The sequence below is a fragment of the Mercenaria mercenaria genome, chromosome 4 (assembly GCF_021730395.1).
Source record: "Mercenaria mercenaria strain notata chromosome 4, MADL_Memer_1, whole genome shotgun sequence".
NCBI classification, from domain to species: Eukaryota; Metazoa; Mollusca; class Bivalvia; order Venerida; family Veneridae; genus Mercenaria; species Mercenaria mercenaria.
Genome location: NC_069364.1, coordinates 6,349,757 through 6,405,751, shown reverse-complemented (window position 1 = coordinate 6,405,751; position 55,995 = coordinate 6,349,757). Strand labels below are relative to the sequence as shown.

Genomic DNA, 55,995 nt, shown 5'->3' with positions numbered 1-55,995 from the left:
GCCAGATCGGTGAAATTACCGGAAATGCCAGTTCGGTGTACAAGAATATCATATTCTTGCATGACCGGACTGACGTTTCTGAACCATTTGTTTCTCAACCATCTTATCAACAAAACAAAATGTTCAGGGACTTGAACAATTATATCCGTAAATCATTCAAATTAAAAAGCTTATCTGACTTTTTTACATTTTATGTTTGTTTTAGAAGTATCACAGAGTGCAATGCGCTCATTGAGTCTTGTAATATTCATGTTAGAAAGACGGGACCAGTATCTAGAGATTAGCTTTTTCACTGCCACACAAAAGGCGGTTGCCAAGCCATTTCACCCATGACAGCTGTATTTGGGGTCCTAAAAAGTATCTCATGGCACGATTTTGAAACGACATTTATAGAGGAAAAAATACAGCTGCACCATATTCTATGACTGGCCAAACAATGGAGTCATATGATTTTCTGAATACATCGTAGAGAACCCCACCAATAATTTTACACTTTGCAATAACTAAACCAGGGGCACGATTAACACTCTGTGCTACTGCCTCAGCTGTAACACTAAGATGTTCAGTTAGAACAATACCAAGGTAAATATACTTACCAAAAATGTTTATAACATTGTTGCCACATTGGGGAGAATCGCTTGTCTCAAATGCATTAGGACGAAAGTGCACAATGTTGCTTTTCTTAATATTGACAGACCTATGACTTAATCTACACCAGTCTGTCAGAGCGTTTAATAAAACATGCAAGTCTTTTAGCATTATCTGCCAGCAACGCTATATCATCTGCATACAATAAAATTCAGACATGCTCGTTGTCAATGGTGATTCCTACATTAGAACTCTTCAAATAAAATGCTAGAAGTTGAGCAAAATCAGAGACAGCACACAGCCCGGTCTTAATTTAAACTGTACATTGTACCAGTAAGTTCTAAAAGAATTAATTCTATACGAAACCGAATAATACAGTGGTTTTATAGCAAGAAGCATTTCACCATGGTCACCAGTTTCAAGTAATCTTACCCAGTATTAAATCTTTTAAATGCCTTAGAGAAATCGTAGACTTCTTTAACTTTTTCCTGGTGTCAATGATACTAGTCATGGCTGAAATATGATATACGGTACTACGCTTTTTTTCTAAAACCACTCTGTTCATCACATACATAATTGAGCCACGCCATGGGAAAACCAACATAGTGGCTTTGCGACCAGCATGGATCCAGATCCGCGCAGTCTGGTCAGTATCCATGCTGTTCGCTTTCAAAGCCTATTGCAATTACAGAAACTATTAGCGAACAGCATGGATTCTGACCAGACTGCGCGGATGCGCAGGCTGGTCTGAATCCATGCTGGTCGCAAACCCACTATGTTTGTTTTCTCATGGCGCGGCTCATATTTAGTTTATTATTTACTTCACACCATTTACTCAAATGGGTGTTCAAAATATTACAGGACATTTTATACATACAGTATTATTGTTAGCTAAAGCTATACCTCGAGAGACCTGTAAGAAAGTCGTTCCCTATGGTTAACAGTAGAAGACTTCTAATACATGACTTGATGATACATTTGCTTCATGATGAGGGGATAGAGCCATTGTTAAAACAAACTTTGATAGAGCGTGGTGAAACAGTACAGATGTATTCTTCTTTAACATTTCGCTTGGAATTGTATCTATACCACTTGTTTTACCTTTTTTGCAGACTCTACCGCTTTCTCTTCCTCAATAATAGTAATACCAATATTGAAATGCAAATCTGCAGTGATACCTATGTCCAAAACATCTGAATCCACTGGAATTAACAAACCAGTAGGAAATAATGAACTAAAATAACTTTTTTTTACATTTTTCTAAACCGTTGGAATAGACTTAGAAATCGAGCTACATTTAACTTTAAAGGGTATACATTGCTTTTTACATTTATTTACACCAACTTTACCTATAGAATCAATATAAACACTTTTACGTTATGATGTACGTTACACAATAACGCCATTAAGTAGGCCTACTCTATTGTCTGTTCGATAAAAATGTAGACAGAGTTAAGGAAATTACCGGTTGATATTATAGAATCTGTTTAGAAAACAAGTGATACAACATCAAAACTGGACTCTATGATAAAAATGAATTTTGGAATGGAACTAATGTACAAACTAGTCCGTCATTTTGGGCGGGCCAGTTTTGTTTTCAGGTCTTGACGTGATAACTAAAAAAAATCAGACGAGAGTTATAAGACAGTTTCCACAGTAGTTGCACACGATCATGACGATGACTGGCGTGAAAATTGTTGTGTTTTGTGTTTATTAACATTGTCTTTTATTTAGTAGAGCAGTTCAAAGAAAACCTGTCAGTTTAGAAAATGGAATAGGGTACAAGTTCCAAACGGTAGTATTGACTTTCATTGATGGAAATTTCTGAAATGTTACATTGAAGTAATTTATTATTTAACTGTTCCTATGTTTTCAGTAGTAGAGAAAAGTCTCAGGAATGTTTTGTAAAAATGAATGTAAATGAATTGTATCATGAAAACTGATACTTCAATTAAACTTTGTATCATACAGTTGTTGTGTTGTGTTGTGTTGTGTTGTGTTGTTGTCTTGTCTTATCTTGTCTTGCCTTGTCTTGTCTTGTCTTGTCTTGTACTGTACTGTACTGTACTGTACTGTACTGTACTGTATAAATGGCAACTCGTGCTTTTTTCTATAACTATCATTCTGGTAAAATGGAAAAATTCCTTATCATTTCATTTTAAAAGGTATCAAGCAAACTATATTTTAACAAAACTGTCCATGTAGCTATAATAACTGTTACACAGTATTGAATGATTATTTAATATGATTGTTTACGAAAAGTCATAATAACATACGGAAAACATTCAGACGGTCTTCAAATATTCATATTTTCTATGAAAAGCGGCAAGATACTGGCCCAAGTTGACACTCTTATTCTGATAATTACTTATTGATTCGGTTCCACTAGCAGTTTGGAATTTATTTACGTAGCCTTTGAGCGAAGCGACATCAATATTAATTTCTAACTAAATATAATGAGTCCAGAGGTTTGAGTCCGATATCCAATTTAGCACACTGAAAGTATTTGCTATCTGATCATACAAATATTGATTAATATAATCGGTAACTTATCGATTCTTGACGTAAACCGTTCTGCGAACGCTGTCCTATTGATTTAAACTTGACTAAATTAGAAAATAATTGTCAAATGTATACTTTTATGTATTCCCTATGACGTAAGAATAAAAGTTATATAAATTATTTAAAACAGAGTGTTATTGAAAGGCGCATGCAAGCTGTGTAGATACATGTCAGGGATATACACAGAACAGGGGACAATAATGTCACATACACGTGGTCTCATTGGTACTAAAAGGTATGTAGTTTTTATCATACTTTTAATGAAGCATATTGTAGCGTTTATTTTAAGTGAAATGGTGAAGCGAAAACATTTTGTTTACATGATGCTTTTGTATATGTAGGTATAATACATACTATGGCTAAATTCTATTTTCTGAAGCACCACATTTGCAGTTGCGCATTCATTTTTGCACGTAACTTCTTTGTGTCATCATGAAAATATGGTGGCTGATTTCTGCCATCTCGTTCTGGCGTGTTGGCGCGTTTGCAGAGCGCCAAGACGCCAACACGCCAGGACGACAATTATACGCGCCAAGACGACAAAATCCATATTTGTCGTCTTGGCGTGTTGGCGCGTTGGCGTTTGCAGGGCGCCAAGACGCCAACACGTCAGGACGACAATTATACGCGCCAAGACGACAAAATTCATATTTGTCGTTTTGGCGCGTTCATTTGTCGTCTTGGCGTGTTGGCGTCTTGGCGCCCCCGCCTCCGCCAACGCGCCAACACGCCAAGACGACAAATGAACGCGCCAAAACGACAAATATGGATTTTGTCGTTTTGGCGCGTTCATTTGTCGTCTTGGCGTGTTGGCGTCTTGGCGCCCCCGCCAACGCGCCAACACGCCAAGACGACAAATGAACGCGCCAAAACGACAAATACGGATTTTGTCGTCTTGGCGCATATTATTGTCGTCCTGGCGTGTTGGCGTCTTGGCGCCCTGCAGACGCCGACGCGCCAACACGCCAAGACGACAAATGAACGCGCCAAAACGACAAATATGGATTTTATCGTCTTGGCGCGTATAATTGTCGTCCTGGCGTGTTGGCGTCTTGGCGCCCTGCAAACGCGCTAAGACGCCAGAACGCCAGGACGACAACTTCCCAATTTAGCGTGTTGGCGCCCCCGCCAGAACGACAAATGCCTTGTTTGTCGTCTTGGCGCGTATAATTGTCGTCCTGGCGTCCTGGCGTTCTGGCGCCCTGCAAACGCGCCAACACGCCAGAACGAGATGGCAGAAATCAGCCACCATATGAAAAGAATCTTGAACTGATAGAAATATCTGGCGCAATGGTAATGGTTTAGGAGGTAACCACAAAATAGTTACCCGGGAGACAGATATTGCCGTCTTCGGCTTCAACTATAGTGATAAATTCTTTTTCTTGCATGCCGTATTCTTCAAACGGTAGAAAAATAAAATAAAACAAAAGCCTTTCTTTTAAGCCGTGTGACTTTTTAGCTCACCTGTGAGCTATTGTGACCGCTTGATGTCCGTTGTCCGTCGTGCGTAGTCAGTCGTGCGTCGTGCGTCGTCCGTAGTCCGTCAACAATTTATAAAAAAAAAATCTTCTTCTTGAAAACCACTGGGCAGAATTACACCAAGCTTCAGAGGCAACCGAAAGGAAAAACTTTAAAAATCTTCTTGTCCAAAACCACAGGGCCTAGGGCTTTGATATCTGGTGTGTAGCATCATCTAGTAGTCCTCTACCAAAACTGTTCAAATTATCACCCTAGGGTCAAATATTGCCCCGCCCCGGGGGTCACATGGTTTATATAGACTTATATAGGGAAAATCTTGAAAATCTTCTTGTACAAAACCACATGACCTAGGGCTTTGATATTTGGTATTTAACATCATCTAGTGGTCCTCTACCAAGAGTGTTCAAATAATCTCCCTAGGGTTAAATATGGCCCTGCCCTGGGGGTCCCAAGTTTTACATAGACTTATATAGGAAAAAAAGTTTAAAAATCTTCTTGTCTGAAACCACAACACTTACACCTTTGATATTTGGTTTGTAGCATCGTCTTATGGTCCTCCACCAAAATTATTCAAATTGTACCCCTTGGGTGAAAAGAGGCTCTGCCCTGTGGGGCCCAAGTTTTATATAGACTTTCTGTATAGGAAAAAGCTTTAAAAATCTTCTTGTCTGAAACCATACGACCTAGGCTTTTGATAGTTGGTATGATGCATTGTCTAGTAGTCCTCTACCAAAATTATTCAAAGTATGCCCCTGGGGTTAAAAGAGGCCCCGCCCTGGGGTCACTTAGTTAATATGTGAGTTATATAGGAAAAATACTTTAAAAATCATCTGATCCTATTTCCAGGACTGTTTAATTATGATTACCTGATGACCCCAAGTAATATGATGTCACTTGACTGTGACCTTGACCTACTGACCTACTTTCTTGTTTTTTAAGATACAGCCTTGAAATTTTGATGACATACACAGTTTTGCACACAAATCGTAAAACTGAATTTCATTGACCATGAATGTGACCTACTGACTTTCTTAATATTTTATCATCAGTTTGACATTTGAAACATGTAGCTCATATTACTCAAGTGAGCGATCCAGGGTCATCATGACCCTCTTGTTTTATTTTAGTAGCGTATGAATTTACGCATCCATTCGTAAATTACAACACGAGAGTCCTCTTACACACTGCTTTATAAGATGAGTTCTTCCAGCACAGGCAAAAACCCGGTAATGCCCTGTCTGGCATGCAGAAAATAAGGGTGGTGTTTAAGATGCCTGTCCGACGAAACATGTTAACCTTGGACAATGAATTTTGATTAGATAATAAATTTTTTATCCGAAAATTTAAAAAATAAATAAAATAAAGTGAAAAACCAACAACAAAGATTTGCCGAAATGACTAGTGTCACTAACGTGCTTTCTTTTATATAATGATCATTTAATAATAAAAAATTCAGATCTCAAGATAAGGTAATTGAATCTACTTGCATCAAGTATCAGATTATAGGACTGTATTAGCAAAACTAGAAATATGATGGAATAAATTCTGTCAAAGTTACTATAAGTGATTAAGGTCACTGGCTTGCCCCTCATCGCTGGATGTTCGAAACCCCGCAAAGGTTGTAGAACTCTTTAATTTGATGAAGAAATTCTACTGGCTTACGGAAGGCCACTACTCTCCTTAAATTCGGTCTTTAGGGGCACATAGGGATCTTCCCCGACCGTTCAAAAGCTCGAAAGCCGTCGTTTGATCTAACATGTTTCGTTTTGACTTAAAACTCAACAACAACTATGATTAAAGACACACCAAGACAGAAAAAGATTTTCAGACCGAAGCTTCTAGTTGCTCTGGAAATGGTCGAGGCCTGTCTAAAACACTAAATTTTCTACTTATATCTGTATTTAAATTCAATCACAGTTGCTTTTGCTTACATATAAACTACCATTTCCCAACAAAAAAGGTTTGCGTTTAATTGTTTGAGTATCATCAACGACTAAAAAGTACCTCATAACTTAATTTGACCTACATAAGAAATTAAAAAGTGTTCAAAAAATCTAGAAAATTTTTCGCTACGTTATATCCATTCCTTGCAGAGAAATTAATGTAAAAATTGCATTTGAAACCCTTGGTCATTTTATTATTTTCAAACAAAAGCCCTAACGCAATACCGGCCTGTGGAGAAAGGCAGGGAAAATGAGCCTGCCATGTAGACTTTTTTACTTAGAAAAAGAATATCAGCTATTAGTTTGGAAGGTTATCGTAGTGAAATATCAACATTTATCCATATTAAAATAAGCATTGTCACGTTTGAACGCGTGTACGTATTAAATAATGAATGTGTTCTGGCTCTTCATTTATCTTAGAATCGTTGAGTTTATTATGAAACGGCGATGGCTCACTATCTTCGTACAGTTGTACAGAAATACCAAACGTAAGTTTCCGTTGCAGGTTTTCAGAAATGTTTAAGGTTTCGATGGAGGCCTTGAGAAACAAAAATCAAACAACACCAAATCATAGAAAGAAAGAGTTGTTTGACATGAAAATTGAACAGCATGTAAAACATGTATATTTCTTTACGAAACAAGTGTCAGTATACTGATATAAACATTGAATTCCGGAAAAGGGCTGCCTAAAGGGGCTCCACTTCCGGACAGTTAAACGCCTTTAAAAACTCACCATTTTGAAAGAACTGTCACACATGTTTGTTTTGATGCATTTGCAATAGCGTGCGAGTGGTGAAATTTCGCGTAACAAGGTGGAACATAGTTTTCAGCAATTGTTTATCTTTTTTTCTTTACAAATGGCATTCATTTTCAAAGGGAGACAACTTTTTCTCAAAGATTACTTAAAATAATCGGAAAAAGTTGTTTCCCTTTGAAAATGAATGCCATTTGTACTTAAAATAATCGGGAACAGTTGTCTCCCTTTGAAAATGAATGCCATTTGTAAAGAAATAAAGATAAACAATTGCTGAAAACTGTGTTCCACCTTGTTATGCGAAATTTCACCACTCGCACGCTATTGCAAATGCATCTAAACGAACATGTGTAACTGTTCTTTGAAAATGGTGAGTTTTTAAAGGCGTTTAACTGTCTGGAAGTGGAGCCCCTTTAGGCAGCCCTTTTCCGGAATTCAATGTTTATATCAGTATACTGACACTTGTTTCGTAAAGTAATATACATGTTTTATATGCTGTTCAATTTTCATGTCAAACAACTCTTTCTTTCTATGATTTGGTGTTGTTTGATTTTTGTTTCTCAAGGCCTCCATCGAAACCTTAAGACAACTGCACTTTTCTGACCTAGGATGCTTATCTACATGGATCGTTACATATTACTTAATTGACAGCTATATATTAAAATCTGTTTTTCTTTCAAATCTATACGTTTTAGCGAATATTCGAAATATCACTATATATAATATCTTTTCAGCATTATCCGTGTAAATTCTACCATACGATACTACCGCAAATTTGTGCTTCCGGTTGATCGTCGCGAACGTCGCACATTCTTTCTATAATTCAGCCAAAAGCCTTTGACTGACAAAATGTGCTTGTAGCTGTTACTACAACGACCAGTTTGGGGAAGATCACTATATTATATTATTTATAGATCTATCGCTTTATATTTAATGTGTAGAATTGGATACGTATCCAAGATGCCAAAATGTTGCGTTTTACGGTCTCCGACTGATTAGACATCCATGTCATATATTCTTGAGTTCAGGCAAATCTTCTCGTCTTACGTGATCTTTCATTCTTCTTTTCGTTTATGATAATACAAAAGAGAATGCCATGTGCATAACCTGATATGAATAATAAAGTGTCTGTCTGTTCCTCTGTTTGTCTGACAGAAATCTGCGCGCCGAGATTGATACTGATGATGTCATTTCACTTGTCCTCAACCGTTGCTGTTTACACCTAATTCAAAACATGAATCAGCCTGTTGATTGAGGTTAATAATGCCAATTTGGGCGCCTTAAGTCGTCATTCACAAATATAATTGTATCTGAAAAGTCTTCTAACAGAATCAAGAAAAGGTTGATGATATATGCGAGACGAATTTAGTAAAAAGAAGAAGAAGTTAAAAGTATACGAACAATAGGGTCAGTGTGGTCCTAAGTCGCTCACCTGAAACTGACTATTTGACCTTGAATATATGTATGTATCTTTAACTCTAGTGGTCACTAAAAGAGGCCAAGTGTCCCCATTTGAACAAATTTGAGAGAGGACCTGGATCTTATATTAATGCTACAAACCAAGCTTGATGAAGATTCATCAAGCAAGTGGTACATGAGAAGAAGTCGTTTAAAGTTTTTCCTACTTTTAGCTCTGCCGGCCCCTAGAAGGGACAAAGCGACACCATTTGAACACATTTGAGAAGGGGCGATGCAGTAAGTAAGCAGGGCAACGGACGATGGACGAAGTGGACCATCCACATACACTTATAACTCATCCTGAACAAAGTTCAGATGAGCTAAAATATATATAATTAGTAGGGATGACAACGGTTAACCGGTTAACCGAGTACTCGCTCGGTGTTCTCAGTATTGATTACAAAATTTAGTAATCGAGTCCTCGAAAAAAAAAAAAAACAGACTAGAAACACGTCAATTTTAACGCGGCCGTTTAAATGACACCAAAGCTAACGACCGCCAGGTAAACTTGTCAAAAGGACACATTAACTATATCGAGTGTGCTTGTTTGTACAAATACCTTCAATAAGATTGACCGTGCCCGCGAGATGACCTTTGCGAATACTTTCAGAGTAAAAAGAGTAAAAATCATTAGGCCAAGAATTTATCTGGAAAAAAACCTAGCTTCAAACCCACACGATTCTAGGAAATGTATTATAACAACTATATTTTGAAATGAAACCAAATCTGACCGTAAGATGAATTCAGTTTCTAAAAAGTAAACAGTTTCGGTCCATTTGTTCTTATGACCTGGTATAGAACATGTTATTGTTTCATGTCAGACCGGAAGAATATTATATGTTTTCAGATAATTAAAGGTTAAGAGATAGAAAATCATTAATTTATAAATTTTAAGAAGTTGACGATTAACATTTATCATTTAGCAATAAACATTACCTCTTTGAAATTTTGTATTTGGCGTTTTGCATTAAAGGTCCATTACTAAGGGAAAGTGAGTTGGCAATTTTTTTCATAGCCAGTGCATAGACTTCTGCAAGACACTAAATAATGAAGATTGGCAGGTCAAAATTTACAGAAGGTCTTTGGAACTCAAAGAAATGTATGTGTATTATGTTGAAATTTCAATGAATCGACAGAATGACCCCCCAGGTCTTTTTAACTTTCTTCATACTTCATAGAAAAATAATTGTACATATACTGCGATTTATTTCGAATTTCTACATACCAACTTTCATTTTCCAATAAAATGAAATAGTTTCTGTGCTTTTTAAAAGAAATTAAAATGTTCACTTTCCTTAGTATTGGACCTTTAAGTATATGACAAACAGCATTTGGTATGCAGCATTTAGCATTGAGTAGTTGGCATTAAGCATTAAATAGTTGTCATTAAGCATCAAGAAATTGGCATTTAGCATTAAATATTTGGCAATTAGCATAGCTCACCGGCTTTCCATAGTTTTTGATGACTTTTAAATCATTCTCCTTAAAATAATTGAAACGTTCCGTCTGATATGTCAAATTTCCGCTAGCCTCGGGTTCGCCTTTTAAATGTCTCACTTGTAAACTAAGAATCTTTCAGTTAGTCAAGATTTGCTTGTGAAATTTTTATCAATCATATGAAAAAACCGACGGGCTTTTTATATCACCGCAATAAAGTGATACGCCAAGCAAAAGATATAGAGGAATGCTATATTGCATACAACATATCATTTCTTCCATTGAATAACTCTCATTTTCACGTAAATTATTTACCTGATATTTGTGCCCGTAAAAACCTTGACGCTATCAAACGATATGACCTCTAGTGCAATGTAGCATACAAATTAGCAACATTACCCGTCATTTTTCATTAACGATTTCCTTTACTTTAGGCATATTTTAGACAAAGTGTGGATTAAACACTGACATCTTAACTGTGATATTGTGCATGTTTTGAAACAAAATGTGTACAAGTAAGTTTCAGTAGCCCACAAGCACCGCTTCGAAGATGAATGGGTATATTGTTTTGCTCATGCCAGTCGTTGGTCGTATATGTCTGTCTATCGGCCAGTCAGTCAGTGTTGATTAGTAAATGATTTGGAGCAATAATAAGAGGACGCCGGGGCCTACAAAATCAGACGTCATAGGACGATTGTTTATGGTCAGCAACTGAGTCAAAGGTCAAGTTCACATTAACCTCAGTTTCAGCGGCTAAAACACGCTTGAATACTATTTATGGATATCTCGCTTGTGGTCAGTAAATAATTCAGAGAACGTTTGGACACTTTATATAATGATTGCTTGTATTCAGCAAGTGGCCCCTATTGTTAGTTAGTAGTTCAATGTCAAGCTGACCTCGTGTCTGATTAGTAACTAGATAACACTTGAGCATACGGCCGTCACACTCCATAGAATGATTTCCTGTGGTAAGTATATGACCATTATTGATATAGGATAATGTTGGTCAATGGTAAAGGTCACAGTGGCCTTAATGGTTTGGATCCAGCAAGAACTTCAAACTTCATAAGAGGATTGCTCGTACATACCTCATATTGCTTTGAGCTAGTACGTCAAAAGTCAAGGTCACATTGGCAACGCGGCTTAATAACTGAAACGGGTTCCTATTAGAACTGGATAATGCTTGATATTCAGCAAATGGTATTCCGGTGGTCATTAGACGACTACTACCGTAATTTGGTTATCAGATAAAATGCCAAAGTCACGATATACACGAGACTGAAAATTACTTTCCCAATTACCTTCTGCATGTCATCATCGGATGCATACATTGTTTTAACAAACACATTGTTTTTGAATTGTTTTTTTTTCTCTGTTTAAAGATTAAAAGTCATTCAAGAAGATGTCTCAAAGTCGTGTGTCTCGAACTAGTAGAGCCACAGCTAAAGAAAGCCAAGGCCGAACCCCAAAGCCGGAAGAGACAACCCCTGTACCATCTGCCAACCACAGTCAAGGAAGAAATTCTGAACTGGCAAGACAATCGCCGATGTCTAACCGAAGTCCAGCGGGAATTTCTCGGACACCGAGTGCTGATCGTAGGTTACTGAGAGCACTAACAGTTTCACCGAATACCGGCGAATACAAAGATGACGACGACGATGACGCGACCCCGGAACCACAATACACTGCCCGACAATCCACCCAGAATCGACAATCTACTCGCCTCAGTGTAAACCGCACGCCAACACAGTCACCATATGTGGAGGGCAGTCCAAATCGCGTGTCCGCTACACCTTCCGTACAAAATGGTAGAACTGTCATCGGGATCCCGTCTCCAGTGAGAGAAGGCAGAGGGGTAAGCTAGTTTGTTCCTTCTTATCTTGTGCGTTTTCTTTCCAGTTCAACTTCATAAGCCACCACGCTTAATTGTTAGTATCTAAGTCTATTATGCTCGCAATACACGCCTTTCAACAGCACAGTGTTTTGATCATTTTTCTAGCTTATGAAAATTGTGCATGTTCGGATCAAAGTGGAACTTTAGAAGAAGAAAAAACAGCGAATATAAATGCATATGATATAAGTAAGAAGTTTCAATCTTTGCGTCAACCAGTTTTATTTTACGCTGAAAAACTATTAGAAAAATCACAGTTTTACATACATTCCCATACAAATGTACTGTCAATTTATGGAGTTGTTTGTTTATTTTAGAGAAATAAGCCACCTCGAATATTGGAAAAATAAGAAGGGCTATTCCACTCGCCCCGGCGCCGGTGTCGTTATCCATGTCGGTGTCCGCGTTGGTTAAAGATTTTGCAATGTCCAGTATCTTCTTTATTACTTAAGATATTTAATTAAAATTTGTGCTTGCTCATGGTGACAATGCGCGTAAGAGTGAAAAGCTGTGTAACTGTATCTGCAATACTTCTAGAATTATGTTCCTTTTTAACTGAAGTCCGGTATATTCTTCAGAACTTAAGATATTCAAATGAAAATTGATGACTTGCTCTTTGTGATGTGACAAAAAACGGAAATATGCCTGTAGTATTTCCAAAGTTAACGCCCCTTCTTAGAAAATGTAGTTAAAAGTTTTTTACAGTTCAATACCGTGTTTTGACCATTGCAGAAATTACGTTAAAACTTCACGCTCATCTTTCAGGTAATGACAACAGGTGACGACATCAAGTACCATAACTATTGCATGAATTTTAACAAACATTTTTTGTACACTCTGCAAAGTCAACGCAGATACTGAAATGAAACTTTATACAATAACGATAATAATGATGTGGATAAAACCTGGTGAAAGGCGCATGTCCCATAGTTCTGAATTATATTTTGGCAAAGTTATGCCCTTTCTAAACTTGGGAAATTGTAGTTGACTCTAAGTCTAACAAAGCTATAATCCTAATAAAAATACAAACCCGAATAATAGCTAGCTATCAAGAAAGACTGTGTCCGGTTGTAACACGTCTGACTGCGAAACTAGGGGTTTGTTTTCCTCCAACTCTGGGATTAGAATCCTGTGTATGGAAAAATGAAACCTCTGAAATTGGAGCGTCTTCTGTATCATGCACTATCCTCCTACTAAAATTACTAACAGATTCCATGATGAGTTGCTCATAGGATACCGACGACGACTAAAAATTAGCACGCATGCACGTGCCGCGTATGAACGCACAAAGACAATACAAGTACATTCGTGGACTTTAAAAGTATCACCATCACTTACATTGAGCATATAGTAAAAATCACTAAAATTTACAATTTCTTTCACTTTAGAGGCAAACAAGAGCCATGTTAGACATGGCTAATCCCCCCGCCGGGCATACTATAATTGAAGGCTAAAGTTCCTGGCAAGTTAGTGTCTGAAAGTATTAATTTTGGGGAAAGCTTTGAAGAACCGTTTAGTTGTGGTCCGCATCAGAGGTTTTAAGATGTGGAAGAAAGAATAAGTCAGTAGTGAGGTGGTTTACTGCTAAATTTTATTAATTTTCATGAACAGTATAGCTATGATGTTTTTCTATATGGCTACTGTAAAAAGAAGGAATGGAAAGCTAACAGGGAACAAGAGTGCCAGAATGTCACAATATATGTCCGTCAAAGCATTTTTTTTTTACTCTAGCAGCTGTATTTTCAAATGGAATGTTAACTTTGTGGTTGTTTAGTAATCATTGTAAGTCTTTTGTTTTTTAAAGTCCACAAAAAAACTCCTTACCAGGTAGAGATACCTTATATATAATAAAATACACCTAAAATTGGAGAGTAACATCTATGTTGTACCACAGAAAAGTGGTCTTGTTTTTTCCCTAGGGTCAATTATAAAAATGTTACAATATAAGTTATTTATAGTAACAACTAAGGGAAGTTAATCTTAAAAAAAAGTTACAATAAAAGCTATTTAAAGTAACAATAAAGGGAAGTAATTCTAAAGAAGGGAACTGCGCATGACACTTCGTCTCATGATGGTGTATGATTATGCCAAGTTACATCAAAATCTCTCCATGCATGAAGAAGAAATGCTTCAGACAAAGTCATTCTTGTATCTGACCTTTGACCTCTAAGTGTGACCTTGACCTTAGGCCTAGGGACCTGGATCTTGCACATGACACTCCGTCTCGTGGTGGTGAACATTTGTGCCAAGATATATCAAAATCCCTCCATGCATGAAGAAGATATGCTCCGGACAAATTTTTTTAAGAAAATATGATAAAGGGGAATAACTCAAAAATAGGCAAGGTAGAGTTATTGTTCTTGCACACTGCACTTCCTCCCAATGTGTTCTATCAGTGTATGAAGTTTGAAGAAAATCCCTCCAGTACTTTTGGGGTTATGCTCCGGACAAAATGTTTTAAGAAAATATGATAAAGGGGAATAACTAAAAAAATAGGAAAGGTAGAGTTATTGTTCTTGCACACTGCACTTCCTCCCAATGTGTTCTATCAGTGTATGAAGTTTGAAGAAATTCCCTCCAGTACTTTCGGAGTTATGCTCCGGACAAAATTTTTTTAAGAAAATATGATAAAGGGGAATAACTTAAAAAATAGGCAAGGTAGAGTTATTGTTCTTGCACACTGCACTTCCTCCCAATGTGTTCTATCAGTGTATGAAGTTTGAATAAAATCCCTCCAGTACTTTTGGAGTTATGCTCCAGACAAAGATCGTTGCGGACGCACGGACGGAGAGCATTTCTTATATCCCCTTCGCCTTTGGCGGGGGGATAAATAAGTCATGTTTTGCCAAATATGTCAACTTATGAGCACATATATTGGTGTTCTTACCTTTATGAACATTATGATAACATATTTACAACTTTGATAAGGTAAAAACTTCTTGCTTTCATTTAACGTCAAAGTTAATCAACAAACTAAAAACTGGCGGATTTCTAAAGCTCTTTTGTAACTTACGCAATGTCAATTTACAGAACTACATATACCAACAATTGACAATTCAATCCAGCGATATGAAATGAAGGAACAAAATATAACAGAACAAAACAGAACAGTGCTTTTATTGCACCAAGCTGTTTCAGGGAAATATAACTATGGGGTTTGAGAACAATACGAATTAGTTCCGACAAAAAGTTAAATATTTTTGGAGCATTTAAAAATATTGACGTTAGGAGAAAAAATCAATACGAGACAAGTTCTGGAAAAGTGTAATCTTATTTGCAGTTTTTTTGAACAGTGGAAGTTGTGAGTGGGGAGGGGATTGTGAACATTTATTTAAATAAAAGATACAACATGAATTCCACAGATGTACAAATCAGGGGGAAATAACAGACAAGCAATAGCATGCATATTTAAGCGAGGAAACCCCAAACTTTATAACAAACAAACAAAAATGTCCGAAATACAATGAGTATATAATCTAGATCTTAGTGCGACCTTCATTTTTCTCACAGTTTTGTTCGTGAATAGCATGCATTTTTAGATCACGGAATTTGATTTCATGATTGATGATCAAGTCCAGTTAAAATTGGTAATCAGTCAAACGTGCGGGCGTGTTTTACTAACATGTCTGTTTAATTTCCCCAAACAAACAAGATTTATCTTAAATTGATGTTTGGTTGGAATTCTATATAGTCATATTACTATTGAAGGGATCAAATGAAATGTGCACAGACCGTATCAATATTCGTCAGTATTTGAAGCTGTATAGTAAGAAATATTTGTTAACTATTGAGGGATCAAATTTCCTCTCGTAAAAAACACATACATCTATATAAACAAATGTGTAAAAAAAAACACATTAAAGGGAGAGGAGGGCGGGCATTTGATCCCTTCAATAGTAAAATGACTATATAGAATTCCAACCAAACATCAACTTAAGGTAAGTCTTGTTTGTTTGGGGAAATTCTATTACGTCATACTATTTCCGGAATCAAATGAGACTTTAACGCAAAACGTTGCTTGCGTCAGAAAAGATACTTCTGCTTAAAGGCAAAACATATACATTCCGAAGTATCAAGCCCTCTAGAAAAAAGTAAAAAAGAAACTATTGCCAGCAAAAACTTTACTGTAACGCTGCACACTGGAAACAATCTCCATCTTGTGCTTGTAAGGGGTTATCATAAAACCTTGCGGATGTGTGTGAACTTGACCAACCAGCTACTTTCACAATTTCACTTAAAGGAAGTCCATTCTGCTTTGCTTTTGACGAGGAAGCACTACGTGTACTATGTGAGGTAAACTTGGTTATGTCTAACCCAAAATTTTTCATTACACATTTAATCCAACGACTGATTGTTGTTGACACGACACGATTGTGAGGCTTCATATAGCTAATTATCAAATTCCTCTCGTTTCCGCGCAAAGAACTTGAACGATTAATATACTCAGACAAAGTCCTATAAATACTTATTTAAGTCTTTAAGATTCAGAACCATTCTATATTCACCACTAGATTTTGGAACAAGAAGAAAAATTGGAGAAATATATTCATCTGGATGATGTTCTACTTCTTCTATGACACCCATGTCCAATAACTTTTGAATTTCTTGACATATAATCTTTTCTTCCTGACTAGAAAATTTACTCCTAAAACAATGTCTATTTATAGGATTTTTCTCATCAATGAAATCAACATTACAATGCTGAACAATGTGTAACACATTTTCATCCGATGTTATCTTTCTCCAGTTTTCAAGATAATTTAATATTCTACCAGCATAAAAAGTACTCACCTCTACTTCTTCTGAGGCTTGTTGGAGTTTTTTGCCTGGTTAGAGATGTCAAAACGACTCTTCGGAGCACCTCTACCACGGCCTCGAAAAACTCGTTCCCGTGTATAAGGATTGAATCCACGTCTACCAAGGACCATGCCTCTTACTGGACCACCACGGCCACCAGACTTCCCAATCCGGTTCATGTTATTTATTTCCCGAACATTGTTGTTGACAACTGTATATTTTCCATATAACAGATCAGTATAAGGTAATGATGAGGAGGCCAGATAATGGTATGGTATTGAGCACTAGAGTCAAAATAAAACATACTAAACAAGAAATATCATTAAAAATGATGGTCGGCGAATTGTAATAAGGAAAGAAGTTTATGAATTTTTCATCTAACAATCATCTTTCATCTAACATTTTTCAAATTGCAAAACTAAATACCGCACTTTAACAATTTAAATGGTTCTCTTTTAATTTTTCGCAAAGGTTTCGTAGTGTTGCAATTTTGTTTCGTTCATCCTTAGACGAATAATTACAGCAGTAGTTTGATGAAGATTCATGAAGCGGTTCATGAGAAGAGGTCATTAAACGTGTTTATATTTTTAGCTAAATTGGTCCCTATCCCCATTTGTAACAAAATAGCAGGAGACCTTACGATATTGTTACACATCGAGTTTGATAAAAATCCATTACATTTTAGTGGTTAATGCGAAGAAAGGCATATCTACTTTTAGCTATAGTGGTCCCTAATAGGGCCCAAGTTCCTATATAAATAAATTTGGAAGAGGACCTTATAATGATGTTCCAGACCAAGTATGACAAAGATCCACCAAGCTGTTCATAAGACGCTGTATAAAGGCATTTCTAGTTTTAGCTTTAGCAGCCCCTAAAATGGGTTAAATGTCCCAGCTGAACAAAGTTGGCTGCGGGCCTAATAAAGATGCTACAAATCAAGTTTGATTAGAATACATGAGAAAAAAATCAATTAAAGGATTTTTTTATTTATTATTTTTATTTATTTCTAAAATAGGTCAACTGATCCCGCTTTAACAAATGCATATTCGCTATTCATGAATCTTTGGACAATGACGTCACACCTATAAAAAAAGTGAAGGTCAAGCAAAATATACAATTGTAATTATTTCAATATTTCTGTTTCATAAGCAAAGTTTGACCATAGTCATATCACATAGATAAACTTATACAGCGTACCTTCATTTCAGAGTAATGAGATTCAGTCATTATATAGCATATATATAATAAAACAGATTTCAACTGAGTTCAATATTTGCATACCATACTAAAGAAAAATATTCATATATAATAAATCAGTTAAATAATTTATAACAAATATATTAAAGCAAACAAATACTCATTTTAATATGCAATCTGAATAAGTCACAAAAGCAAGAAACCTTTTCATATACAGACGACAATTGTAACAAGGAAAATCTTTTAAAAAGCACTTCTCTACATAAAAGACTCTTATCACACCGTTATTCATGTGATACGCAGACCGTATACAGCTCTTTCTTTAATTTGATATAATTATGTTGGTATTTGAACAGGTTTTTATCATATTTATTAAACTTACTTATCATTTTGAGATATATCAATATTCTTGCTAAATATACTACGCCAAAGTTAGCTTTAAAACTGTGAACAGCGTCGTTTAGGATAAACGCTTTGTCTACATTTCACTCAGCGTAGCACAATCAACAGAATGAAAGAAATTGACACTCTCGTCCAATCAGGCATAGTGTTGCATAAATCTTCCATTTCGATAAATTATCTATAATGCGTTATCAAGTACTTTGATTTGCAAACTGAAGTCACGTGGCATAGGTAACGAAAACGAATTCAGACGGCGTCGCCGAAAAACTTGAGTTAATTTTAGACGGTTCGGTCATTGAAACTGTGAAGTGTCAGAAAGTTCTAGGTGTATATATCGATGAAACTCTGTCTTGGCAATCCCACGTTAGTACCGTGGCCAATAAACTAAACTCAAAAATTGCTCTACTTAGAAGAATTGCATTTTTCTTAACAGATGAGATGAAACTATTGTATTACAATGCATATATTATGTCAACCATGGAGTATTGTTGCAATGTCTGGGGACTTTGTCACAAATCGGACACTGATAAAATTACATCTTTGCAGAGACGCGCTATAAAAATAATTACAAAATCAAAGTGTAGCAACTTTGATGAAGTATTAAGAAATTCAAAACTTCTATCTTTTGAGAACAGGTGCAAATACCATATTTCATTATTAGTGTACAAAAGTAAAGAGGAGATTGTCCTATATACATTTCAGATTTACTACATTTTGTTCATAATGATCATTACAGTCTGCGCTCAATCGAAAACATGGATCTATCTATTGTTAAACCTAAAACGAACTACCTGAAACAAACATTTAGCTATAAAGCTGCACACATATGGAATTCACTTCCTTCTTACATTAAACTTCATAATAATAATATAACTACTTTCAAGCATAATTTAAAGAATTTTCTCTTGTTACAATAGTTTTTAGCAATTAATTACTTGTAATTACAAGAATTTTGTTGAATTGATGTTACTGTATTCTATTCCAATAATAATAATATTCATACTATCTTATTATTCAAATCTGGAACTATTTATTATCTTATGGGACAGACTTTCTTTTTTGTATGTATCTTAATTGTCATGTATAATCATTGTGACGCATGGTAATTCTTTTAAAACATAGTTATTGTTACGTTACGTTTATTTAAGACTTCTTTAATTTGAGACGTGTTTGTCGAGAAAATTTAAGTAATTCTGATATGTGTATTTTTGTATAAATGTTAAATTTTAAATTGACTGTATGATAGTGTGTATGTGTGAATGTATATCAGTTGAAGGCCATACTGGAAATAAGTTGTAAAATATCTGTATTTGTACACTTAGTATGTCACCTTCAGAAAATAAAGTTGTTATCATTATTATTATTATTATTATTATTATTATTATTATTATTATGTCTAAGTCAGGCTTGAGCATCTCTTTGCGTTTTGTATTTATCATCTTGTTGGCATGGCCAAGGAGAGCTATAGCAGTAGTACCTAACTCCAAATGCTCAGAATCTGTTGAGGCAACCTTTTCTAATAGCTTAACAATGTTAAAGGAAGCCTTTACCAATACCCCTTAAAGAGAAACTAACCTCGAATCTTCAGACTGTGTATGACTCTGAAGCAAGCGCCAGATACCTTGATTCACACGAGTCTTAACTAGGGAATCACAATTCTGAGGGCGATGTATTTCCTTACATATTTCCTCCAAATTTTTATCAGACAACCCATTTCTAAAAGAATTGTTCACCAAACTAGCTAAATCAGGGTGCACGTCACTGTCAACCTGCTCAGTCTGCTGAGATTCATCTGACAAGTTTTTTAAAATGGACTTAGTTTCACTTTCACTGCCTACGGATGACGACTGATCATCATTTTGAACAGAAAAGTTAGAGTCATTTTCAAAATCATAATTATCATCGGGCTCATCATAGTCATACTGATTGTCCTGACTGTCATCATTCCACATCGCCATCAAATCATCAATACGCTTGTCTTGCTTTTCCAAGCGTTTATTTTGACTGTTCACATTAGAATTTAACACCTGTAAAATTTCTAACACTTCCTTCATGGGTGGGGTACCAGAATAAGACTCTTTTGAGTAGATTTTACGGCAGGATTGGCGTTAGTAGTTTGAGTAGACGAACCTGGGGTACTCTGTTTTGATATGGGGGCTTTTGACAACGTAGTACTCGTCTTTTTTCCCGTAGAAACGACCGAAGTCGCGACATTTTTGGCAAACTGAACTTCTTTGTCAGCCATAACGCACGTGAATCGTAAAGTGCCTACCGCAAACTGAAAGTCGCAGAACTAGAACGCTTTTACGACAATAAATTTCTGCGAACAGAAAAATACTAAACAAGTTATATTTGCCGAGACAAATTATATAAAATTCATGCTACCTAGATAGCACAATAAATACTTAGTGTTCCTAAAACAACCGAAGTAAAAACTCTATAAATTGTTGAGGAATAAAACAAATCGTCACGGTCGAGTTGCAGACTAGTGAAAAACAGGTCTTCGCTGTACGAGCTACAACAGCGCACTGACGAATATTGATACGGTCTGTGCACATCTCATTTGATTCCGGAAATAGTATGACGTAATAAAATTAAGTTTGTTGAACTGCTCGTTTTTACAAATTTGGTATTGCAAATGTCTATGTCAGGTACCATATTGCTTAGTTTATTACTTTTGTCGTGTTTTCAAAGAGAAAATATAGATTATATATAGGCATGTAAAGTGACATAAAACTACTGTTGTATAGACAAAAGCATGCTAACAAACTTTGATAGGAATATCTTTAAACATGTTGTTGGTGGTTGTTTTTTTTTTTTTTTTTTTCGAAATATTTGTCCGTCTTTTTTAGCGGAATTTAAAGTTTTAAAACAAAAGGAAGGAAATTTATCTAAATGTATTCATTTTCTGTACGAAGAAACACGAATTCCGTAACATTATAAGCTTACTTAATGTTTTTACATGTTATTTAGTGAAATGTACGTTTTATGTTTTCACAAAAGTAATATTTCTATATGAATCTTTTAAGTAACAGGATTTATAACAGAAATGGGCAGAACAAACTTAACTAAAATGCAGAAGGTTATATAGCTTTCTACAGGATAATATGCGAGCTTTATTTAAATCACGGTATTTCCCAAACCAATACCACGTTTTAGCTAATGTAAGGGAGACAATCCAAGCAAAGGGAATTGCTTTAACACAGTCGGTAATCAGAAGAGAATACTCGATACTTCTCGTTATAAGTTATGGACGTCATGCGGAAAATAGGTCTAAGAATAAGTGAAAAGCTAGAAAATATACCAATATTGTTCTGAAGTGACTGAACGTTTTATGGAAAAAAAAACTCAAAAGCTCAGTTAACCTAGATAGAGAAAGAGAGAGAAAAGAAGAGAATGAGAAGGAGAATTGTGTGACATTTGATATGGTGGTATATTTCTGCTACGAGATAGCTAGGTCGTGATACTTCATTTTTTTAATCAGAAATTATCTTGAGATTTTGAACTTTTCTGGAAAGTTTATCTCAAAAGCATAAAGTTTCCTTGAAATAAAAAGCATATCTAGAAAAATTAATTTCTTGCGATAACGTTTTCATAAAAATGCACAATTTTGCTGGAAAGTTTGAAATATTATATAATTTATCTAGACAGTCATCCAACATCTAGTGGCAGTTCGAAGCATTAACGCGAAAGTTTGCTTTAAAACAATAAGTAAAATTATCTAGAAAAGATTATTCATTGCTGAAATGTTTACAGAAAAATGAACACATTTCCTAGACAGTTTACAATATTGTCGTGATAGCTTCCTAGCTGTCTTAGCTTCTTAGCTATTTCGTGGCAGAAATGTGCCACCATAATTTGATTGAAGATCAATATAAATCAGCGTTGGAACATGTTCTCTCTTTCTGTGATTATTTACACAATGAGTCCACAAACAATACATGATTGATTACATTCCTGGAACTAGCCGCTGCGTTTGATTGTTAAAATGTAACATTATTCTTCTGGGACCTAGAGTTCGTCGATAACATTTATATTTTTATTGCTTGGCAGTTAATCACGAATGCATATCTGTAAAATTCTATTGTAAAATTAAAACCAAGAATGTGTAATACAGCCGGATAATTCATTAAGATGGTAAGTATTTAAAATTTTCGTTTCTATATTCCTAACAAAGATGTAAAAATACGTTGTGTGATATTGAGTATGTTTGATTCTGATGTTTTAACGGAGGGTCAAGCATAACACGAATTAATGAGAAAGCGTGTGTAATTTCTTTTTAAGTGTTATCTTTTTTTTTACCTTATTCAGAGGTGCTACTACATATACATTTTGTTCATAATTAAGAGAAATATCAGATATCAAAATGCTACTGCATTTCATTTATATACTGATGAATTTCATTTTGACAAAGCTGGCGGGATATCAAAGTTAAGCCATTCAAGTGCTTCACAACGTGCAAATGTCGTAGGAGTGCATGTTACTAAGACGTTGCTCACAAAGACCAGGTGTTGTGACGTGGCGTAGAAATTTTAAAGATAACTCAAATTTCGTGGTTTGAATGAGCAATGTGAGAAATGATAAAATCAAAATAAATTTTACAGTTATAATTTATCATTGATGTATAAGTGGCACACGCAATGCTGTTTGTAATCCCAAATGCCGTGTTCACATGACGGAATATTACCCCGTGTGCAAAATCCGCCAACACATGCAGTAAGGGGTTCATGGTGTAAATAAATCGAGGGCTGAACGCAATACTGTAGTAACTCCTATTAAATAAAGAAGGACTTACGACAGTATTGCGTTCAACCCTCGAAATCTACTCTCGTCATTATGCTTAATATGAAATCCATTGATGATGGACTGAATAATTAACCCTTATATTAATATCAAGGTTGTCAGAATATTTCTATCATGAGAAGCTAGACTTCCAAATTTTAACCATACTTTTTTTTAATTAAGGAAACTAAAACAATAATATGATATCATGTTTGGTTTGAAACTTTTTTATTTTCAGCTTTGTAAATTTCTTTTAAAAATATCCAGTGCGTTTAAAATCAACTGTTATTTGCACCTCGTCTTACTAGGCGTAAACAGTACCTCATACGCAAGCTTTGGTTCAGATGGCGGAAGTTTTGCTTTTGCGCAGGCAAAAAAAAAAACTGCGCGGGGTGTTGCACATGTGAACAGTGCTTAAATTAAATACACGTAGAATTACACTCCCCCCCCCCCCCCCCCCCACAAAAAAAACACCCAAAAAACAACAACAAACAACAGTATTTAATACATGTAGATGTTAACAATGTAAAACAGATATTAAGACATAACTGTATAATAACAGTGCAGGCGGAATGATTTTCATGAAATTCATAAAGGGAAATGTTGGTCGTCCTGGGTCTTAAACATAAAACACTTGAATAAGATAATCGATAAAGAACCAGGAAGAGCTAGAAGTTTCCATACTTTCTGCGAAAAACTAAATTATGTATCAAAATATCTGGAAGAGTTATCAAGGTAAAACGAAGAGTCAGAGACAGAAATCAAACCCGCTTCAATACGGTGGTTGCATAGCAATAACATTGCCATAGCTCGGCTCTCGTAAATTTTACGAGAAAAAGGTAATTCAAACAAAACAGCAAAAACAGTATGATTTATTTTCTTTGGATATATTTCGTTGATTCTGTATGAATCGCCGCATGGAATCAATTCATAGCTATATTCTGTGACTTAGTAATGAACATTAATAATTCAACTGATGGCTTAAGTACATAACTGAAGTGTAACAAAAGCTCAATTTACAGAGAATGTTTATACTGAACGTTTCGTTTAAGAGCTGATGAATAAATTCTATCTAATAGAAATGAATTCAAGTATATAATCAATAAGTAACATAATGTTTCAATTTGAAAACGATCAAACGACACTTTAATTGATTATGTGATCAATTATATTTACTTGGCATTGAATATTTTTACTGCAATTCATCCCTGAATTATTTTAAAGACAAAGAACGACTTACTTTCCTGAAACAGGGCGTGCAATCTGTCAACTTTTAAAGTCAGTTTTCACCACACAAATTTTATTCAGGCCTCGTCATTGTTTTCAATGAGCGTCAGAAACATTGGAAATGAAATATCCTATTTGTATATAAACATAATAAAACATGAAACGTTAAAAAGTATTAATAAAACTAAATGTAAAAACTTTGACAGGGTTTTAATATGTTATTGATTTTCTGTATGGAATATAGGAGATGAAACATAATAATAATAATAGATATAGATTTTGATACATGTATATTTTTTTAAGTATTCAGTCTGAAAAAAATATGGCGCTAAAGTTAAGCAATTGTTTTAAGAAATGTAAAATAATATGTAAATGTGTATACTATAAAAATATATCCATCACTGCTTAATTCGAATTAGAATTAGAAATTTAAAACAATGAATGGACTTAAATCTAAAGTCTGACATAAAAAAATACACTATTCAATAATTACTATTCAGTCACCTTTGCTCTACTAAATGAATTAAATGAATTTAATCACTCTACGCCTTTTAAAAACGCATTTTCTTATAGCATCTTTAACAATTATATTCCACTGATGAAGCTGCAAATCAGCTACTTTTTAATTTAGATAGCCATATCCGCATACCCGATTGCCATTTCCAGGTCACACTATAATGCAGCGAATCAGTTCATAGATAGGTAGATGAAACTAACGATGTTGTGTGCGATTTTTCAAAAATATTTTCTTGAAAGCAATGTAATTTGACAGATTTAGCCATGGGAAAAAAATAAGGTAAAAATGTATCTTTGGAAACCATACTCATTGGCAGGTAGTTTATAAATAGCTTTCTCATTTACAGGAAGACTGGCAGGCAAATAAAAGCGTTCCCCAGGCGAACAACTACATGTTGAAATATGAGGTCGCTTGTGACGTGACGTTTTCAGTCGGTGATTCCAAAGAAGAGATTCGAGCCCACAAGTATATGCTGATGGCCCGCAGCCCTGTCTTGTTTAAGTCGTTAATTAAACATTTGGGCAATATGGATGTGAGGATCGGGGTGCCCGATATGAAACCGGACTGTTTTAGGGATATGCTACAGTAAGTATAATGTTTCCAGCGATAAAAAAACAAATTCAGAATTCATTAAAATGTATTTTACTTACTTAAATAGTCTATATCGAATCACATGCATACAGATCGACGCTGTTCTATTTCAATCAACATTTGTAAGTTGTGAACTTGACCATAATTGTCCAGAACATGTACTAGTATGCACAATACCCCAAAAGATTATTAAAACCCTCCCATCCGCCATTTTCCTACGCCAGTGTGTTTGTTTCCTTCGATGGTCAAACATTATCATAACCTGATACAAAAGTAGTCTTACAGACTCGGCCGTATTAAACACCGTTCTTAGATTTTAAAACGTTGGAAATTCTTGCTCTGGAGTTTTGATTACAGTTTTGCTAAATTTTATCAGAATGGATGCACTATCATGACTATGATCAAACTAATCTAGAGTAATGAGTATTTGGCGCTTATAAGTGGAAGTCTGAGGTTTTTGATACATCCGGAGTTGTTCGATAAGGGCCATAGTTACTGGTAAGTATATCATTGGCAGGTTAAAGAACTTTGTGTCAGAAACTGATAAATATAGATATTCCAGTATACTATAGAAATAACAGTCACTTGAAGAATCATGAACACTCGAACGCTCGCGCACACGCACACAGACGCAGACCTGTTTTAATTTCTTTTGACCAGCCAGTATCTCTACAAAAACTATATGCAGCTTGTTCCTGATGTCAATAATATCACTTAAGTTACTTTTTATTGTTACTTTTCTCTTCAGATACATATACACGGATGAATTTGATATTCACTCGGACAATGTGACTACAATGCTGTACGCTGCCAAGAAATTTCAGTTAAAAGGTTTAACGAACCTTTGTTTCCAGTATCTTGACGCAGAAATGCACGACGAGACAGTATCGAAAATTATGGAACAGGCGCATATCTACAACGAAACTGGATTGTATGAAAAATGTCTTAGATACACTCTAACAAACGGTAATGTAGTGCTCCGTAAGCCTGGGTTTTCGGAACTTTGCTCTGAATGTGTGTCAAGAATTATAAAATCAGATGATTTGAGAGCAAACGAGGAAGCCGTGTTTGAAGCTTGTATGACCTGGGCAAATGCCGAGTGCAGACGACAAAAGAAGCAGCCAACAGACGAGGCGCGTCGTGAAGTTCTCGGAAAATTGCTTTACTTAATCAGATTTCCGGTAATGGACGTAACCTACTTTACACAAAAGGTATCCCTCGGAAATCTTTTATCACATGATGAAACTTTATCCATTTTTCAATATTTTCATGGCGAGGAGCAGCAACTGCCGAACCGGTTTAGTAGAAACGAACGCAACCGATTCCCGCGTAATATCAAAGACAACACAGAACCACTGATGCTATCTACACGTAGTCCTAATATGTCATGTGTACGTCGGTTCCGGTCCACCGAAGGGCAATGGAAACACAACTGCTCGCCGGATGCCATTTCATTTACGGTTACCCATCCAATAGTTCTGTATGGTGTCGAGGTGTATGGAGTCGCGAGTGGAAAAGAAACGTATTCCTTAGAAATTCTCGTATACGACGACATTACGCGTGAAGAAATTCGTAGAAATAAAGCCAGTGTGTTTACGAGCAGTATCAAGCAAACGTACGAAGTTTATCTCACTCGTCCTCTGCGAATTCCTGCCAGAAGGTTATTTACGGTGATGGTAATTACGAAGGGGTGTCCCACTATTAAAGGAGTGGACGGAGAAAAAATTCATATAGTTGACGGTGTTCAGTTCGAATTTAGCGATAGCCATAGGAGCCATAATGGTACGAATGTCAGCGTGGGTCAGATCCCCGGTATTTTGTTTAACAAAACCCAGTAATCGTCACATGGGTCAAATTCCAGCGTTTTGTTTTGCAAAACCCAGTGATGCCAACGTGGGTCAGAACCCCGGAATTTTGTTTAACAAAACTCGGTAATGTGAACATGGGTCTGATTCCAGATATTTTGTTTAACAAAACCTAGTGATGTCAACGTGGGTTTGATTCTAGACATTTTGTTTAACAAAACATACTTGTCGTCAACATGGGTCAAAACAAGATTGCACAAAACGGAATAGTCTGTAGCGGAATAACTGTTTATACGTTACGCAACACAATTGCACAAAATTAACGGAATAGTCACGTAATGGAATAACTGTTTATAAATATGTTATGCAACAAAATTGTTGAAAAGTTAACGGATTAGTCTGTAACGGAATAGCAATTTAGATGTTAAGTATGATACACGAACAATGTAACTGGAAGTTCCAATTAATGTGTTAAACATTCTGAACGCAGACGGAACGCACATACTATTGATTAAGAACTTATATAGCAGATCCATGTTTTAATATATCGAAACAATACAATGAGGTTGTACGCTCGCGGAATATGCGCGCGAGTGAATTATAAGTTCGGCTGTATATTATATCGATTCTAATAATTATGTCTTTTATCATTATGTAAACAAGTAGATGAAATAGGAAGCACTATTTCATGGCGCATGTATGGCACCAAATATAGTAGGTCGACTTGACGTTAACGCGTAAATGTGTTTTAACAGTGTTAAGATAAGATAAATAGTACGTCCCGTGGAATAATTTAGGAGTGCGTAGACGTCTACTGAGTTATTTGTCACGCCTAACGGGTAAATTAAGTGTAATACCATTCTGTGATATGGTTTCGATTCTGAAACGTCTTTTATATATGATGGTAGATCAAATGTAGTAGCACAATTTCTCAGCTCTTGTATGGCAACAAAAATACGTCGATGTGACATCAGATTTCCGTGTTTTAATGGAAATGTAAACGAATGTTTCATATTAGAATAATTTTATCACCGTGTATAACAGCGTAGGTCAATAAATGGGAGAGTTGTGCATTTGAGTGATAATGGCAGCTTTTGCAGCTAGGTGATAATAGCCCAAGGGCTTCAGTCCGAGGGTTATTTCATTCTTCCAAGGGCATTAGCACTCAAAAGCTCCGCTCTCCGATGTATTTACCTGTTTATTACATGCTTACCTAAAATATACCTATGAGGAGAAAATATAGCTTTTCTTATATATTACAGAATTTAAAAAAATGTTTGGTTTGGTGTAGTTTATACGAATACACGCATTGCTTATGTACAGCTGAGACTTCTAAATTTTACTTTATGTAATTTAGTAGAAATTGTTTTACAGTTTGAAGAATATGCATGAAATCTGCAAGCATGGTATATTTATACAGTAAACTGAAATTAAAACTATATTTATTGACCTGCTCATTAAATCTAAGTTTTGTAGAAACGCAAGACAGCAGATCAGTAAGTGATCTGTAACAGACTTGAAACATACCATTTTAAAGGGGTTAGTTTTAACATATTTAAAGGACTTAGAAAATATTATGAAAAAAAAACTGTAAAGCGGTCATTTGTTATCACTGGACACTGAATAGTATATAAAGATGTTTGAAAACGCTTATCAACAAAATATTATATTAACTGGTGTTAGTGTTAAAACGTGATATATCATATTAATTGTTTGATTTATTTACAGTTTCGATATGTTTAAAACGAATATCCGTCCATTATAGAATTAAAGTTATTTTGCAGTTAATTTTTTCATTATTGCCATTAAATTTTCATGTACAATGTAATACAAGTATGCTACTTTTAAACCCTAGGGGAAAACAGGGTGTCAAAACCACGCGCCTTTTGGATACCGTACACACGTAGAAAATGTCCCGATTCAGGTAAAATTTTGCCTGTAGTTTCCACATCTATTTTCGTATCGAGAACAGCAAACGGAGTACTTTCCTCCAACAAAACGTCTGCAATCGGTTCTCAGTACTTTTCTCAAACACTTCGCCCAGCTACGGAAGTGTGTACGTTCTCTAACAGTAAGTACACGGAAGCAGTTGGTCGGAATGTTTGAGAAAAGTACTGAGAACTGATGGCAGACACTATGTGCGGAGGAAAGCACTGATTTTGCTGTCTTCGACGCACTTTATTTTATGAATATTCGTCAAGTTATAAGGAAAATGTAGGCAAAAAATACCTGCATTGAGACGTTTACTCCTTGTGTCATAAAGTCACGTGGATTGGCCACCCTGGGCAAGCAAGTGAAACATTAGTTTGGTCACGTTGATTTGAACTAAAGCGATAATTGTCACTACAGTGAACTACTACGAGGGTTATTCGAAACCTAATGACAATCGCGTGCTTCCTTAAAAGTTTGACAAGCAAGAAACTCGTATTCTACATGGATGATAAATGAATGTTTCCTTTATAATCCTGCAAAGTTTTTATTGAAAACTATCGTAAGATTTTCAGTTTTATATAAGTTGCAGTTGTGTACACTAAGCAAAATACATGTAGCTATGAAAAGCGTACAAAAATCTGAAATTAAAATATACATTAAAGTCTTTAGAAATACCTACAAGGCAGATACTCAGTGAACTGCATACTTCATATGGGAAGTCTGCAGTATCAGAGAAAACTGTTTTGGTGCGTAAATTTAAAAATGGTCAGGCGATCCATAAAGACAGGACTTGTCCAGACAAGCCCAAACAGCAGTGACGTCAAAGAACATGGCTGCTGTAAGACGTCTGATTGATGAGGACACCAGGTACACGGTGTCCGAGAACAAATTTTATGGCATGTCAACGGGGAGAACTCGTGAGATTCTCACCTTGCACTTGGTTTAAGAAAGGTTTGTGCTCGAATGTAAACAGAGGAGCAAAAGGCCGACAGGGTAAAATGTGCCAAAGAAACGCTGAAAAAGTTCCCAAATTTAGATGATCGCACAATGTCACAGCTCCTAACAGGAGAAGAGACCTGGCTATACTTTTATGAGTCACAGCGCCGCGTTGACAACAGAGAGTGGCTGCGAAAAGGTGACCGTATACCATAAATTGCAAAAAGAACTAAACGTGTCAGAAAGGTTTTGTATTCCATCTTTAACTCGAGGGGTACTGTGGTACAAATTCCTACATCGTCAGGAAAGTCAGTCAGTCACTGAAAAGATTAAAAGAGAAAAAGTACTGAAAATCGATAAACCAAAATACAAAAAAATACGTCTAAATGACTGGTCTTTGCGGTCTCCAGCTGATCCATGACAACACTGCGGCTCATAAAAGTGACATTATTCACCAAATCTAAGTCCTTGTTACCTTTTTCTCTTTTCAAGGCTGAAAAAGATGATGGCTGGGCGTAAATATTTTATCGAATTAAGCAGTTGGGTTACTTAAGACAATACCAAGGGGAGACTTCTCTGCAGCGTACACCGTTTTGATTTCTCGACTGCAGAAATGCATGAAAGTCAATGGCGAATACTTTGAAAGGATAAACTAAATTTGAAGTCAGACTGTAAACCATATTCCAGAACAATTGTCATAAGTTTTAGAATAGCCGTTGTAAAGTAATTTAGTTAAATTCACAAAAATCGTATCTAGATAACGTTTTAGCAATATGAAAATTCATATTGCTACTGTCTGTCTTGTTAACATTCGTGAATTGTTTTAATTAAGTAATTTTTAAATAATCCTTGCGAGAAAGTAAGTTGAGTGGAATCATTTACATAAAATTGACAGAAGGCTTATTTTTAAACAAGGTCAGCGAACATCAGGCGGTTCATGAAAAGGAGTCATTTAAAGTCATTTTAAGGTTTTTCTATTAGTTTTAGCTACGGTGACCGTTACAAAATCAAGCAGAACCGTTTGAACAATATTGAGCGAGGCCCATGGAAAGATGCTACAGATAAGCTAGGTGAAAATCCATCAAGTAGTTTAAAAAAAGTCATTTAAAAGTTTTTCTATTTTCAAGTCTGACCGCCCCTGTAAGGAGTCAAACGGAACCAGGTGAACAGCCTCGAGAAAGCTCAATGCAATGATGCTACAGACCAAGTTTGGTAACACTCCATTAAGCGATAAATGAGAAAAGGTCGTTAGGATTTTTTTCTCAATTATTAGTTTTGTACCGCGCAGAACCATATGAACGAACTCGATAGAGGTCCATACAGGGATGCCACAGACAAAGTTTAGTGACGATCAAAACTTGAGAGAGGTCCATACAATGATACTATAGACCAAGTTTAGAAAAAAATGTTCAAGTTCGTTTAAAGAAGAAGTTGTTGTAAAGTTTTATTTTCATTTCTCGCTGTAGTGGGCCCTAAAAGGAGTCAAGCAGAACGATTCGAACAAACTTGAGAGAGGTACAGACAAAGTTTGTGCAAATTTGACGAACAGTTTCAGAGGAGAAATTGTGTAAGTAAAAATGCTGATGCAGTATGATGAATACCGGAATATCTATTTTCTTTACACTAACAGGAACAAAAGCTAAAATAGACAAAAGCCATTCACCTGAGGCGAACCTTGAACGTTATATTTTGTTTCTACACAAGTTTGGTGAACATGGGAAGAAATATTTTGAATATCTCTCTATTTATACTTTTTGCAGCCCCTTAGTGTGGTCAAGCGCTTTGGAAAGATAATGCAAGGATGCTTCTCTTAAAGCTTAGTGAACACTCATCAAGCCCTTAATAAACACAGCATATAACTTTGAGGTAATTCGTGGCTTTTAAGTAGTAGTTAGTTTGTATACTTACCTGACACGTTTGAATACCCCATATATAGACCCATCTTCAAAGATACAGTTTCCAGGACAGGTGATAGTTCATTTTAAAGTGGTTTAAGAATGACGAACTTGACTTTATCCAATCCACATGCTTTGGAATTGTAAAGGACACATGCAATTGGAATTTACATGGATATTTGGCATTCCATGGGAGTTTTGACCCTTTTCATGTGGTGTGTTTTGTTTTGGTCTGATATGTCAGATGTCTCCATGACAAGACCAATTAATTGGCATCATGTTATCAAATGATTATTGAAATACTTTACAACACTTGTATTCAAAGGGCCGCATGTTCGTATTTTCATAAACATGTTCTGAATAAACTTGTAAATATGGAAGGAAACGCGTAATTTTGAAACATTTTGCAAATAAACTTTAAATGGGTCAAAGATGGCGGAATTTCAATAGTTCATTTAGAACAATTGCACTGTTTACAAACGAACAGTGATATCACTTTAGGTAAATGAATTTTATTTTGGATGATATTATCAAATCTCTGTTTAAATGTGGTATCATTTAATCGCGCTTGATCGTGGCCTTAGCCACAATATAAAACAGATAACTGTAATATTACTCGGATACCACTGTTTAGTCAGTCCTCGATCAGTGTTTTCTTGTATTGGTCTCATATGTATTTGCGATATTGGATATCAAGTGTGAGCAGACATGTAAAAATGCATTTTCTCTGGCCACTTACTGAATCCAATAGAAATAATCTTGTGAGGGTAATTGGTTATATATTTGATAAGGACTGAATATTATTGCTTTATATCTTATCTAGATCGAACAGTCCGTCCGCTTAATTCAATTTTTAATTTTTAATGAATAATTCTTGTTATTTATTTATATAAACATGTAGAATGTGAGACAAAAAAGTAGGCCTAGATTTTTATTATGATTTGGTATTTCTTTTTCATTCAGTAAAATATTTTTCTAGTAATTAATATATTATGTTTTAATTCAAACTTGTGCAGAATAATAGTAATCATAATAATAATAATAATAATAATAATGATAATAAAGACATTATTTAACGAGGCAGCATACTTGCCGAAGCAATCTTCCATATGGGCCTCAATAATAATAACATGATACATTTTACATATTTACAACAACATGATACATTTTACATATGACAACATGAACAAAGAATAAAACAAATACATTTTACAAAACCAAAAGTACAGAAAAAAATCCATAAGGACCTTAACATAATAAGATAACACATTTTACATATTAACAACATGAACAAAGAACAAAACAGATACATTTTACATAACCAACAGTACAGAACAAAATCAATTTATTTTAATTGTCAGTTTGTCCAACCAGGAAACTTCCATTGGATATATTTCCTTTTGAATTCTGTACTAGATGCAGAAGATCTTACATGTAAAGAATGTCATTCCACAGTTTTGGTCCTGAATAATTTAATAATTTCCTGAAAAATTCTAAATTTGGCTTTGGAATATAAAGAAGTTGTTGCTGTGATGACCTGAGTTTATTATTATTAACATATTTGAATTTATTATTTAAGTAGTCTGGACAATTTTGAGATTCTGTTTACAATGCTTTATAGACTGTTACAGCTTTTTTATAATCAGCTCTTTCCGGAAAAGTCATCCAATGGAGTTCCTAGAAGAGTTCATTTGAAGTCCTTGAAGAGTTCATTTGAAGGGGTATCAAATGGTTTGTCTAGTAAAATTTTCGCAGCCCTTTTCTGAAATTTAATCAGATCATTTTGCAGTTGTGAGCTGCAGCTTCCCCCAAATTGTGCTACAGTAACCCAGATGAGGTAAAATATAAGCATTCTAGAATAATTTGCGGGAGTGTAAGTTCAGACAGAATTTAAGTAATGAATTATACTTTTTTAGTATTTTGTCAATTTGATTTTTCTAATTTAGATTTTGGTCAACTTGTATTCCAAGAAGTTTTTCTTCGTGAACAGTTTCAAGCGTCTGTTGGTTTAATGTAAATTCAAGGGAGTCGTTATTTTCGGAAATATTATGTATCTTGTTGGAGGTTGAAAGAAACATTGCTTTTGTCTTCTCAGCATTTGGTATCATGGCATTGTCTTTCCACCAGTTTTCTACAATAGTAAGATCTTCTTGGAGGACAATTTGTACATCTGAAACAGTTTTTCCAGAAGCAGAGATTGTTGTGTCATCTGCAAACATGTTTAATTTAGAATTTCTGCTATGTAGGGGTAAGTCATTTATAAAAATAATGAATAGGACAGACCCTTTTGGGACGCCTGCAACAATTGGTTGTGCTGTGGATAAGCTGCCTGATATACTGACCTTTTGGAATCGCTCTGATAAGTACGATGAAAACCATTTAATACAATCTGAGATGGACTTGTAGCATTTAAGCTTTTCAGTCAGCAGTTTGTGATTTATCAAATCAAAAGCTTTAGTCAAATTCAAGAAAATGTTTCCTACCAAATTGTTATTATTGATTGCCGAAATCCAATCATCTATAATTTCTGTAAGTGTTGTTTCACAGGAATGGAATTTTCGGAACCCTGACTGTTGTTCATGTAATAGTTTAAAGTTTTCCAGAAAGGTTTTCATACTGTTTGAGATGTGTCTTTCGATAATTTTTGATGGTAGGATGGAAATAGGTCTAAAATTGTTTCTATCTGATTTGTTCCCCTTTTTAAAAATAGGAGTCACTTTGGCGAGTTTGAGTTGATGTGGAAATTTCCAACTAGAAATACTTAGGTTAAATATTTTTGACAAGAGAAAGTATTGTTTGTTTTTAAAGATCCACAAGCATTTGAGCAACAAGTCCGAACACATACACCCATTCCTATTAAATCAAATATTTAAAAGAAAAACTGTCATAAAACACTACTGCATGTATAACCCATCTTGTTAGAAATTTGCTTAACTTTTAAATTAAATATTCAAATAGTTTCTTATTGATATTCTTAACACTTCCTTGAAATTTGAAGTTTTTCCTATCATATAAACTATGTGGACACCGTAAGAAGTAGGTTTAAATTCTAAACCCGTATGCCACACTTTTGACACATTATTTTGAAAAGTACCCATATTTGACATATTATGAATCAAGATTGTGAAACAGACCATTAATGTGGTCATGGCCGCAAGAGCCTGCACAACAACAGTTGTCGTAATCCTCCGCTGCTCACAGTCAGGCACAAGGGCAGCAATCACACGCTGTACCTACACAAGTTTATAAGTTCATTATCATTGACGCAACTAAATGTAGTTAAGATATATGCTTGAGCCTGCTCATAATTTTCAGACATGTTGTTTTCAAAATACATATAAACACTTATTCCATTATATGTACCGGAAACGCCTACCAGCATTATCTATTATGGTCTATGTATGCTTCATATCATTATCATGCTTATAAGATACTCTGTGAACCTGCAAGACTTGTACTACTAGGAGAAAGACCAAAAAAAAAAAAAAGAAATCTTAAGGAAAAATGTCTCTCAGTGCTTCGAGTTGAAACCTCAAAATTAAACGTTATTTGGGCGTGTCCGGGACAAAAATGTTGCCTTTAATAGCCATTTGAAATAAATGTGTAAACACAGCTTTATTATTATTTAATGCAAGAATCTTTACAACCATGTAATGCCATTTACACTTGATAGTAAATTATTTCGTTTCAGCCAACAACACCAGACATCATGGACATTTCATCAGGAAGTTGTAGGCAGATATCAGGTACGACAAGTACAGCAACTGTCAGAATTAACAGATTAAACCCCGCACTATCAAATGTCAGCAAGCAACAGGCGTCCCAACCAACACCCCAACAACAACAGCAAGAGCAGCAACCAAACATTCAACAACAAGACCAGAATCAACAACAACAACAACAACAAAAGATACAAGCTTTGAATCAGGTACAAAAATGTACTTCAAGCCTATATATGGAGACCAGTCTTGGAGCTAAAATCAGGCCTTAATTTGCATGAAGTTAAAATATTCGACATAATCATAATTTTTACAAGTGTTATATTTTTTCCGTTACATTTTTTTTTTGTTGCGGGCCTACTTTGCAATGCATGGCTCGTTGGTTGTGTTTTGGGTGTTCTGTGCTTCCTGGAGATTTACCCTTACTTTTTATTTTCTAAGTCGGAATTGAAACTAGTGGTCTCTAGAAGCATGTGAGATCTGCTCTTTTACACAAGTTTGGCTGTAGTTAAATATTTGCAGTCCATCAATTTGCTTACCTCGTGGTAGGTTGAAAGTTCTTCCAAAGGGTCTACAAATGCCTTAAAATGCTGATCGAAGACATATGTTGTGTCATCTCCACCTTCACCGCTGTAGAATCTCCATGACAGAAGATATTTAGTAGAATAATTTCAAGTTTGAGGTAATATCTGTTGACTGAAGACTTTTTTTATTAATCTAGTTTACTTTTCTGGAAAATGTCATCGGGTTTTGAACTTATAATTTTGAATAGATCAAACCAAGAAAGCAGTGTATAAAAATAGTTCTTGCAATTTATTAAGTGTTTGGAGAAAACCCAGTTCATTGACGTTTCTTAAAAAAAGTCATATTTTCTTCAAAATTGTATCGAATACCTATCAATATTTGTATTTCAGAATTTATCAATGTACTGGATCTAGGGAATTCGTTTACAATATCTATGGAACAGTTGAATTTACACTGCTGCAGCAACAACTATCAGTGGACTACATTTAAGTAAATACCGGAAAATCGGACAATTTTTAGAAATGTAGGCACAAGCCGTTATCCTCAGCCACAAAAACGACGAAACTGTTAGAATAGAAGACATTAACTAATGAAGTACATTATTGCAGATGCGATCAAGCGATCATTTAATCTAGAGTTTCTTCATGTTATAACATGACTGAAAAAAAACAAGGTCAAGATATAGAAGAGGAATTTAAAATACATTGGAGTTAGAAATAAAAAGGTTCAGTACCGGACAAAAACATTTAAAGAAAAGAATGATGAAGTTCTAAAATAATGTAAACAGGCTGATATATTAACACCATTAATCAAGGAAGTGGCTGTTCGAAAACATCATTATAATATAGATCTATAAAGGAGCGTGATCAATTTGGCGATGTGATCTGTTTTAGGTTTAATAGACAACAAGCCTATATCATATGGGACGAACTTTTCGACTTAAAGTAATTACGCAGTACTTACTTGTTTGAGAATTAACCAGTCGACACTTCCTAATTCTGTTAAAGATATTTAGATAACTATGTAACTATGTTGGTATAACATGTAAAAAAAAATAGGGAAAACGGAATTTTGAAATCATATAATCTTATTTATTTTAAAACCTTAACCCATTTTGAAAAGTGTCAAAATACGAAGCATTATTTTAGCAACTCGCTCATACGTTAAGGTAAATTGGTATTATTTAAAAACGTTTGTTTCTAACTCTAACTTTTAAAGTGAAACAATAAATAAGAAAACGGGATAGTAATTCATACCTATAATTTAGCGATAGTATCTAAAATTTTAAATGATAAAAGAAACAATAAAAACTCTAAGGAGGAATATTGATAAATATCATTTTCGACTGAATATAACAGTGAGCTCTTGATTTCGTCTTTGCTAAGCATGGTCTTTTCTGAAATTTCTTCTTTAATTTCAATATAGTTCCTCTTGCAATTAATTTGACCTACCTAGCAATTGATGAATATGAAATCGGAAATGTTTTAAGATTTAATAAAATTGTAATTCGGATGTAGAAAAAATTACACATCACATTTCTAAACACAACACAACTCCCCAGTAATTACTGAGTAAATCGACAATTAATGTTTAGCCTGCTGGTGTCAAGAGTGATTTTGCCTGTGCGACAAGTCAGACCAAGATCGGCTTGCATATCCGTGCAGGCTAATCATGGTCTGCACTGTTCGCCATTCAGTCAGTAAATTTTCAGTGAACACCCCTTTGAATAATTATGGTACACGCTAGAATGAATCATGGACCAGTACATTTTAGAAATATATCAGGGTTAAGGTTAAATGAAATTTCTTTCCATCAAGTATATAATCAAACGGATAGGTCGTGGTGACATACAACTGCACATATATAGTCCAAAGCGCTCAAGGCACTTTCAGTGGCTACTATTGCAGCTAATCAATTTGTAAAATCCTAGAAAGAAAATGTCATTTGAGGAATTCTTACTATAAATCAGAAAGACAATTACTTCTCCTTTTTTCAAAACATTCAACTTTTGAAATTTCTTTCAAAATCAATGCATTTCAGTGCCCTGTCATCGCTTAATTTATAGTTGTACAAACAAGAAGTTCACTAAGACTGGTTTAGCCAACGGTAGTTCCTAGCAAACTCTTAGTGAGGGCTACAAAAACCAGATCATTTGAAATTATGTAACACTAAAACGAATTTTCTTGCTTTATTGCAACTACATAAATGAACATGCTTCTTGCCTCTTACGTTTTTATATTTAAATTTTTAAGATTTTTTTTCGTGTTTTGGTGTCCTGGCGCCGAGTTTCAAGTTTTTTTGCCATTCATACAATTTGAATTATTTATAACAGTTTCATTCCGTGGTCGAACTATTGTGGTAGCTTCAGGAAGTACTTGTAAATAATTCAAATGGATCCTACATTGACATCACATAAAAACTTAACTATACTTACACCCTTGTGAATCTCTATACTTTAAATCTCTTTGCTGTTTTGTTGTGGTGAAAAAAGTAAACTTAGGCTTAGATATCCTCCGGACATGCTTTAGCAATATCAGGTAGTTCACATCTATTTAATTTCTGTTGTAATTATTGTGTTTTAAAAGAAATGACTGAGAAAATTTCATGTATTCTCCAAAAAGAAAAAAATGTAAAAAAATACCAGACAGATATTTCACAAACTATTAAATCAATCTCTTTACGATCAACTCAAAATACCCAAGACAGTTTTCACATTATATATATATATATATGCAGTAATTCAAAAGAAAAAATAAGGTAATGAGAGCAAACTGAAATACAGTCTACACTTGGTTGAAACACTATCTTAGAGGGTCTTTAATACTTCTTCCATGCTGTATATATTGCATTCGGATTCTACATGAAATAACGGGATATGCAAGGAAAACTGAAAAATGATTTCAGTAATTTTTCTAAGTGTTTGATTTTGAAGATACTTCTTCCATGCTGTATGTATGTAAGAAATTAAAGGATATGCATAGAAACTCGAAAGATCATTTGAATTGTCTAGTGCGAGATTTTGGATTTAGGCGTTTTCAGAGGTATTTGATTATTTTGATATTTGTCGGTTATGGCTCCTGGAATCGTCTTGTAATACTAGTTCAGACTTCCTTAAAACGTCTCCCATTCCTCTTGAATACTTTATGTACAAAGTTCTCTCATCATAGGATATATATAAATTGAGATGAATCATGACATTATAAACTAAATGTTAATGAATTTATCAAACCATATTCAAAGAATATACTACCAGTAGCAACCATAATTGGAATGACGTATAAATATATTTTTTGCTACTTTCTATGCATGACAAACAGTTATAGCCAGGAAGTGAAGGGATATGAAAGCCTCTTGAAATGCAATGATTGATTAAGGTTTCCATACAAAGGCATATATATAATCATCGGAGTTGATAGATGGCCCATAGAAGTCAACAGCTGTGTTCAGCAACAGTACTACTGGTCGTTTTCGAGCAGTCTAGTCCAGATTTGAATAAATGTGAGGGGTACAGGCATTTTGTTAGAATTTAGTCCCATATACTTGTTAGTATTATCTAGGTATGCTGAGTTCAAAAATATATGTGAGCCAAATGGCGGTAAACAAAATGGTCGCCATATTAAGATATCTTTTTTATACAAAGATCTAATAGTATCACAATTACCCCCAAAATATGTGGGGGATTTTTTTTATCAAAGTAATGTGTAGCATAATAATTTATTAAGTAAACAACACTTATCAAAGATAAATAACTTTATATTTGAATATATGCTAAGAACAAAGCATGAAAAAATCTAACCATACTATGTTTGCCAAAATGAAATGATTATTAAACAAAAATTATTCAAGTTAGTTATAATTGCACAGCTATTATTGTATATATTTCTCTAATTTTTATATTTGGAATCAGTTTACAGCACTGGAGGGATTCCATCTGTTAATTTACTGACTTGTGTTCATACAGCTGGAAATGCTTTTATCGCATTGAAAGAGCCAGTCCTTTCACATTTTATCTGAAGATCATACATCCTGATGTACACTTGCACGCAATTAACTCCATTCAAGCTTGATAAAGATGTTTGAAAACGCTTATCAACAAAATATTATATCAAACGAAGTTAGTGTTATACGTGATATATCATATCAATTGTTTGATGTATTTACAGTTCCGATCTGTTTAAAACCATTATACGTCCATTATACGTCCATTATAGAATTAAAGTTATTTTGTAGTTTTGTCATTTTTGCCTTTATATTTCCATGTACAATGTGATACAAGTATGATACTTTTGAACCAGAGGGGAGCAACAGGGTGTCAACCCACGCGACTTTTGGACACCTTAAACACCTAGAAAATGTTTCGATTCAGGTAAAATTTTGCCTACAGTTTCCACATTACTTTACGGATTTTCGTAAGATAAAGAGAGTCGAAGGAAGCAACCTGAGTTCTTTCAACTGTCATTTATTCATTCCATTCCTACATATAAGGTCCATTCTAATGTTTACTTGTTACCGTTGCATGTACAAAATGGCAGCCCACTACCACAATCAAAGTACGCGAAGAACTCTCAGTACGGTCTTTTTGTATACGTTCTCCTTTAAAATTCACCTCCCGGATTATCTTCTTGGCTCACATGTTTTACATTTTCTTCCAAGAAATTCAATATTTTCTTCCAAGAATCTTCCTCAGCATGCGCATGTTTATCGGGCCATCCACCGACCATCATATCTTCATCTGAAATAATTATAGGGACAAAGTCTGCACATTTTCATTACAGTGATGATTATAGTGCTCTTAATTATTAAAATAATTCATTTGTTTCAAGTGTTGTTACCCTTCAGGCACGAACGCGCACGCACGCACTCACGCACGCACATACACGCACGCGATAACTCACTTATAGTAAATGGAGAGGGGTTGCGCATCAAGGGAGCGCTATTGCTAGGGGGAAGGGGGCGAGGGTAGGGGAGAGGAAATAAACGCTAACAAGAAACAAGACAACACACGCAACACAAAATACGAGACATGCAGAAAACAAGTTGAAAATAGGTGCGTCGCTTTGGAACACTCAGTAACCGATATAAAGGAAACTGGGGGTTTGAACGCGTTTAGGGCATGCACACTTCGCACTTGCCCTATTTTCAACAAATTACACAAGACAGTATAAATAAAATCACTCCCAGCTGAGAAAGGACAAAATACCAGATCATGTAAAGTAAAACATGTTAATGGGTCACTCTTTAGGTAAAATTACACCAATATTCTCAACATCTTGTCTGAAGTCAGAGCACCAAGAGCCCAACTTTTAAGGGCTGCACGACAAATTTCACTCCCTCCGTCCGTTTTTGTAGGATTCAGGAGAAAAAACATCAAGGAGTCTTACACTTTATTAGTCATCGCATCATCAAATAGGAAAACATAGAGACTGTCTTTAAAGGACTGTGCCCTGTGCTTAACAATGTTCGCATTGTATCATATTTTGATACTGTTTCACTCATTTTACAAATATTTGATTACAATAAGCATTATGTTTAATTTTCCGAATTTTATAAACTATATCCCCATAGTATACCGGGTGTGTAAGACCAAGTTTTTTTAAAAGTATTTTAAAAACGGAATGTTACTCGCTTTGACATAAAATGTTAAACAACTGTCTAATTTGTAGATATATCCCATCTCTAAATTGTTGAAGAAAATGCTACAACAGGGCATAGCTATTATCGGGCTTAAAAGAAAGAAATTAAAACAGTATTTCCAAGAATGTCCTGTGTCGCTCAACTAACGTAGGTATTTACTTAAGATGAAAGAGTATCGTACTTCATATTAAGTTTGGTTGTGGAAGGGGACATCTGCCAGTGTATAGATAGTGCTCTTTGATAACAGTTTCTTTACTCATTATATTTGCTACAAGGCTATTTACTTTTATGTGCCTTTCTGTTGCTTTTTAGCTCGACTGTAAGAAGTACATGGAGAACTGTCGTACTCCACCTGGGGTCGGCATCGTTTTGATGCACTTCCTCTTTACTTCTGTAATTACCTCATGGATTTGCATCAAACTTGAAACATATATTCCTCATCATCACCCATGTCATATGGCACAATGGCCATAACTGTCACGCATATTTTATGAATTATCCCCTTTTTACTAAGAATTTCAGGTTTAAGTTTTGGTACACTTTCATTCTAGTTCATTTATTATTAAATGGATTTGATTCGAACTTAAAGGTCCATAATGCTTTAATTTTTAATCTAAAAACAGATGAAACAGCTTTTCAAATAGATGTTATGTGTACTTACTTTTGATATTGCAAATATCATTTTAATTATTTAATATTGAACTGTTATAATTAGAGCAATAAATTTATTCATTTTGTTGGGATTAACGTCGCACCAACATACTTATAGGTCATATGGCGACTTTTCAGCTTTGATGGTGGAGGAAGACCTTCCGTAAACCAGCTGGATGGCTTCCTTACATTGAGAATTCAGCGCCCCGAGTGAGGCTCGAACCCACATCAATAAGGAGCAAATAATTTGAAGTCAGCGACCGTAAGTGCTCGGACAAGAAGGTTTCTAAAGCCATACAGGGAGGTAATAAAAACAATAGATTCAAATTTCATTTTTAAACTAAAGCATTATGGGCCTTTAAAATAGTTATTCTACAATGTTACCCACATCATATGACACAAGGTATATAACTTTGGCAGCAACCTTTCATAACTTATGCTCAATTTTTCCCTAAAATTTAGGTTTATTTTGATGCATTTTCACTATATTTCTGTAATTACAGAATGAATTTTATTCGAACTAAGAACAACTGTTCCACATAATCTTCAATATCATATGATAATATATACAAGGACCATAACTCCTGTACAAATAATTCATGAGTTGTATCCCTTCTTACTAATTTCAGGTTAATTTTTGTGCACTTTCACTAAATCATAATTATTACTTAATGAATTTGATTCAAACTTGCAATAGATCTTCTACAGCATGATCCTCATCATATGACACACGGTCATAACTCCCGGATAAATACTTCATAAATAATGTACCCTTTTTACTTAGAATTTCAGTTTAATTTTGATGTTTCTGCATCATTTCTCCGCTGTTACTAAATGAATGTGATTCAAACTTGAAACGGTTGTTCCACATCACCCTCGTCAATATGACTCGAAATCAATATTGCTGGCATCAATATAGTATGAGTTACGCCCTGTTTTACTGGTAATTTCATGTTCAAAATGCGATGCACTTTTTCTATATCTCAATCATTACTAAACAGATTCGATTTAAACTTAAAATAGTTGTTCCATATTTTTAGCCACATGAAATGACACATGTTACATCATTTCTCTTGCAGAATTTTTCCATAAATTATGTCCCTTTCATATTTATTAAATGTTTTGATAATTTTATCTCTGTCTCTGTTATTACTAAATATTTTGACATAGACTTAAGCTATTATGCAATATCTTCATCCACACTGGAGTGCTTAAACTCTCCAGTGAAAACTCAAGCTTCCTTCAATGCGCCCAATTTCGTTAGTCTCCTGTCTTTCAGTTGGCGAAAGTCATGCTAAATCGTTTGAGTAATTAATCATTATATGTTTCAAGTGGTTTCTTTTTCTATTACAGTAGCTCAAATAGATCTCTAACAGAATATACAAAATCTGAAAAAGTTTTTGCTAAAATGTAACTTACCACTTTTAAGAGCAAGTTTCATGAAGAAGGCTCAAGAAATGAGCTTATGTAGTGAGTTAACAGTACAAACGTTGACGGACGCAAAGGGGTAATGACGTATAGATAGTTATCACAACAGCTCACGTTAATACGTTGCTCTGTTAAGTTAAAACATTTAAAACACATCTAAAGCATATGGTAGCCAGATAGTCAAACAGACAGAAAATACTTCTCGGGCAAAATTTCTTCAAACTATTAACAGAATTAAAGATAGATTCTACTCTGTAAGATATCTCACTTACCATAGAATTTTTCTGGAACAAAATCGACTGTTCTTAATCTGTTCCGTCCTGGACTCACGCCCCTTGTATTTGGTATATATGGCGGTTCTATCATATGTCCAGCACCTGGATACCGGTAGACCTTCACGTTCGCTTTGAATTGCGGGGGACAACTGTCGTAATAGAATGTGTACCATTTCGGATGCATTTGCTGATCATCTTCACCTGCTATAACTAGGATCTTTGCACCATGCTGCCAGGCCAAAAATGAAGTACGTTGTATATCTTTATTAAAAAGCGGCGTTCCATTCGAATTAAACAAGAGTGTCATGATGGCCCTAGATCTTTCATCTGAGACTCACAGCTTAAACAGGGAACAATTTTGGTAAGTATTCATCAAAAAGCCTTCTGCCCAATGACTTTGAATCTTTCGTTAATGTTAACATTTCAAAGATAAGAAGTGTCAGTTTATACTCCTTTACTATATCCTGGAAACGGAAAGTGCGCCTATAGTGATAGGTATATTTATATATTTTCATATGAAATGAAAGAATATCCCAAAGCCGATAAAAGGGGTTAGAAGTCTACGTTTAGCGTATTGAAAAATCCACCAGCCTAAATAGAAACATTTGCTGAGTAGACTTTTTCAAGTATTCATCTATATATGCACTATAGCAGGGTTTAGTTTCGAGCAAGAAGCATTCTTGTAATATTAGCTAGGCGCTCTTACTCTTCGGAAAGTAGAAATAAAATCTTACTGGCACTGGCCAGGGGTTGTCACAGTCGTAAACATTCTTGATCACAATTCCTTCTTCCGCTTTGAATACTTTATTTTTGTCAAGCCTACAAAAATAAGACAAAGATAATTATCATATAAAAAGAGTATATTTATTCACATACTGGCTTGGAAACATATATTGTTAGAAATATCTTGCTTCTATTTAAATGTATAAAAAGATCATTTGAAAAACAGAACAGAAAGCAAGCATGCAAACTAAAAGCAGGTTCATTTCATTGAATCTTTTCATGAAAGTTAATGCAATATCAAGCATCCCAAGCAACGCCTTGAGCGGAATTCTATTAAAAAGATAAAGAATGTTATCCATGATCTCAAAGAATCCAGAAAAAACAACGTAAGCACCAAATCCAAGTACGGAGAGACTATTACGGTCATCTCGAGTTGATTAATGACGGTGATAGTTATGGATTTTGAAGACCTGCATTTTCAAAGATGATTCGTTAAATTAGAACAACAGTTCATGAGACGAAGTCATTTACGGTGTTTCCTATTTTTAGCTTTACGGAGGCCGGAGTGCAGGCAACTGGAACAAACTGAAGAATGATCCATTTAAGGATGCATCGTAACATCCATCAAGACCTTTATTCGAAGTAGCCACCTGAGTCATGTCGATTTTCTTACTCTTCAGCCCCTAAGTGAAGTCAAGCGAAGATGTTTGAGTAAGTTTGAGATGGGTACATTACAGATAAAATTTGTATGATGATATGGAAGCATAAACAGCAACCAAGCAGAATAATAGCAGACTCGGTTTGACTGAGTGTGTTCATGAGATGTAATGGAATGTGCAACCCCCAAACTCCTAGCACCGGCTTAAGCGGAACTCTATGTATTGAATGAACTCCATGATCCAAAAGTACTAGAAAGTCTGAATCCAAGGGGGTGCATTTTACAGCCGCCACACGGCACAAGTTTAGTGAACATCAATCAGTAAGTTATTGCTTAGAGGTCGTATACCGCTTTTGTTATTTAGCTCTTGTAGCTTCTAAATGAAATCAAGCGCTTTCTAAAGCGAAGATATTGAAGTGAAAATGGAGAATGGATAATGAACACCGGATTATCCGCCAGCACGTTTTGTTCATGTGCGCTCAATGTTGGCACAGTATGCTGGGTGGATGGTGTCTGCTGAGCCTTTGACTCAGATCGGGAAAAGTTTATTGTGATTAAACAAATGTATAATTACCAGTCCGCTGTATCACAAATGATCGTGTTTACCTCAGGTGTAATGGGTATTCCATTTATATCGACTGCAGCCCGTACCTGAAGGAAATTTTTGATAGAATATGAATTGAGTGAAATCATTATAGATATACACGTTCTGTATGACTAGAATTAGTTAGGAGAGTAAGCATAGTGAACTATATTATTGTTGATAAAACAAAGACACAAAACGCTCGACACACTATCCCAAAGTCAAACAATATCATTTTTGTGATACAACTTTATTTCAATTTGGATGATAGGAATTAAAAATGACCAAAAATGTAAACGAAATTGTATGCAACCGTAGCTAATCAACAAAAATTAATCAAGAGCTACCTGTAACAGCGTGGTGGCTCCTCGAAAGAAAGAAAACTAGGTACTTTTAATACCTAGTTTTCTAATTTGTTTTGAGAAGCATCATACTTTTAAAGTATGCTGTCATATTGACCTTGACTTTTGTTCAAAACTAGCCACACCTTTCTGCAAAATTTGGTTGTTCATAGGATACAAAGGCCAAAAAAAAATTCTAATCATAAATAGCATTTTGGACAATGATCTGATCTTAGCTATTCTTTACTGTATCATTACAGAAAAAAAGTATTTCCCTCAGCTTTAAAGGTATACTAGACCCAACTTTCATACATACATACTTCAACGAAAGTATATATATATAGTTAATGTAAATATGAAATCAACAAGTTTATGTGTATTAACATAACTATGCATTATGTTAAAATAGTACACGCTGTTTACATGTATTGCTCAACACAATATAAATGTGTACTACCACTAACTGGAAGTTTTTTTGCATAATATACTATTAATGCATGACATTTAATTATGAATGTAGTTATACAAAAACACTTAATGTACATGTTGTAAAATTATATATATTTGATAACGATGTTCTACAATTGAAGTAAATATCTAAATATAAAATAGTTTAGAAAAATACAGCCGTTGGATATCTTAAAATGCTTTTAATAATTAAAATGCACTTTGGTCCGAAAATACCAACTGTACAAACTCTGAAAGCCCATAAGAAGATTTAAAGGATCACTAGTTCGGATATACTTTTGTGACGAACAGACAGACAGACTTGCAGACAGACAAGACAACGCCAATATATCTCCCCAAATGGACGAGTCATTACTGTTCATAGACGACGGACGGACAACAGACATGAGCACTGTGTTCCTGTCAGCTTAAAAGGAGTCCAACCAAAACCTTATAAAATCAATATTACTTTAGTCTTTCTAGAAGATGTGTTTCTTTTCGCAAACAATGAATTAATTCCAGACCTACCTGAGGGAAAACAGAGGCCAGCACCAGAGAAAACAATCCACCAAAGCTAATCCCAACTGTTCCAAGTCTGTTTTTGTCAATGTAATCTTGTTTAATAAACCATTCAAATGCTTCCTGCAATACAAAACTATAGACAGATTTCGAAACAAGTGGAATAATATGGTTCTAGAGAGCCAGAGAATAAGAGCTCATCCTGGCATAGACACACATGGAAACTAAGTAACTAGCCCCTTTGCAGTATTCCGTCATGACGTGTTGGCGTGTTTGCTGCGAGGCGAAAACACGACAACACGAAAGCACGAAGACTCGACAAACCCCTTATTTGTCGAGTTTTCAGGTTTTCTTGTTTTTGTATTGGCTGGCACAAACATGTGAACACGACACATTCTGCGAGAAAATTCGACGTTTGTATACGAAGGTACTTAAAAATGCTAAATCGTAACAGGATACAGAGCGGACAAAGCATTGTCTTTTTGACATTTGCTCTTATTGTATGGCATTTATCTCAACTTCGCAGTCTGCACGTAGCAGGCAGACATTTGTGTCAGGTTATTCAAAAATCCATAAAGGTGTAAAATATTGAGCAGACACAGCTTTGTGACTGACAGGGAGGCTGATAACTTGAACGAAAAAAGAAAGCAACAATACGTCTCTTCCACATTTGAGTGAGACGTAATTACTCCTATCAAAGCATAAGTGTCGCCAGATGGATTTATACACCCCTTTTAAAGTACTGGATCCAGCACGGAACAATAACATGAAAAGACCGCAGCACCCTATAAAACGAAACCCTACAGCAAATGGGTAAATACATGTACTGGATTTATGTACACAAAAGTACAAAGTATATCAATTACACAAACGAAGACAAACGACCCAATATGACTAAAGTACATCTCAATAAATGCTACGCTTTGGATCTGAAGACGTGCTTTTGATAGACTCGTTCCGACAACCCTTCCGCTAGCCAAATAGAGCCTTCCAACATTTTGAAAGTGAAAGTTGAAGTTTAAAAAATCTGTGTTTAGCCTGGGTTTTTCATATTTATAATTCTTATGACGACCACATCAGGCGTCCTTTGGCGTTTTTTCCCTGAATGGAATTGAGTCGAGTCGGTCAAAGTAGCTCGAGTAAAACGCTCTTACGCCGGGAACGGCAGTGAAGTTTTACAGCCTTTTTACGGCGCTTGTTTACATTACAAGCGGGATAAACCAACATTTTCTTTTATTTTTATTTATTTATATCGAAATTTATAATATTATTTCCATGAATGTTTTATTCAATTACATTTTCTGCATTCATGCGAGTGTAATTTGAAAAAATACCAACCCTTCAAAATACGAATACCGGCCAGGGCGTTATGTTTACATTTCTTCATGGATGTGATCATTTTTTATATCATACTCCACGAATGCAATATATCAGTGCAAGGTCCCAATCGTCTTAATTTAATACGCCATAATCCTCTCTGATTCTATTTTTCCTATTGTTTGTATCTCCTGTTTGATGATATGATAGATTAAAAGTTCACAAGATCACTTTTAGGCATATAAGACCATAGAACCATAGTTATTTTTACTATCTGTTCTACTTTTAATGGCACTTACCTTTATATAGGTAAAATCGGCATCGTACACCATATCTGGCAGTCCTTCACCATATAGATATGATAATGCTAGAGTAGCATACCCGTGAGACGCTAGCAACGCTGCACGTGTTTCAACGAGACTAACTAAGGCTCCATACATGTCAATCAATCCGGGGAATGGACCGTCTCCTGAAAAAATGTTACGGCGTAAAAACGACCAGTTGATTAGATGTTATATTTAGAACATTCATATTTGCTATTTGCAATACTTTAAATTCATGATTTATATTGCATATAAATTTGTTTATGTTTAGCTGTGTAGTGAGCTTATAGACATGTATAAGTGGCCGGTGTATATACTGATGGCCTTGCCAGTTGATTAGATCCAGATGTAAATAACAGTTTCTTTATGACAAGAGTAAAGTAAGACTTAGTACATTTTGAATCAAGGAAGTTAGGAGTGGGACACCCTTCTGTTTGCAGCATTAGGGATCAACTACCTCCCCCTTTGCTGTCCGTCCTAAAATACAAACATAAAAATAGAGGAAACATGAGGGTAAAGTTATGAATGGGGCAGCCGGCTCACATTTTCTTAGCTTTCTTGAATACAATATATATAATGTAAGGCATTTTCATGAATGTTAGTCTTTTGGTTCAAGGCGCTTTGTACATATTTTGTCAGCATTGTGATATTGTCATTTGCTGTTCCAACATTTACCATTTCTCTGATCCCATGTAATTTCATATATAAAAATTGATATTTCGGAGTTACTAGTATTTTGTGGAATTGTTTTCCAACTTATATTTAAACTGATTTTTGAAACATGATGCCATGTTTTGTTAGTAAAAAAAACGATTTGATTCTTAAAAAACTGCAAATGTACAGATTTATCTCCCCTTGATATTCTCAAATTTCGCAAGAGCTTTTGTTTTGCAGGCCCGATATTTCTGATCCGCGAGACTTTGTACTTTCATAATCTGTATAGAAACTGACTATAGCATGACCGGAAAGGTAAATCTTTTTTTTTTTCATGCCTTGGCTCCCAAGCTATTAGATATTATATATTTCTGACATTTCTGATTTATCATCGTGGTTTTTGGGTCTTTTTTGCTGTCCAACTTTGGGTCGTTTCTCATTTCTCCGATAACGTGTAATTTACCAAATAATAAATACTAATAGTTGATCTTTCTGATTAATCATTTGATCACACGTTTATATTATAAATACATGTTATTTTATGAAAATAAACACGCCTGGCATCCCCAGACATTGTCAATCAACTGTGCGTTATGTGTTGAGTTCAGTAGAAAGACACAGACTTAGACCAACCAAGATCCTCAATTCCTCCATACAGCCTTTTTAGAGGTGATTGAGGTACCTATCGACCAAGTCGCAGCTCGCTCCTGGTCATGCCTTTTTTTAACATTTCTGGAGTATATGCTTCGTAGTCTGATCTTCCCCACCACATGGACAGGTTCGTGATGGTGCCAGTCTGTATTTCATGTACATGTGAGTATTGAGGATGTTGTGCCCTTGACAAAGCCTGACTAGTATCATTTGTTCAGACCGATCAAGGAGATGAAAAACATCATCCTCTATCCTTAGTCTCGTTAGTGTCTTGATGATGGTGACCTTCTCCTTGTAGCTCACATGTGTTGTTGGTAGTTTTGACTGAGCTCCTAGCCAGTTGGTCTACCTCTTCATTTCCTGCAAGGCCAATTTGGGAAGGAATACACTGAAATGTTACTTTGCAGGTGATGCTCGGGCTCTGCATTCTCCTGGCTAGCTGTGGAGCTTTGTGGTTGAGCAGAGCTTCCTTGACAGATAGTGCATCTAGCAGAAAGACGACTGAGGAGTTTCCTTCTGCCGAGTCTTCAATCATTGAGACGGCTTTTAGTCTCCGCCTTGTAATTGCTGCAGTGTGACACAAATTAAAGAAGGAACTTGAAATGGACGAGAGGCAAATATTGAATAGTCCTGCGTAAGATATTATGTATATCTTAGCACAAATTCAGAAGTAGTTTAAAGGAAAGTCACACTAGACACTGCTTTAATGAAAGTACATTTCCCCCATTACCGCTTCGTATAATGATGATAAGTGACTACTAGTATTTCTTAAACTTTAATCGATTATTCTAGTCTGAAATGACAACGTTTTGTCACACGAGTTCTGATATAAAATGACGACATAAGAACACCTAGAAAATTTAGTAAGATATTACATAATGCGAGAAATCTGGAAAACAACCAAAGAAACGTCTGAATAACTCAAGAAGAAATGAGTTTTAGTTGACCCGTCTTCAAATACAGCTGTCTCGTCGGTTAAGAATAATTTTGATAATAAGATAAGGTAAAATATGCACCTTCGATTTTGTCTCTAAAGTAAAAATGGCAAAAAGTCTAATATCCGCAAACTTCAGTTAAATGTATTTTGTACATCAAAAAAGACTGATATGTTGTTGAAAGTGTTTGTTCTTTTTTCTAAAAGATACACTTTTTAGGAAAAATTGCTCACTTTGCTCAGAAAATTAAAAAGTATGATTAAAGAGGGAGAAGTTAAATGAAATTCATCGACAAAATCTGTTACTGTCCATTTGACCTCAAATCTCATCATAAAAACCTTTATTTTAAGCTCATATGACTAATGGCTGTATTCGGCAAGAAATGTAAAAGTTCTTCTAGAGAGAAAGAAGATATAGAACGTACACAACATAATCCTGATTTGACCTTTGACCTTCACTATATACCAACATGGGAGTTTTCTTGTACGTAGTCACATATCTAACATTTGTGGCAATTAATTTGATAGTCTTTCCAAGTGTTCAAAAATGCACAAATGACTTTGTGGTGGACGGAAAAATTAATATGTAAACTTTGGGAAGACATAACTTATAAAGTCATTGTACATATAAAACTAAAAGTATAAAACCGCTAATTATACCTTCTGGAATGAATATTGTTCCTTTAAATTTTCCTGCGAGCGGTATTCTTTTGACCCCTGGCTTTTTGTATAACCTTTGAACACTAGTCTCTGTGAGCGGCTGGTGCATCAATGTGGCCTTGTTCTGGTTGTCAGGATAAACCTTTATACTGAAGTTCATTGGTGTACTGACGTCTTTCTTCACCAGTCTAACATACTTCTTTGGTGCAGATACACAACGCAGACTCCAGAATAATCCCATTGGTTCAATACCTGAAAAGTCACTTCATGCTGGTATTTATGTTATAATGTTAAAAATAGCAAGGCCTTATTTTCTGTTAAATTTTTTATTTGTACAACATTCGTATTCAATGAAAATAACAGCAAAATGTCAACAGTCTCTGAGACTCGTCTCTGATAACATAGCTATAAACATAAAATGGAAAGCGAAAATGTATGACTGTGGAAATATTTTCTTGTACATTTGTATTAATACTAATGATTACCTTTAAAAGTGCCATGTATTGATTCAGTAGAAAAGTTATTTATTTCCCCGTTGCCATCTGCTTGAAAAACACACCAGGATTCGAATTTCATTCCATTTTCCACAACATCTGCAACAACTGTTACAATCTGTTTGGCAACCAATCCACGGATGTCAAAATTAACTTTTTCGTCGACCATACCGACGGAAGGCGTGACTGTAATACATGGCCCATGATGACTTTGGTCTACCAGGGACGAGCATATTCTTCTGCGGACAGCCATGTGATTACTGAGAATTTTAAGACGTCGCAAAGATCTTTGTATTGTGTCACTTATTCTGGAAGTCATTTCAATTTCTGCATAATATAAGACCCATAAAATATTCACACAATAAGTTTCTAATAGAAGTTTTACCTATATTGCTTAAGGTAGTTCTGCACGTTTGATAAACCGGAAGTGATGGCATAATGTCATTTAACCGGAGAATAAAGCCTGTATTCGGCGTATGTAAATGAAAATCATTTTATGAAGTAATGACAACTTATGAGTAAATCTATTAAAATGGCACTGTTACTATATTTCTAAAGTCAAAATATGATATTAAAACATATGACACGTTAAATAATTCAAAATAATGTCTTAAAATTAGCGAAAAATATTCGGTTCACTTTAATCATGGTCAAATATCCCAAAAATAAGCACACGGACCTATACATTTTATTTCATTACATTATAGACCATATGTTTATTTACAACTGTGAGAAGTTTCATCAAAATCTATGTTGTAGAAAAAATTCCATTCGCGAAAATGTTTTGAAAGGTATGCTTTTCCCATAGACTCCCATTATGAAAAATTGCCCGAGGTCCAAATTTTTCAAATCAGTCTTGCAAAAAATCAAACTCACGACCCTATCCTTTTTATTTGTTGAATTTTCTAGGTATATTCTGAAGTTTTGAAAATTCAGAGTTTAATCAAATTCTACATTGTAGAAAAAATTTCGATCCAAACGTGCAGAACTACCTTAAGGTACATCCTATAGCCAAAATATCGACATTTTAGTGTTTGTTTTTACAACCATTTTGCGAAACGTTACTGAACTTTACACTTTTTGATGAGCCCATTGAAAATGATTAAGCTCTCTTTTGAAGTATATATCTTGAAAACAACCAAAGAAACGTCTAAATAACTGAAGACAAATGAGAGTTTTAGATGACCCGTCTTCAATTATAGCTGACTCATCAATTAAAATAAATGTCAACTTTTACCTGAAAATCCGGACAGAAGAAAGAAAAATTCTTTTAAGTAGGTCATACTTTTTTCGAAAACGACAGTTACTACACGCAAGCAGTATTCTGTCTAAACTTACCAATATAAAATATCTACTTCCTGCGAGCAATCAATTTCGAAATAAATTTAATGAAAAGGCCTATAAATGTCGGTCTATTCAGGTAATTTTTATTTTCTCCTTTTTGTATACAGACATCATCATTTCATTATTGTTTTAACATAAACATGTGTATTTACGACAAAAATCCATAATATCATTACACGAAATGTCAGAAGTGTCAATTTTATTTTTTGAAACGGTTGCTATCAAAAAGTAATTGACAAAATAAAATGTAAATTTCAGCATTATTTTCACACAAAAACGTGTTTGTGCGTAGTTGTGTGATCAGGCTTAAGCACGTGGCCTTATGGAGTACGTAATTTTCGGCGTATAACGTAAACACAGTTAAAGGACAGGATTATGATGCATTTCACGATAGTATCACCTACAGGCATATGGAAGTAAGTGGAATAAATTTGGACTATTTCCTTCGGATGTTTACATAAAGGTATCCCATCTGTTAGCTAAAAAACCAGCTCAGAGATGCTGTTACGGATCTCTGAACGGACGCGACCTTCAGAAAATAAAAATAGCGTCAGTTAGTTATGGAAGCCAGAACTACCTATTTGTTTACATATTTTGACAGGTCGAGTTATTCTGGTAGGAACGAGGGTAAGTGCAAGTTTATATATAAATTAATTATTTTGCAACGAGTTCAAAACAAGGTTGATAATCAGTCGTCTTGGAAACGATTTTCCCTGCCATAAGCATGGGTGAAGAACATGCATATGCGGGTATCACCGTATCAGTGTCACTAGTCTCAATTTTTCGACTGCAACACTGTGCAAGGCAGACCGATTGCACAGACTGACATTTACGGTATATCTGCCTATAGTGTCTGTATATCATAGAGCCCTTTGCGCACAGTTAGTTGGGCTTTACTGTCAACAGAGTTTATCTTTAGATGCAGAATTGACGCATTGTTTCATAGATAGTAAATCGATCACAATGGGTCATTGCCATAGCAAATAAATCGTTGATGTACTTTTTGTTTAGGACATGTATAGTTTATTCATTCAAATTGACATAATTTGAAAACGCAGTAAATCTCTTTTCTCAGGGTGAAGAGGGCCAGAAAACCTCTTCATAAAAGATTGGCCGTGAGGCTGAATCAGCTAGTCAGCTATGAATAAAAAAAGATTGCTTAAGGATTTGTTTAGGTCGCTGAGTTCAAATCACTTGCCCCTCATCGATGTGGGTTCGAGCCTCACTCGGGTCGATGAATTCTTCATGTGAGGAAGCCATCCAGCTGGCTTACGGAAGGTCGGTGGTTCCACCCAGGTGCCCGCTCGTGATGAAATAATGCACGGAGGGGCACCTAGGGTCTTCCTCCACCATCAAAGCAGGAAAGTCGCCATATGAACTATAATTGTGTCGGTGCGACGTTAAACCCCCAATTTTTTTTAAAAAAAATAAGGATTTGAGACCACCCCTCGGGTAAAGGACCCGTAATATTCTTAACATATATATAGGGAATTGTTCAGAAGAAGTAGAAAATACTTTCTATGAAGTTTACCTTGTTCGGAAATATGTATTTTGTCTTGCAAAACATGTATTTTCTCCACAATCTTAATACAACTTGGTCAGAAGGTTACCCTTAATCAAATCTAAGAAAAAGCTTGTTAACACTCTAGAGGTCACATTTATGACTGTATCTTCATGAAACTTGGTAAGTATGTTAATCGTGATGACCTTTAGGTCAAATTTGAATCTAGGTTATGTAGGGTCAAAAACTAGGTCACCAGGTCAAATCAAACGAAAGCTAGTTAACACTCTAGAGGCCACATTTATGATCATATCTTAATGAAACTTGGTCTCAAATTTTAATCTTGGTGATCTTTAGTTGAAATTCAAATCTTGCTTAGGTGGAGTCAAAATCTAGGTCACAAGGTCAAATCAAAGGAAAA

At 35.2% G+C, this 55,995-nt stretch overlaps 3 protein-coding genes across 3 annotated transcripts; 2 read left to right on the top strand and 1 right to left on the bottom strand.

The window, feature by feature from the left end:
- Positions 1-3,189: 3,189 nt before the first annotated feature.
- Positions 3,190-29,207, top strand: LOC123550913 (BTB/POZ domain-containing protein 6-B-like). The gene is made up of 4 exons (XM_045339407.2): positions 3,190-3,385; positions 11,604-12,076; positions 25,381-25,619; positions 26,374-29,207. The coding sequence occupies exons 2-4, from the start codon at positions 11,624-11,626 to the stop codon at positions 27,461-27,463; spliced, it is 1,782 nt and encodes a 593-aa protein (XP_045195342.2). The 5' UTR covers positions 3,190-3,385; positions 11,604-11,623; the 3' UTR covers positions 27,464-29,207.
- A 984-nt stretch (positions 29,208-30,191) lies between these two features.
- LOC128556109 (putative uncharacterized protein DDB_G0282129) lies at positions 30,192-40,615 on the top strand. The gene is made up of 4 exons (XM_053540024.1): positions 30,192-30,229; positions 33,773-33,914; positions 35,885-36,121; positions 40,601-40,615. The coding sequence occupies exons 1-4, from the start codon at positions 30,192-30,194 to the stop codon at positions 40,613-40,615; spliced, it is 432 nt and encodes a 143-aa protein (XP_053395999.1).
- Positions 40,494-53,048, bottom strand: LOC123550911 (acyl-coenzyme A amino acid N-acyltransferase 2-like). The gene is made up of 8 exons (XM_053540023.1): positions 52,721-53,048; positions 52,236-52,487; positions 49,313-49,482; positions 47,706-47,819; positions 46,381-46,457; positions 45,132-45,244; positions 44,423-44,752; positions 40,494-41,169 (listed from the first exon to the last, which is right to left on the bottom strand). The coding sequence occupies exons 1-8, from the start codon at positions 53,046-53,048 to the stop codon at positions 41,033-41,035; spliced, it is 1,521 nt and encodes a 506-aa protein (XP_053395998.1). The 3' UTR covers positions 40,494-41,032.
- Positions 53,049-55,995: the final 2,947 nt, after the last annotated feature.

Excerpts from the sequence above, each read along its gene's own strand:
- LOC123550913 (XM_045339407.2), top strand. The coding sequence starts at position 11,624 with ATGTCTCAAAGTCGTGTGTCTCGAACTAGTAGAGCCACAGCTAAAGAA. Across the intron at positions 12,077-25,380 it reads CAGTGAGAGAAGGCAGAGGG|GAAGACTGGCAGGCAAATAA; the intron begins GTAAGCTAGTTT and ends TCTCATTTACAG. Across the intron at positions 25,620-26,373 it reads TGTTTTAGGGATATGCTACA|ATACATATACACGGATGAAT; the intron begins GTAAGTATAATG and ends TTTTCTCTTCAG.
- LOC128556109 (XM_053540024.1), top strand. The coding sequence starts at position 30,192 with ATGGCTGCTGTAAGACGTCTGATTGATGAGGACACCAG. Across the intron at positions 30,230-33,772 it reads CTGATTGATGAGGACACCAG|TAGTCTGGACAATTTTGAGA; the intron begins GTACACGGTGTC and ends TTATTATTTAAG. Across the intron at positions 33,915-35,884 it reads TGAAGAGTTCATTTGAAGGG|CCAACAACACCAGACATCAT; the intron begins GTATCAAATGGT and ends ATTTCGTTTCAG.
- LOC123550911 (XM_053540023.1), bottom strand. The coding sequence starts at position 53,048 with ATGACTTCCAGAATAAGTGACACAATACAAAGATCTTTGCGACGTCTT. Across the intron at positions 46,458-47,705 it reads TGGCCTCTGTTTTCCCTCAG|GTACGGGCTGCAGTCGATAT; the intron begins GTAGGTCTGGAA and ends AATTTCCTTCAG. Across the intron at positions 45,245-46,380 it reads ATTTGTGATACAGCGGACTG|GCTTGACAAAAATAAAGTAT; the intron begins GTAATTATACAT and ends TTATTTTTGTAG.